The sequence below is a fragment of the Lithobates pipiens genome, unplaced genomic scaffold (genome assembly GCF_037356315.1).
Source record: "Lithobates pipiens isolate NorthernLeopardFrog02 unplaced genomic scaffold, aLitPip1_a1.2 Scaffold_8, whole genome shotgun sequence".
NCBI lineage: Eukaryota > Metazoa > Chordata > Amphibia > Anura > Ranidae > Lithobates > Lithobates pipiens.
In genome coordinates, this window is record NW_027507903.1 from 280578193 (window position 1) to 280650281 (window position 72089).

At 43.4% G+C, this 72089-nt stretch overlaps 2 protein-coding genes across 3 annotated transcripts; one reads left to right on the plus strand and one right to left on the minus strand.

Annotated features, from left to right (window-relative positions):
• Positions 1 to 11224: 11224 nt before the first annotated feature.
• On the minus strand, positions 11225 to 43859 carry TDG (thymine DNA glycosylase). Of its 2 annotated transcripts, none has more exons than XM_077472127.1 (10): positions 43767 to 43859; positions 35706 to 35965; positions 33760 to 33986; positions 33590 to 33659; positions 26078 to 26213; positions 21358 to 21440; positions 21179 to 21273; positions 16748 to 16919; positions 16128 to 16256; positions 11225 to 13565 (listed from the first exon to the last, which is right to left on the minus strand). In XM_077472127.1, exons 1-10 carry the CDS (start codon positions 43853 to 43855, stop codon positions 13450 to 13452), a joined length of 1377 nt encoding a protein of 458 aa, XP_077328253.1. In that variant the 5' UTR covers positions 43856 to 43859; the 3' UTR covers positions 11225 to 13449. The 2 variants fall into 2 exon arrangements, with proteins under 2 accessions (XP_077328253.1, XP_077328254.1); XM_077472128.1 differs by lacking the exon at positions 43767 to 43859 and adding an exon at positions 43205 to 43373.
• A 7410-nt stretch (positions 43860 to 51269) lies between these two features.
• On the plus strand, positions 51270 to 65124 carry UQCC6 (ubiquinol-cytochrome c reductase complex assembly factor 6). Its single transcript, XM_077472129.1, has 3 exons — positions 51270 to 51418; positions 59706 to 59829; positions 64821 to 65124. The coding sequence occupies exons 1-3, from the start codon at positions 51339 to 51341 to the stop codon at positions 64911 to 64913; spliced, it is 297 nt and encodes a 98-aa protein (XP_077328255.1). The 5' UTR covers positions 51270 to 51338; the 3' UTR covers positions 64914 to 65124.
• Positions 65125 to 72089: the final 6965 nt, after the last annotated feature.

Sequence of the window (72089 nt, forward strand, 5' to 3'; positions counted from 1 at the left end):
TTGACATGATGGCAAGCACCGAATTCGTTTTCTTCACTTGGGCTTTAACAGTATCTGTCAGATGGGCGCGCATGGAGTCACAGATCAATAGGGATGGAGATTCGTGGAAAAAGCCACCCGGTCTCTTACCGTAAACTGACGTACCGTAAACCTCTCAGGTTGTTCTACTGCGTGACTGATAGCGATGAGTTTGAAATCCGCTTCGTAAGCATGTCTCTTAACAGGAGCCATTTTTGGGGCAGCGGGTATACCGTAGAAAATGAACGAATGAATGCGCACACCTCCTGACTAAGATGGCCGTAATGCTCACGAAGCTGCACTGCTTGGATTGGGCATTACGGCCATCTTAGTCAGGAGGTGTGCGCATTCATTCGTTCATTTTCTACGGTATACCCGCTGCCCCAAAAATGGCTCCTGTTAAGAGACATGCTTACGAAGCGGATTTCAAACTGAAGGCTATCAGTCATGCAGTAGAGCATGGAAATAGAGTAGCTGCGAGAGAATTCAACATTAATGAATCAATGGTACGAAAGTGGAGGAAGCAAGAAGATGCCCTGCGCCAGGTAAAGAAGACCAAACTGAGTTTCCGAGGAAACAAAGCAAGATGGCCACGGTTGGAGGACAAAATTGAACAGTGGGTTATTGAACAGAGAACCGCAGGTAGAAGCGTCTCTACTGTCTCTATTCGACTCAAAGCAACAGCGATCGCACGCGACATGGAGATCAACGACTTTCGAGGAGGTCCCTCTTGGTGCTTCCGTTTCATGAAAAGGCGGAATCTCTCTATCCGCACAAGAACCACTATGTCACAGCAACTGCCAAAGGATTACGAAGAAAAGCTGGCCATTTTCCATACCTACTGCAAGAACAAGATCAATGAACAGAAAATCCGACCAGAGCACATCACCAACATGGACGAGGTCCCCCTTACCTTTGATATCCCTGTAAACCGTACTGTCGAGAGAACAGGGACCAGTACGGTATCTATACGCACTACAGGAAACGAAAAGTCATCCTTCACTGTAGTTCTCGGTTGCCAGGCTAATGGCCAGAAACTACCACCCATGGTAATTTTCAAGAGGAAGACTCTGCCAAAAGAAAAGTTTCCGGTTGGCATCATCATCAAGGCTAACCCGAAGGGCTGGATGGACGAGGAGAAGATGAGTGAGTGGCTGAGAGAGGTTTACGTCAAGAGACCGGGTGGCTTTTTCCACGAATCTCCATCCCTATTGGTCTGTGACTCCATGCGCGCCCATCTGACAGATACTGTCAAAGCCCAAGTGAAGAAAACTAATTCGGTGCTTGCCATCATTCCGGGTGGATTAACCAAAGAACTGCAGCCACTAGATATAGGTGTCAACAGGTCGTTTAAAGTTAAACTGCGAGCTGCGTGGGAGCATTGGATGACAGAAGGCGAACACACATTCACCAACACAGGGAGGCAACGCCGGGCGAGTTACGCCACTATCTGCCAGTGGATCGTGGATGCCTGGGCGAAGGTATCAGTCACCAGTGTAATCCGAGCTTTCAAGAAGTCCGGAATTATCACTGAACAGCTAAGTACCGGTACCGATGACAGCAACGAGCCTGACTCGGATACTGATGAGAATGATGAGAGGGATACGGGCGTGCTTAATGCCGAAATCGCCCAATTGTTAAACTCAGACACTGAAGATGAAGAATTTGATGGATTTGCGGGAGAAGAATAAAGTGAAAAAGTGAGTGTCTGGTTTTGTATTTAATTGAACAGTGTTAAGAGTTATTGTTATAGACCATTTTATGGTTATTGCTAAAGAGTTGAATAAAATTTGACTTACAGTACCGCATCCGAGTTGTGTTTCATTAAATGCGCCTTGTAATCCAGTGCGCCTTATAGTCCGATGCGCCTTATATATGGAAATATCCATTATATTAGCCGGTCGTTGCTAGTGCGCCTTATAATCCGGTGCGCCTTATCGTCCGAAAAATACGGTATCTTGACCCTTTTTTAAATATTAGTGCTACATTGGCTTTTCTGCAATCAGCTGGTACCATTCCAGTCAGTAGACTGTTCTTAAAAATTAGGAACAATGGTCTGGCAATTACTTAAATGAGTTCCTTAGGGACCCTCGGGTGCAAGCCATCTGGTCCCGATAACTTATTAATGTTACGTTCTTCAAGTCTATTTCTAATTCTCTCCTCTGTTAGCCATGAGGGTGCTTCCTGTGACATGTCATAAGGATAATCATTGCAATTTTGGTTACTGAAGCCCCCAGATTCTCTTGTGAAGACTGAGGAGAAGAATAAATTCAATACCTTCGCAATCTCTCCATCCTTAGTAACCAGATTCCCTTCATCATTCTTTATGGTACCAATATGATCTGACCTCTTTTTCTTACTATTTATGTACTCAAAGAATTTCTTGGGATTTTTTTTACTCTCCGCTGTTATATGCCTTTTGTGTTCTATCTTTGCCGCCCTGATTTCACCCTAACATTTCTTGTTGTATTCTTTGTAAAGTTGAAATGCTGATGGTGATCCCTCAGCCTCGTATTTTTTTGAAGGCCTTCTCCTTTGCTTGTATATGTATTTTTATGTTTGAGTTAAGCCACCCAGGACTTTTATTAGCTCTTTTAAATGTATTTTCCATTCAGATGTACTGGCTTATGACCTTATTTAATATGCTATTAAAGCATACCCATTTTTCCTCCGTGTTCTTTGTTCCTAAGATTTTATCCCAATTATTATCTTTTAGCAAGGATCGTAGTTTAGGGAAGTTGGCTCTTTGAAATTCAGTGTCTTTGTATTCCCCTTATGTTTCCTATTTGCGTGATTTATACTATAACCAATTGCCCCGCATTTACACATACGTGATCAGGTCTGTATTGTTGTTAATCAGTAGGTCTAGTAACGCTTTGTTTCTAGTTGGTGCATTTACCATCTGACCCATGAAATGGTCCTGCAAGACATTTAGCACTTGGGGAGCCTTAGATGAATTCAGGGGTTCCTTACACCCACCCAGTCTGTCTGGATAATTAAAATCCCCCATTATAATGACACTTTGCCGCTAATCTAAATTGTGATAGCAGGTCTGCCTCCTCCCTCTGGTTAGGGGGTCTACAGCATACTCCCAGTATTACTTTCCCCTTAGTTTCCTCCCTTTGTAGCTTTACCCATAAGGATTCCACCTCCTCCCTTGCTCCCTTAGTGAGGTCATCTCTCGCATTCACTTGTACCTCATTTTTGATATACGGGCATACCCCTCCCCCTTTTTTACCCTCTCTATCCCTGCGATATAGGGAATACCCTTGAATGGTTGCCAGCCAATCATGAGAGCTGTCAAACTAAGTCTTTGTAATTCATACAAAACGTAAATCCTCCTCGTACAACAGTGGCTCTAGTTCTCCCATCTTGTCCGCCAGACTCCTGGCATTGGTGAACATGCCACGTAGTTTAAACTGGTCGCATACTATCTCCTTATCGGGTGCACTGGGGTTGCAAATAACACTTGTTACTATACTTACCTTGGGTTTATGTGCTTTAGTCAACCTACCACTAATGCCCCAATACTACCCTCTGGAATATGTTCCACGCTGACTATCTCTACCTCTGAACCCTCCCCCATGTTGCCTAGTTTAAAAGCCCCTCTAACTTTTCAGCCATCTTCACTCCCAGCAGATCTGCACCTTCCCATTTAGGTGCAGTCCATCCCTTCTATAGAACTGGTAACCAACTGAGAAGTCACCCCAGTTCTCCAGGAACCCAAACCCCTTTCTAAACCAGCTCCTCAGACACTTGTGTATAGTAGATAGTGCATCTCTAGCTGCAACTCTATACTCTTGCTAATAGTTTACCAGGTTTAGTGGAAAACACACGTTTAGTTCAGTTGGCAAAAAAAAAAAAAATACAGTGAGTTAATAACACTTAGTGCAATTTATGTTACCAAAAATATGTAAAAGAATACATAAATCGGCATAAACTGAGGAAGACTTTTTTTTTGGTGGATATTTATTGTTTTTTTTCGCAGAAGTGATCAAATACCACCAAAAGAAAGCTCTATTTGAGGAGAGAAAAAAAAAAAAAAAAAGAAGAAGGACATCAATTTTGTTTGAGTACAACTTCACACGACCTTGCAATTGTCAGTTAAAGCGACGCAGTGTCGTATCGCTAAAAATGGTCTGGTCAGTAAGGGGGAAATCCTTCCGGGGCTTAAGTGGTTAAGCATATTCATAATTTAAAACGGACACATCAATTTGTTTAAAAAAAAAAACAAAAAAAAACACCACAAAGCACTTTTCACCAATAGTGTTTTTTTATTCTTTAATAAGAAATATTTATACCACATCAACATATTCTAAAAAACAGCCATAACAATACCACGGCAACATTGTTATATAGCTTATTAAATACATGAAAGTAACCATAAACCTGAAATTAATGGAAAAATGACTAAGACTGAGTGTAAGAGGTAAATACATAAACGGCTTTTTTTTTTTTAACTAGTCTAGTCTTTATAATTCTTATTGCTTTTTTTGTTTTCTATTTTCAGATAAAAAAAAGTCAGATACATACATGCACAGAAATACTTGCAAAAGATGGACATTTTTCTTAACGTTTTTCAGGGAGCACATTTAAAAGTCATTGGGTTAAGATAGGAGTGGAAAAGACAGATGGCTTCCAGCACAACAGTGAGCTTTATATACAGTGAGTTATATGAAAAAAACTAACAAACTTTATAATAGAATATTAGATATACTTTCAAGCTTCTGTTGGCCATACTTTATAGAACTGGCCCCCTGCTTGAGGGTACTGTGGCTCATATTTTGGCTACACGCTAGATAGATTTTTAAACAAAAATTGGTATGAAAATTCTCAGTACATCCTCAGTGGCTTGATGAATGCTCGTTTAAAAGTAGTTCAAAAATGTTGTGTGTTTTTAACACTAACAAATGGACTTGACTGAACAAAAGCTACATCAACTGTAAGAAATTTGTTCAAGAAAAGTTTTCCATCCTGCCCCTTAGAATTTTGTCATCACTGTGGTCCAAAAACAAATGTCACATTCTTAGAGTGAAAAAAATTTCAAACAAAATTTTACTATAGTATAGCCTGCTTTAGGGACCCGCTGACCCAAAATACATGCATATCAGTTACTCTGACACATCAATGGTTGCTTGCTTTTTCCAGGGCAGTTCACAAATCAGGGAAGCAAAGATACCAACCCTGGTGTTAGCAATGGCAGCTTTTATATTTCTACACCGACTTGTTCTCTTTAGTCCACAGTCTGGATGCAAAAAGTCAAAATTATAAAAACTAAAAAAGGAAAAGTTAACACATAGCAAAAACCAAGCAGTTGCTTCCTTTTCTAGCCTGCACATGACCAAAGACAAATGCAATCTGATGGATTGCTTTATATATGTAAACCTTAATGTTCCGTTTGCAGCTTCACATTGAAGTAACTTACGGAACAAATTATGTTTAAAGTGTTTGTTACCCCAACACTTGATATTCCTGATATGTGCCTGCTTTACCATGTCCTTGTATGATAAAGTGTCCGGTTCTCTTTGTATTGCTTAATTTGTGTGAAATCCCTGGTGTTCCTGCCAATCCCTCTGCTTTCATATTAAAAACTGACCACACTAAGCAGGAGAACACATTGTGGTCAGTTCTCTAGCTATGCTGGGAACTCAGTGTAGTCTCCTTCAATTAATAAAATTGTCCTGACATGCCCCTGCTGCACAGCCATTCACCAGAAAAGCTCAGTATCCTGTTGCTTCTCCTCCCTCCAGCGCTTACGCTGAGAACAGAGGGAATGTGAGAAATAAAAATAAATTGTAACTTTTTTTTTTTAATCTATACAAAAATGTTTTGCCTTTTATTTCTATTTTAAACTGAATGGGTTGTATTACAAAGTGATCGTTAACAAATCAGTTTAATCGTGTTATTGCCACAGTTAAAACTGTTGAGTGTTGTGCTGCCATTAATCTGGAATGGAAACACTACATTGCTATTACAGTGGGGAGACACAGGCAACAGTGTCAAATGCTAAGACTTGTGGAGGCTACAGCAAAGACTTCAAGAAGGTAGGTAGGAAGGAGAAATGGGCTGCCAAAGTCACAAGTATACCAATGCCCCCAGGAAAGCAGGGGAGTGACAATTTTACATTTTTAGAGACCTTACAAAGCCTTTTCAAAGAGCTTTGTGGGCTTAAGGGACATTTGGCACCTCCATAAAATAACACGGAGGTGTCCTGCTCTCTTGCACTTCCCAGACAGGCACTAGTAAATGGAAAATTGTATCAAATACTGTAATTTTCCTTACCTGGTGCCAATCCACGGCAGCATTCTACGAGATGGACACTTTCATGTTGGTGCCAGGAAAAAGTATTATCCCTTTTTTTTTTCTTCACATCTTGTGAAGCTAAAATCCGACAAAGAATTATGAAGATCACAGTGCACTGACCAATTCCCTGAAATATATATTTTTTTACTGCTTTCTAAGAAGTAAAATGCTTATTCCTCTGGTGATTTTTCAGATAAACATATCAGAAAACACATTTTAAATCAGGGTCTGGGTGCCGTCACCCTCTGGGATATAAACATCCACAGGGACCGCTCTGGAAAAGTACCACCGCTATTGCACACTGATGCTCAGCAGAGTAATGCAGTTCAAGTAGAAAGATCAGCTACAGACACTACTAAAAAAACGGAGGTAATGCTGGAAGTGGTTTGTGCAGCGTCAAGCTTTGCTATTGGCCAGCGTGTGGATGTAGGAATCCCATCATCCCGCAGGGACGTTGTATTCTGATAGCAGGACTCGCCATTTTCAGAATACACCAGCATGTCTCTTCAACAGAAATCAAAAAGTCAAATGATCAACTTTCCATGGTGCAGGGAGGGCCACATGCTGACCAAAATGTAGCCAATCCCTGCATAACCAGACAAATTTTGATCAGTCTATAGCCAGCTTTAGAATAAACTCTTCTGTGTCCTGTGATGATATGCTTAAAAAATAATTTTCTTAAGGCATCTTCCAGTACAGCCCATGAGACCTAGGGCTCCTCCTACCAGAACAGGAAACACATTAACCCCCACCGCATAAAAAGGGCAATCCTTCACAGCTAAGCTTGGAATACGTGTACCCCCTTGCAAATCCTGAGGGTCTTCTCCCCTTGTACCTTGTGGGACTTTGTGAAGGGGGCACATTTTTCCCCTCTCTCCTGCACGGGGGTGTTATGGAGTGGCTTAAGTTGTATCATATGTTTTCTGTTTCAGGACAAGGCCCAAGTGCAGCCACCTAAGAGGAAGTGTGCAGTTTGCAGAAACAAAGAGAGCTCCTCATGGAATAAAGCAGTCTGCCGCACTTGTATAAACAGCCTAGTTAAAAGATGACCAAGTAGTATCTTGTCAGAAAAAGCTGACTTCAGTTAGGGATGAGCGAACGTCAACTTTTAGCTTTTAAATCCCTTATTGCCAAGATACAGGTTCCTTCAGAGGGTCTATCCCAAGATAGGACCTCAACCAGTTCTGGCGCTCTGCCACAGAACATGGAAAGTGAAACTAGATCTCCCCATTCTTCTCAGGAAGAATCAGGATCAGATGGAGGGCCTAAACGGATAGAGAATCCGTAAGGGGCTCGAGGAACAAGCTGTCACTAGAGGATGTTGATGACTTGTTGAATGCTATGTATGTGACTCTTGAGGAGAAGGTACAAATGTCTAAACATGACCGTATGTATAAAGAAATAAATGAGAAAAAGGCTAGACTTTTCCCCGTGCATAGTTCCCTTCTTGATACGATTAACCTAAAAAGAAGGTTTCCGTTTGAGAAGGACACAGCACAGCCTTGGAACAAAAAACCCCCAAGTTAGACGCACCTCTATCAAAAATTTGTAAAAATACGGACCTAGCCTTTGGGCACACTTCGGGATCCGATGGATAAAAGGAGATATCTATTTTAAGTCTTAAACCAGCCTTACCGTCTACTTGTGTAGTCAGAAACCTGGAGGTATGGTCAACACAAAAAGAAAAACGCATCTTTTGGCAGGAACTTCAAGAGAACAAAAATTCTTAAATCCTTCCCACTCCTCTTTCGGGCATTTGGTTTTCTGGCAGATTCTTCCGCGGAGTTGGTTAGAATAACAGCTAGGAACTCGGCCTTGGTGAATTCGGGTAGTTGTCGTCTCTGGCTTAAAGCCTGGTCAGGTGACTAAGTTGCACCTATGTGGTCTGCCCTTAACAGGCGACCATCTTTTTGGCCCTGGTCTGCAAGACGCACTAGAGCGCACGGCTGACAGGAAAAAGGCCTTTCCTGAAAACAAGATAAAGCGAACAGCCAGAAAAAAAAAATAAGTTGTGTGGCCAGAGCAGGCAGCAGGGTCCAAGGGAAAAGGACAAGAGGCCCAAAAAGCATTGGACAGGGCAGAAGGGGGGGGGGGGGGTCTTGATTAACTCTCCTCAACAACCCGCCAAGGCACAGACTCTCGTCTCCTGGTGGGAGGAAGATTGAAGGCATGAAAGTCCTTTCATCCTGGAACTAGTGACCAATGGGCACAGGCTGGAATTCTCTTCCCAGACAGATTGCTGGTCACCGAGAGTAAAAGCGACAGCTCTGGGCCTCCAGATTGGAGACTTATTAGATCAGAAGGTCCTGATCCCGGTCCCTCTGTCAGCACAGGGCAAAGGGTTTTATTACAATATCTTTGTCATAAGGAAGCCACGATCAGGTACAGACATTTTCGCATGGAAATAGTGTTTGCAATCAGAAATCTGCTTTACCCGAACTGCTTTATGGCTACACATTTGCAAATCCCTTTACATCAAGCTTGCCAAAAAATTGAGGCTAGCCATCAAGATGGGATCATAGATCTGTCACTTTCACTTCCAGGTCCCACCCTTCAGGTTGTCATCAGCTCTACGCATCTTTGCAAAAGGTCTTGGGAGAAGCACTGGCTCCATTGAGGTTAGAAGTGGCTGCAATCATCCCTTATCTGGATGGCCTCCTAGTGGTGGTAGGGTCATACCAGAACCTAGAGGCAGATCTCCAGACCGTATAGAACTTGCTACAGTCGCTGGGCTGGTTGGTCAACAGAGAGAAGTCTTCCCTGATTCTGGCCCAGAGGGAAGGTTTGGAAGAAATGTAACACAACATTCCATCAATTTTGGAATTTTTTCAGGAGGCTGTCGACAAGGGTCTTTCCGTTAGCACGTTAAAAAGGTACACAGGTATTAGTGTTCCAGTATTCTCTCTTGGAAAATACCACTATAGCTAGATTCTTTAAATCAATACCTAGAGCCAAGCAGGTAGTTGTTAGAACATGTCCTATCTGGGACCTGTCTCTAGTCCGTCAGGCTCTGGTAGAATTCCCATGAAAGAGAATTCAGTTAAAATTACTTATTCTAAAGACAAATTTTCCTTGTGGCAATTATGTCAGCTCATATGGCAAGGGAGTTGCAGGCCCTTCCAGTCAGGGAGCCTTTCCTCACAATCTTTGAGGATCGGGTTGTGTTAAAAACAAATCCAGGTTTTTTGCCTAAAGATAGCCTGTTCCTTCCACAGATCTCAGGATATTGTGCTACCAAATTTTTGCAGTACACGAAGGGCGAGAAAGAAAATAAATTTTGTTTCTTAGACATCAGGGGAGTTCTTCTTGTCTATTTAGAAAACATTAAAACCTTTAGGAATACAGATGCCTTTGTTCTCTTTTCAGGAACACACAAAAAGGAAAGTGTGCATTAAAGCCACCTTAGCCAGAGAGATAAAAGAAGGCTATTGCTGAATTCTACAGGGTTATGAAGGTTTCTTCACCTTTTGTTAATGCACATTCAACAAGAGCTTTGTTTGCGTCTTGGGCTGAAAGGGCTGGAGCCTCACTGGAACAAATATGCAAAGCTGCCACCTGGTCGTTTTTCAACCTTTGTTAAACATTATCGCCCATCTTCTCAGGAGCAAGCCTTTGGTCACAAGGTCCTTCAAAGCAGTGGTCCCTCCATAGACTGGTAAGTTCTGGCTCATCGTCTAATGGGCTCTCCTGGAAGACGCCTTGAGAAAAGCTGAATTAGACTTACCGATAACTCATTTTCTGAGAGCCTTCCAGGACAGCCAGATTCCCACCCAGTTATGTCTTGAGTTATGTGTATTATGCACATGTTTTGCAGGATGTCCTACAGTTCTTGAGAAATATTGACACGGGGCCTGAAGGACTGCCCTTTTAGGGCGTTAACGCGTTTCCTGTCCTGGTAGGAGCAGCCCTAGGTCTCATGGGCGGTCCTGGAAGACTCTCAGAAAAGGAGTTACCGGTTAAGTCTAACTTTGTTTTTTTCATATTTACTGTTGATACTACTCTATTAGGCCAGGTTCACATATGTGCGGCCGTGGGTTCGTGCCTGGGGTCTGGTTCAGGTGTGATTCAGGTCAGAATTTTTGCCTTATTCACGCCTGAACCGGACCCAAACACACACAGGACCCTTTTGCAATTCACTCCGTGGCTCCCCGGACCTGTGTGAATCGGCTCCATTGAGACGCATCCAATTCACATATATGTGAACCCAGCCTTACACAGAGACCCCAAAATGAATTACACAGAAGCTCAACATTTCTGAAGCTTTTTATTTTGTGGACAAATAAAAAAAAAAAAACGAAAGAAAGAAAGAAAGAAAAAAAAAAAAAAAGAATGATAACTTTAAAATATGTTGGCTTACAATGTTGTAAAAGATTATATCATATTGTCAATATATCAGAAACAACTTTTAATTAGACCAACAGCAGTATGAAAACCCTAATCAAAAAAAAAAAAAGGGAAAATATTGATGTGACAACCAGAGAAAACAAAATACGGTAAAGGCATCATCCAGATGATTGGAAGGCAATTCATGAACGTGACATGACCATTCTACATATAGCACCATAAAGTGGTCCCATATTTGATATTTCCAACCTGATTTTTATATAGTGTCATTAGAGGTTTACTACAAAAAACTGTAATAATAATACAGAGCTACAGAATGCATGATGCCCATGGTGTGAATTATGTACTTTGTGTAAACACTAGCACAGCTGCGCGAGATAAAAAGGAAAGGTCTTCACCTTCCTTGCCATGGTTTGTAAGCAATTTCCAGCAGCCCTTAGAAACCAGTTGCTTATCTTTCCCAATGGAGGTCTTTTATACAACTGCCTGCACAGCCTTCAAGCAGTTATAAACATCCTAAATGGCTGCAAGTTACAGTTTTGTCAACAATCCAGGCACGAAAGGGAATATACACTTTATTCTTTTTCACAGGCTGTAAAGCAAGGGCACACATTTTACACCGTAAATTCAATTTGTCTTTAATACCTAACAAACCATATATAAATCCGTTACACAGATAAGAATTTGAAAAACATGATTTGAATTGCCCTGCAGCAGCAAATCACAAATTCCATCTTTTTTTGCACTACAAAAGTGTCCAAGTCCAAAGATCCATACACAGTCAAGGATTTTAGGACTTGCATAAATTGTTTTGCTTAAAGCAGCATTAAACCCATAGGCAAATATCATATTGCAGTTTACCAATTCTTAGATGCAATTGATGCATTTTTTTTTTTAAGTTGCTTTTCTTAATTGTCACCTAGTTATCTAGCTAGCAAGTCTGTTTCAACAGAACAAGCCGACCTCCAAATGTAGCAGTCAGAGGGTTGAGACAAACAATTTAAAGTTGTTGTAAAGGCTACAGGTTTTTTACTTTCATGCATTCTATGCATGAAGGGAAAAAAAATAAAAAAACCTTCCGTGAGTAGCATTCCCCCAGCCCCTCTTACCCCTAATAATCACCCAAGCCCCATCTCGATCCAGCAATGTGCACAAGAGCAGCGGCTATCCTGGGTCTCTCTATCCTCATTGGCTGAGACACGGCAGTGGGAGCCATTGGCTCTTACTGCTGTCAATCACAAACAGTAAGGAGGGAGCAGGGCCATGCTGTGTGTCTTACATACACCCCCCCCCCCCCCTCCCCAAGAGAGGCCAATGCTGCTGTCCAAAAGGTCTCTGTTGCTCATTCATTCAGAGAGTGTAGGCACTCTGATACAGGAGGTGTGTTACTAGCTGGCAGAGATGGGCTCGGATGTGTTTGGGATCCTAGTCCCAACTTACCTGCCTGATCCTGCCAGGAAGCCGACACTGCACACAGCTAATCACAGGCAGTGAGGCATTTTCCGATTGCTGCAGCTGCAGATCAGGACAGGTCACACTGTCTGTGATTAGCGGTGTGCAGTGTCAGCTTCCTGGTGGGATCAGGCAGGTGGGATCCCGAACACGACTGAGCCCATTCCTATTAACCGGATCACCAAGTGAAAACAGAGGGAAAATGCCACCGCATTTAAGGATTGGTAAGCAGCAATATATTACATTTTTGGTTTTGGGTTTAATACCGCTTTAATGCCAAGGCATTTCTAAGGGTCAGGGCATGTGAGGACTAAACTGGAAATCACTTTATGATTAAAATTAGCCATGCAATAGGGAACAACTGAAGTAAAAGCACATACAACGTGTACTTTACATAGCAACTTTCAGCAATGAACTAGCCAATTTCTAATTGGCTTTTATAAGCCTCTGCACACTGATGTCCATGGTGCAAGTTTTGACCTTACCTTGCTACAAAAGTACTTTGCTATACAATGGCTAAGGTGGTAAAAATATGAGCTCCTGTTTGTTGCATCCTTTTCGATGCACAATGATATCACTTACACTGCATTCAACCACATACAATAAAAAAATAAATAACAGCCTTGACATGGGATTAAAAATGAGAGCGTTCTTAAATTATGCAATTCAAGTACAAAAACACTTTGTAAGACATTAAATAAAGAACATAATATTTACTCATCTTTAACTGCTGCCATTGGGTTAAGTTCACTAATTTATTGCAAGGAACTAAATTGGCCTGTAGCCAGTCAGAATGGACTAAAGTATTATATACCATAAAAACCTTCCCTGCAGAGAACTTCGCCTGACAGATATACTGTATACATAAATACAGTATGCATAAACATGGTAAAAGAATGCTCAAGCACAATCCAGCTTGAGAAGAAATCACATATTTTGCTACTTTATTAAAAAGTAAACAAAATGTTTGATGTCCAAAAGTTACAGCACCACTGTTATATCCATATAAAAAAAATGGAACAATTGATAATTTCCTAAAATAAGTGTAGAGCATGCAGTTCATGAACAACTGCATCACACAGCCAACATTAAATACAAAGCGCAACTGTGACTACTCTAGTTAATATGCTTTTTCCCAAAAAGTTAAATTTTTTTTTAAATTCCTACCTTAAAATAATTGTTACTACTACAGCTTACATTTTAATAAAAATAAGGGAGGTAACATTTTAAACAAAAAAGGCTTCAGTTAGTCAACTGCAACTGAGGTTCAGTTCTTTGTGACTGCAATAAAACTGCAGCGACACTTGCATAGCTTGGAACACGCAGCAAATCTTAAGCACTGCTGCTTTCTTGTGGTTGGTCTTCACAGTGGTTAAGCGCTGGCACGTGCTCAGTATGGGGCTGAGACTGCGGCTGCCCATTCTGAACAGACTCCGAGTTACAGGGTGCTGGAAAATAACAAAATCAAAACAGTTAAATCAATTCTATCAAATATAAAAAAACTTCTTACAATTTTTACTGCACAAAAAGCCTTGCAAACTTTATGGTTATGTTCGTCTTTGCTTCTAGGAGGTATCTTTAATGGTTTTTATTTACTACTCTTCACGCAGCCCTCCCTTCAGGGTAGCACAGCACTGAAATCAAAATAGGATTGCAGCAAGACAATTCGCCATACAAGCATAATACCTGGAACTGTTTTCTGCATCTGAACCAGACACACACAGGGGGTAATTTATCAAAACTGCATTGTGCAAAATCGGAGGCAGCTCTGCATAGGAACCAATCAGCGTCCAGGTTTTATTGTAAGCTTAATTGAACAAGCTGAAATTAGAAGCCGATTGGCTACCATGCACAGCTACAACAGATTGAGTGCTCCAGTTTTAGTAAATCTCCCCCTTAACATAGTGTGGGTATTTAGAGGTAACGGACGTAAAACCAGGCTTAGTTTTCTAGTAGTATTTAAAGATGCCAGCCTTACCTTCATCCTGTAGCTCTAGACCAGGGGTCTCCAAACCCTGACCCTCTTGTATGTTCTATCCAGCCCATAGCTCATTCAGACACTGCAGGGACAGAACTGCTGGTCTGCTTGCTTCAACCTTGCCCACATGCGCTTTAGGCAGGCTACTGTCAGCTGGACAGAGCAGAAGGCAGGTGGGGTGATGTGTGTATACTGCTATCAGACCTGATCCAATGAGGCAGAGCGGTGGGCAGATTCCCATGTGTGCAGGGAGGAGGCGGGGCCCCACTGTCAGGCAGCACAGATGTGTGAGCTGGCTACTCATGCTGGAGTCTGGCTGGGGGGTACCATCAGAGGAGGTGGTCAGGGTGGAGGAGGCTCCCTACTCTGTAGAGCTGCCACCACCACCACCACCAGAGATTTGTATGGAAGTCTTGTCTGCCCCATTGACAGCTAACCCACCCTGGTGTGCTGCAGATTCCTCCACTGACATCTGGAGGAGCTGCTGGACTGGGAGGAAGTGTCTGCAGGACTTGAGAACCCAAAAAGGTGGAGGGGTGTGTTCGGGCAGAGGAATGAGGGGAGGGGTGTGGTGTGACAGATTGGGGGGTGGCGGTATCTGGGGGACACACGCACGGGAAAGGCTATGATGAGATTCACATTTTTTTAACTTGTGAAATAACAGAAAAAAAAAAAAATTGTCTCGCAAATATCTGTAAAATTTTCAATGTGGCCGTCTGGCTAAAAAAAAAAAAAAAAAAAAAAGTTTGGAGACCCCTGCTCTAGACCGATGACTTGCCAATAACGCATCTTCTCTATGGCAGAGATAAAAACGTAGGTAGGAATGGATAGTAAATTTTGTCTGAATTCACTCAATAAAAGACAAATACAAATCAGACCCAAATAACCCAGAATGGTGGAGAGCCAGAAGCAGACATGCACTGTTTTGAGTGAAGAAAAATATAGAGATTTTGTTTTCCCCTACAAACTAAAGCTATATTTAAAATATTCATTTTTGAACTCTGGGAAAGGATGCTAAGCATTAGTGCACAAGTGTTGTTCAAATCAGTGTGAAAGTAAGTGTATGGCAGGTAAAAAAAAAAAAAAAAAAAAAAGAAGTACGTCTATGCAATACATGCATATTTCCTTTGTCTTATCCCATTAAAGACCCTGCAAGTGCAGAAAAACAGCTGTTAATTGGCCAGAAAAGTATTTGGGTCATGTTGTGGACTGATAACACACAGTCCTTTGGACAGCTTGGTGTCAGCCCTGCCCAGTTGTCTTTTGCTAAACAACTCACCCGCTCCTATCCTATTCCCTACAACACAGACAGTGTTATCTAGTACAAGATAAAAAACAGAAGGCCTTAAGGACCGTAGACACGGGCTGCATTGCCCGGTTCAATAGAAACTGTCCGACATGTGGCCCGTGTGTACGGAAGCCGGTCCGACAGAAGCCGGCTTCTGTCAGACCATTCCGTTCAGCCAGCCATTCAGCTGCCTTCTGTCGAAGCAGAGGCACGACCGAAAAAAAAGTCTGCCGATCAGCCCCCGATCACCGTGTTCTGGCGGGGGGCCGCCTTCCATCAGCACACAATAGCGCAGTAGGGGAGATACTAACATCACATAGTTAGTACAGCAGCTTTTCCTTTGTGCTTTTGTTTTCTTCCCTTTCGTTCAGCCTGTTGTGTTGAACATAAAAAATAAAATAAAAAAATATATATAACAAACATACACGAACAGCGTGTACTAGACTTAGACTTCTTGAGAGAATACTGAAAGTGTTCAGAAGACGCAGAATAGCTCAGAATTTGACATGACTGACAGGTATTTTTTTGCACACATTTTGTTAAAATTTCTTTCAATTTTACAGACCAATAGGTAGCAAATAAGACATTCTTTGATAGGGTTTACTTTAAGCTTAATGCGATTTTGTGATGTGCTTTGCTTTTATTCCTTCATTCAAGACAATGTAAGTGCATTGGAAATGCAAGAAACATCTGCCAAACACATGCACTAGCCTTGAAGGAAAGCAAAAACATCAGAGCACTTACCTTCCAAGTTAGGCAAGTTGCATGATCCACTGTCTCCATTAGGCATCTGCTCATTGGAATTCCCACCAGCAGCTTCATCATAGCCAGGATCATATTTTTCTTGCTTTACAGCCTGCTTCTTTGCATCCTCTGTACAGGAGAAAAAAAAAAAAAAAAAAGTACATACGTTTAAAAACTACAAGAAATATTTAACAATGGTTAGAACATATATTACAACCTATAAAAACTTAGATAAGTAATTTAGTCTACAGTTCAATGGGAGGAAACATACAGAAGACACTAGCCTGAGATATATATATATATATATATATATATATATATATATATATATATATATATATATATATATATATATATATATATATATATATATATATATATATATATATATATATATATATATATATATATATATATATCTCTAATGTGCACAATAAAAAAATATATTTTTTAAATATAAAACAAAAAACTGTGGCATCTTTAAGGATATACTTTAAAGCATAAAAATAAGGATGGTGCATAGTCCAGGTAGAAAGATTAGGCAGCTTACAAACTTCTAAAAGTAGCAGATGAATGAGAGAAAAAAAATAAAGAAGAAGGGGTAAGAAGCAGCAACCTACCCTGAGCCAACTGCAAGTCAAATGAATACTGCACTTCTTGAACCTCTCTGGTCCCCTCTATGCCCTTTAGATGGTCTCTTAAATCCTTTAATTTGATGTAGTGATGTACCTTGTCCTGAGCACGGGGAAACTGTGCACACCTGGCACTTGAAGAAGGCATAACATAGCAAATCTGTAAAAAAAATAAAAAAGAGAAATAGAAATTTGAAATCCCCTTTCCTATGGAGTCCTACAAATGCATTCTTTATTTTCAAGGATGACAAAAGGTCAGTTAAGCCCTTCAGTCATAAATACCGTATATACTCGAGTATAAGCCGAGATTTTCAGCCTCTTTTTTGAGGCTGAAAGTGCCCCCCTCGGCTTATACTCGAGTCATCGCTGTCTGCCCGCTCGATCAGCGTGTCGAGCAGACAGACAGCGGCCATTCTGATTCAAAAGCCGCGCCTCCGGCTCCCCCTTCGCCTGTGATAGGCGGAACACTGAATTTCCCAGCAGCCTGTGTTCCGCCTATCACGGACTTCGTATCATCCTCGTACTACGGACGAGGATGATACGACGTCTGTGATAGGCGGAACACAGGCTGCTGGGAAATTCAGTGTTCCGCCTATCACAGGCGAAGGCGGCGGCGCAGCTTTTGAATTTTACAATGGCCGCCGACGAACGAAGAGGGCACGGGACGGAGGCAAGGCACAGGACGGCACGGCACGGGACGGGACGGGACGGGACCGGAGGCAAGGCATGGCGGCGAGGCACGGCGGCGAGGCACGGAGGCAAGGAGGCTCGGCACGGGACGGAGGCTCGGGACAAAGGCTCAGGACACAGGTAGGCTGGACACACACACACACACACACACACACACACACACACACACACACACACACACAGGGATGGATGGATGGATGGAGACACACACACACAGGGATGGATGGACGGACACACAGGGATGGACGGACACACAGGGATGGACGGACACACAGGGATGGACGGACACACACACAGGGATGGACAGGCATGTCTTACCCTCGGCTTATACACGAGTCAATAAGTTTGCCAGTTTTTTTGGGGGTAAATTGGGGGCCTCGGCTTATATTCGGGTCGGCCTATACTCGAGTATATACGGTAGTTCTCCCCATCTAGGAGTGAACACATGAAACCAACCAGGGGTGGACTAATGGTTCTGACACTCTGGCATCCTGCAGAACCGGGCTGGATTCTCCTCCAATTCCCCTCCCAGGGGCTTGCTACTCTGACCCTTCACTGCATGGCATTTAAATCCCCCGGAGAAGCAGGCTCCAGCGATGTCCCGATCACACAGCGTCTGGATTTGGAAGGGGGGGGGGACCCCCTAGCCCCTGCCCTTTACATAGATGACACATTGGATTGCCAGAGGGAAGGATCAGAGAACAAAGTGCACTGTGTCTTTAGAGCTGTCTGATGGATGAATGAGTCTATGAACCCAGAATTGTGTATACAGCGTGCTTCCTTCCTTCTCATTCCCTTTCTTCACCTCCCCCCTCCTAAACCTGCCCGCTTGGTACGCTCCGTGGCCGTGCTGGAAGAATCATAATCAACTGTGAGGGGACCATCCATGAACGAGTCCACAGGGTGGCCGGGTTTTTTTTTTTACCTGTCAGTGGGTGTTTGTACAGGTCTACTGCCAGTCTGTGCGCGCTACACCGGGACAACACAGGCTGCATGCAAAGGGACCGCTCACCCACTGTATACACATTATGTAACAGTACACAGGATCCCTGAGACAGTCCCATGACCTGGAGAGCAGTCCCTCTCCTTCACCCATTACTGTGTATGGCATCATCCAGGTCCCTGATTAATAGGGTCAGTCCCCGTTTTAAAAACAAACCCCTCTACCCTTCTTTTATTGGCTTCTACCCCCCTACTAGTGCATACATCACATTTCTAATCCCAGATTGGTAAGGACAGTCCCTGATATATAGAGCCAGTCCATGTTATAGATCAGTGATGGTGAACCTTGGCACCCCAGATGTTTTGGAACTACATTTCCCATTATGCTCAAGTACACTGAAGAGTGGATGAGCATCATGGGAAATGTAGCTCCAAAAAAATCTGGGGTTCGCCATCAGTTATAGACAGACCATTTTAAAGACAGTCCTTGTTCTGTAGAGATGGTCCCCGTTATATATAAAGACAGTATCGTTCTGTGAAGACAGTCCTCGTTATATAGAGACGGTTCTTGTTGTATAGAGACAGCCCTTATTCCGCAGACTGTTCTTGTTGTATAAAGACAGTCCTTGCTATATAGAGACAGTCCCGTAATACTGTATATTATATATATATATATATATATATATATATATATATATATAGAACCATTTCTAAAGAACAAGGATTGTCTCTGTATGTATTTCGGGAACTATTTCTAAATAACGAGGATTGTCTGTCATTATATATATATATATATATATATATATATATATATATATATATATATATATATATATATATACACATACATACATACAATCCTCGTTATTTAGAAATAGTTCCCGAAATACATACAGAGACAATCCTTGTTCTTTAGAAATGGTTCTTTCTATAGGAAAGGCATTCGTTCTAGAGATTGTCCTGTAAATACAGTAATTTTTTTTCCCCTGAATGTTCTGAGGATTGTGTGTGTCTGTGGGACTCTTGCTTGTGACACAGCAATCAAAGCACATTATACAGGTAAGCCTGAATTTTGTTTAAGTATGCCCCATAGACCCCTCCTATCTCTTAAAGCAACTTTGCCTCACCCACTGTTCACCATGGTGGGCTAAATGCGCCGCAATACTTCCCTTTCTTTTCACAGGGGCCTTAGGTGTAGTACCCAAACAGGGGGGATCGTTTGAGCATTAACAGGTGATCATTGAGTGCAGCAGGTGTGTTAAATAACCAAAAAGAGGAGTTTCAGTGTATTCCCTTTGTGTGGGTGTGGCTCGAGTGTGGGCAGGAACACAGGAGGCCCCATGATTTCTTATTCTCCCGGGGTCCCATGAGTTGTCAGCCTGCCCTTGAACCCAACACGCTTTTACAGTAGTGGAAAGAGCACCTGCACAGCAACACAAATGCCCCATATTGTGAAGTACAGTTCTTTCAGTGCCCAAAAAAATGTATGGGTGGCCGTAAGGCACATTAACATGTTGCGTTAACACTGTGCATAACCATTAGATATAGCTCTTGTGAAGATTATAAGAAGATCCTTTTGAGCCTGACTTCACACTAGCGCGATCTCAGAGATCACCTGCGAGTCGCACCCGCACTGCAGGTGCCGATCACATTCGATATCTGAGCAATGCGAGTTCAGCCATACAGTTGTATGGCTGAACTCGCACACAAAAAAAAAAAAAAAAAAAAAAAAAAGTGCAGGGACTTATTTTTCCCCACACTACAACTGGAATGCATGGGTGTTCTCACATATGAGATCCGATTCCTGTGTGAGTTCACAGTTCGCACTGTAATCTGTGAACTAAAATGGGGGTGTCACCACAGCGGTTTGCACAAGGCAGTGCGGGAGAGGAGCGATGCGGGAACCGGCGTTGGAATCTCGCTGGTTCCCGCATTGCACTGGTGTGGACCCAGGGTAAGGCTTCTCAAGATATAAAACAATGTCCATGTGAGGACTTTTTTGGGCATAACTGTTCAAACATGCACTGGACCACGTTTTCAAAATGTAACTGCAGCCAAGTGTACCTGGGAGAATCCAACCCAAGGGTTAAGTGCTTTATTTTTATTTTAAATAACAAACAAACCCTTACAAACATATACTAACCTCCACTGCGCAGCTCGTTTTGGCTCCAATCCTCATCTTCTGGGGTCCCCCCGGCTGCTCTCGCAGCCATTCCCCACATCAGATAACCCCCTAGGAGAAGCGTTCTCCCGAGGGGGTTTCCTTGCGGGTGCACTCCCGAGTCCAGCAGTCAGCATCCATAGACGCCGAATGTACGACTCAGCCTTGCCCGCGTCATTGGATTTGACTGACAGCAGCGGGAGCCAAATGGTTGCGCTGCTATCAATCGATCCCATCAAGAGCTGAGAACGCCAAGCAGAGACAGTGCATCCCCACCGGGTCAAGTTCCAGGGCTCAGGTAAGTAAAACGGGGGGGGGGGGGGGGGGGGTGTTGGGATGGGGCCCTGTCAGGTGTTTTTTCACCTTAATACATAGGATGCATTAAAAGGTGAAAAAAAAAAAAACACGAAGGTTTACAACCCAAATATAGGATCTTATTTCTTTTTCTGTTTATGCACTTTGTAATTCTTAAATTGAAAACTAAAAACTATTCATAGAATTATTTTTAGAAAGCATCCTCGCATTTTCGCGAGTTCTGGAACATTCACATTTTAGGATACAACAGGTGCATTAAAAACATTTTGTTGGTAAAACTTGTCATTGGATTTTCAAGGCAAAATACTGACTGTATCTGTATCAGGAACTCTGTGTGGCTGGACTCCAAAATCAAACTTTTTAATCTTGACACCAAATACTTCTTTACTGAAAATTTCATATATACCTGCAAGGAAAAGACAACAATGCTTCAGGCGTGCTACGATAACAATAGTGCATCATATATTAAAAGAAACAGGTTAAGTCTCACATTTTCCGTTGAAGGCAGCTATACGTGGTTTATATTTCTGAAGCTTCTGTAAAAGGATTCTTCCACCTTCCCGAAATTCTTTGCTGGAAAGGAGAGAAAGAAGCGATATTAGGATATAGCAAAAACTGATGTAATGAAAATTCTGTTCTACTTCTAAATCTAGCTATACGTTACCATCCAACATAGTCTTTTAGATCTACTAGCAACTATGCCGTGTGAAAGAATCATTAAGGTGTTACTAAAGGTTAATTTCCATTTTTTTCTTTAACCAGATGCCGACCAGGCCATAGTAGAATAATGGCTACAGCACGGTCGGATAACTCTGGGAGGCCGTCATATGAACCTGTGTGCACACCCAGGAATATCCATGATACACGGGTTCTCAAGACCCAGCGCATCATAGATCGGGGTAAAGGACCAATGACAGAGACCCTTTACCACGTGAACAGTGTGATCACTTGTAAACAAACCGAAGCATCTCTGGTCCAGCTCCTCCTTCTCATCGGTACAGCATGTGTGGGGGGGGGGGGGGGGGGGGAAGCCAGGTGCAGCAGCTCCGTGTGCTGGGCCTGAAGAGCCCCCCCCCCCCCCCCCCCCCCCCAAAATGCTTCATCCATGGCTCACCCATGCCACATTGGAATATAAGTTTATGTCCCTAGAACACATGACAGCGCTCCCTGCATGTTGGGCCTCTATGTGGCCAGGCTGTGTAAAAGTCTCACACATGTGTTATCGCCATACTCAGGAGTAGCAGCCCAAATAATTTTCTATGTACATGCTAGGTGTTAGAAATATCTTATAAAATTTACAACTTTGTGTAAAAAATAAATAAAAGATTTTACATTTTCTTTTCACATTTTACAAAAACTGGTGGAAAAAACAAAACAAAAAAAAAAGTTCAAAAAGGCTCCATTATGTCTCATAGAATATAGGTCGGTGTTCACTTTCCAAAATGGGGTAATTTTTTGGGGCTTTTCTATTGTCCTGGTGCTCCAGGACCTTCAAAAGTAAGAGGTATTCTAGAAATGATGTGCAATTTATGCTCCTAGAACGCCTGACAGCGCTCCCTGCATGTTGGACCTCTCTATGTGGCCAGGCTGTGTAAAAGTCTCACACGTGTGGTATACCCAGGAGGAGTAGCAGAATGTATTTTGGGTTTCAATTTGTTGTATGTATATGCTGTGAGAGAGAAAACCTGATAATATGACAATTTTGTGAAAAAATAAAAAAATTTAAATAAATCTTCATTTTGCAAAAAATTATGGGAAAAAAATTACAACTACAAAAAAAAAAAACTCACCAAATACATTGGAATGTAGAATTTATAAAAAAGGTGCCAATTGGGGGTTATTTTTATTTTCCTGGCTTGTTAGGTTGGATTCACACCTATGCAGTTTTAGTGCTTTTCGCATTTTGCAGATGTGCACTACAGAACATGTTCCATAGGGAAACCGTGTTAAATGGACAGTAGTTGTAAATCTGCAAAATGCACTAAAACTGCATAGGTGTGAATCCAGCCTTATGGTCTGTACACACGATCTGTTAAATTGGACGCCAGAGCATCCAACTTATAAAGTGAAGGTAGTGCTGCGCTATGAACTTAAATACTGTGCGTAATAAAGTGCAAAGGTGCTCAATTGCACAGAGGGATGCATGATAGTGTAGCATTTCCAAATGTTTATTGACAAAACAATAAATAATAATAACAAAACAAGCTGCAAGCTCGCCCACGTTCCCTGATGAAGTCATGTGACAGTGACGAACATGTGCGGGAACACGAGGCACTGGAAGTGACGTGGGCGAACTTGCAGCTCGTTTGTTATATGCCCATTTGATACTTCTCATTGGGAGTACCTTGATTTTACTTTTACCGTTTTGTCAATAAACATTTGGAAATACTACACCATCGTGCATCCCTCTTTACATCCCCCCCATGCCCCACTGTGAGGTTCATTGGATGCGGACACACCAGGGACAATAGGGGGACTCCGATTCCAGACTAGAGACACACACCAGTGGAGCCAGATGTGCCATACTGGAAGGCTGCCAAGAAACACATTGAGATATACCCACATGCTGTTAACTTACAGCGTTAAGGTAAGGGTACATCTATACATTACTCTGCACAGGAACCAGGAAGTCACCTATCATCAGTACTTTATGCCAGAGGATTGTCACCAGCACTCATTTTATGCTGACCCTGCAAATATACAGCCACTTACCTACCTTTCACTTTATATGGACACTACTTATCTTTTTTGCTTTCAACTATACAAGAACATTTGCAGCATATACCTATATGGAGGAAACTTTTTTTGTATGCTTTTATATGCCGTTTAGGATTTGACCTATTCCTTCAGGATTTATTGCTATAGTAGCGCACATTCTTTTTGAGCACCGTTTTTTCACTTCATGTGCACAGCATATGGATATATTTCCTATCACTGTTCTACGAAGAATCATTTGAGTGTTTGATATAGTTTTATCCGAAGAAATCGCAACACGTTTTTATACTGCCTAGGACTGGATATATATTGACCTTTGAACATTGCCTCTTTCAACCACATCCGAGTAATTGTCATTCAAAATGCGAGCGCACTGAAAGCTGAAAATTGGTCTGGTTAGGAAGGGAGTATAAGTGCTCAGTGGGCAAGTGGTTAAAATGAGAAACATGTTATACGTATCTGCACTGTGCAATGGTATTGATATTGTTGATTAAGTTCAGTTGATTTGGCTCTTCTTCTTCGTGTGTCCCCATAGCAAATGTCTTGCTATGGGAGCACATGGTGCCTGTTCACTTCAAAGCTGTCTACAGAGGCGCACTTCATAGACAATCACAGCTGGGCTCAGCCTTGCCCCGCACTTCCTCCTCACTGATTTTGACTGACAGCAGCCTATGGCTCCTGCTGCTGTCTGAGTCCTTGTGTGAAATGCAAGAGAGGGAGGGGAAAAAAAAAAAAAAAAAGATACAGCCGAGCACAGTGCTGGATCTCTTCTCCCCTCTCTTCCCCTTCACATGGGGAGAGGACAAGCAAAATGATGCATTAGGGAATGGGTCCTCAATCCAATGCCCCCCAGCTGTTGCGGAACTACACGTCTCATGAGGCATTGCAAGGCTGACAGTTAAAAGCACGACTCTCAAAGAGAGGCACGATGAGACTTGTAGTTTGGAAACAGTTGGTGGGCCACAGGTTGAGCACCAGTGCATAGGGTATAAATAGTTTTTAGCTTTAGTATCACTTTAAGTAAATATAAACTGAACTGGTTGTTTATTTAGGTCCTACCATTACATAATCAGACTGTAACGTGTGTGGTCAGAATAAGTCCCAAAGCATTTTTATTTTACAAACAGCTCAAAGCAAGCCTTCATACCAAACTCACTCCAACCCTTAAAGTGGAAGTAAACTCCCCTATCATTTTCAGCCAAGGAAGCTGCCATTTTTGCCTCTGTTTAATCTTCAACTGCTATGGTGCTGCACATGTGATTCGTTATGACACCAGCCATTGGATGGATTGATAGTTTGGCTGAGAGCACAGCCAATGTGCAGTTAGCATTCCCGGCATGCCTTTTTTTTAAACTGTTTAAATCCATGGGTTTACTTCCACTTTAAGCCTAGTACACATGGGCCGAACATCAGGCGGCATTGGTTCAATAGAAACTGACCGACATTCAGCCCATGTGTACTACAGCCGGGCTGGTTCATGCCGAAGGGACATGACTGGAAAAGGTATGCTGACCAGCTTCTGCTCAGCACTCTCAGTGGCAGAGCGTGCAGATCGGAGCATTCTGTTTCCCACTCTCTGAACACAATAGCACAGCAGGGGACAATGCCGTACTAACGTGGATTGTTAGTATAGTGGCGCTGACCTGAGCGGTCAGTTTTTTTACGTTCAGCCTGCTGGGTTGAACGAAAAAAGAAACTATTAGTGTGTACTAGGCTTTAACCTGACTTCTAAAGTACAGCTAGCCCAAATCTGTTGGATGTTCACCCCATCTAGCAATAAAAGCTTCTGCTCCAGTAACAAACAGATTAATGCTGAAACCTTGCAGCATTGAAAGCCAGAAGAAACTGGTCTGAGAAAAAACTAAAACCGGTGCACCAGAATCTGGTGCAGCTGTGCATAGAAACCAGCTTTTGTCAAAGCGTAAAAGATAAGTTCACCTTTCTGAAGATGTTACACCCATATTATTTGTGCAACATGTTCAGCATCAGACCACTAAATGACCGCTGTTTAAAGTGGTGCAGCAGCTCTAAAAAGTGTCGTCACTATCCTTAAGCTGGCAATACAGAGAGCTAAATGGGCCAAGCCATGGGTGGTCCTGTCGGCACCCCCCAAACATCCTTCGATATGACAGGTGAAGGAACTGGGCAGAATATTCTCAACCTATAGAGGGTCAATCAGATGCAGGCGTCGTTTGAGTATCGGATGAAAAAAAATACAATTAAGTGGCAGGGAATATTCCCTCATTCATAATGTTTAGTATAGATGGCTGAACAATAGCTGGCAAGGGAGAATCCCTTATCATAACAGTTTAGCCTGAAAGGGTGAATATTGTATGGCCTGCATTATACTAAGCAAATATGCGCACAATTATGATAGGTAGGTTACAACACTATGAGCATTTCTATACAATACATATGCTTAACAATCCCTGCATGTGTGTAATGTTAAGACAGGAGGTTCCCTTAAACCACCCATCTATATTCTGACTCTTTACCTAGAGAGGTCCTTGCTCCCTGGAGTTGTTCTCTCCACCATGTTAGTGAATCCAATGCCATATTCCTCTGGAAGCCCATGGTCATCAAGGTGGTTCAACTGCTTGTCGCTGAGCCCTGACAGGAACAGACATTTCCCTAGGAAGAACACTTAGGTATTACTAGGATTTCAAGAAATGGTGACTTACTTGTCCATGACTATTCACATAAACCAATACATCTTATAAATTCACACAGGTGGGTTAGGGGTAAAAAGACATTTATGGAAATTGTTAGTTGCCTGGCCATTTCCGCCCTCAATACTTCTGATCAACTATTTCAGAACAAGCAAGTGAAGTCAAAACTGCATATTTATTTCGGTTAGTGAGCCAATGTATTGCAGTGAGAGTATAAGCATGATAGACAGCTACCTAGCATTTTCCAAAAAGGGGTCAGCAAGGACCAAGTACATTTATTTCAACACAGGTTCCCTTTAAAGAACATGTATACCCAAAATGTCATATTCTTGGTATGTGGCTGCTGTACCATACAATTGTATGAGGGAATCTTCTGTTATCTTTGTATTGCTTCCTGTGTGTGAAATCCCTGATGTTACTACCATGCCCTCTGCTCTTTCCTTTTAAAAACTGAACACACTAAGCAGGAAAACGCACCATGGTCAGTTCTCTGGCTGTGCGCTGGGAACTCCTCCAATGATCAGACTTGTCCTGAGACATACACCACAACCCCCCCCCCCCCCCCCCCATTCACTAAGAAGTTCAGGTTGCTGCAGTTTATTCTCGTCCAGCTAACAGAGGGAATGTGACAGTTTATTTAAAAAAAAAAAGTTATTTATATCTATACCAAATGTTTTGTCTTTCATTTCTATTTTAAACTGAATGGTCTGTTGTACAAGGTGAAGGTTTACAATCACTTTCAATTCTATACCCTCTACTAACATTACTACAAAAAAAAGTCCCAGGCTAATAATGCAGGGCTTGACAAATTTGCTTGGAATCTAGGAGCCAGCTAAAAAAGTTAGGAGCCAGGTCGGTAACGGCGATCCGGACCTGTCCCTGGCCTGACATGGAGAAGAGTGAGGGGAAGATAGCGCAGCCCCCCCCCCCCCCAACCTGTCTCCAAGTCATTGCCCATAGCTCTTAGAGGGACATTTTATTTTTTCAAATGACATTTTTTTTTTTACATTGCATTTTAGTGTAAATATTTAAGATGCTTTTTTCTATCACAAGGGATTTTTACATTCCTTGTAATAGGAATAAAAGTGACATTTTTTTTTTAAAAGAACAGTGAAAAAAATAAAAGTTAAAGTAAGAAAATAAAAATAATTTTAAAACGCGCCCTGTCCCATCCGCATATGAAAGCGATGTTCAAACCACACATGTGAGGTATCGCCGTGATCGGTAGAGGGAGAGCAATAATAATTCTAGCCCTAGACCTCCTCTAACTCAAAACGTGCAACCTGTAGAATTTTTTGCCTATGCCTATGGAGATTTTAAAGGGTAAATTTTTGTCGCCATTCCATGAGCGGGCGCAATTTTGAAGCGTGACATGTTGGGTATCAATTTACTCGGCGTAACATTATCTTTCACAATATAAAAAAAATTTGGCTAACTTTACTGTTGTCTTATTGTTTTAAATAAATTATTTTTCCCCAAAAAAGTGCACTTGTAAGTCCGCTGCGCAAATACGGTGTGACAGACAGTATTGCAACAACCACCATTTTATTCTCTAGGGTGTTAGAATAAAAAATACATATAATGTTTAGGGGTTCTAAATAAAGGGAAGGAGATAGGCAGGGGAAGCTCCATTATCATTGCTGGTTGTCATACCAACGGCCACCACAAGATGGCGCCACATTCCAGAAGGATTCATAGGACCGCAGAAGGCCTCAAAGCCGCGGCCTCAATTACCGGCCGCTGGCAGAACGGCCCGACGCGATCACGCGGGGGTCCACGGTGACAGGATACCCCCAGGCGCCAGGTCGCCAATTCTAGTCGCAAATGCGTCCTGGCGCCCGGGTTTTGTCGAGCCCTGTAATAATGTGTTTTACACAATTAACTGGAATACCAATTACTGAATTGTCCAGATTTTATTTAAATTGGTATGTCCCAGCATTGCAAAGGGATTTATAGCAATTAAAATCTGCCACCTACACTCTGGTAAAATATTTTTTCCTATCAAATTTGTACACCAGGGAAAACTACGATGGTGATTTAAAGCTAGCAAACAGTATCTCGCAGAGAGGCACAATACCCAACAACCAATTTAAACATTAAGTAACATTGTAATATTATTTAATGTAATAAAAGGATAATGTAAGAGAAAACATATTACTTTACATACTACTAGTGCAAGCTTCGACATGATATACTCATACCACTGTATTTGTTCAAGTGATTGTGAAGGAAGAAGGTTTTTTATCTTAATGCATTCTATGTGCAACAGCCCCCTAATATTTACATGAGCCCCATCTAGATCCAGCGATGTTGTAGGAATCTCTCGGCTGCCTGGGACTTCCCCTCATTGGCCGAGACAGCAGCGCAAGCACGACACCATTGGCTCCCACTGCTGTCAAAGTCAGCCAACGAGAATAGAAAATGGGGCAGGGCCACGGCTCCGTCTCTGAATGGATACAGGGAGCTGTGGCTTGGATGCTCCCATAGCCAGCTGCTTGCTGTGGGGGCACTCAACAGGCGGGAGGGGCCAGGAGCACCAAAGAGGGACCTGAGAAGAGGAGCATCTGGGCTGCTTTGTGCAAATCTTCTGCACAGAGGAGGCAAGTATGTTTTTTTGTTTTGATTTTTTATTAAAAATTCCAAATGGAGACTTTACAATCACTTTCAGCTGGGGACTGGTTCCTGTCAAGGTTGATGAAAAATAGGATTTCTATAACAGCTTACCTCTAAAATCCTTTTATTTAATCGTACATCATGGGACACAGGGCACCATAGTAATCACTATGTGGGATGTCCCATAGCAATGCTATTTGAGGGGAGGGAGACAACCTGTAGGGCACCCCCAGACTTGAGGACTTATACTGGTACCTGCAACCAAAACTGCACCCAAAAAGGCGATATCCTCATACCTCCTTACATCCACCCACATCCATAAAAAACTTGGTGAATGCATGTACTGAAGACCAAGGTGTCTCCTTACAGATTTGAGTCATGGAGGCCTTGTGACGCACTGCCCAAGAAGCACTAATCACCCTGGTAGAGTGCGCTTTGACTTGTAAAGGTGGAATCTTACCCATAAAATCATAAGCCTGAATTATAAAACTTGCCAAATCCACTTAACGACAGTGGATTTCGACACTGCCTGTCTTTTTTTTTATTTTATTTTTTTAGGACCTTCTGGCAGCATAAATAAGGCAGTCTTCCGGATCTGAGCAGTCGTCTTTAAATAGACTTTGTCTCGATGTGGTGAGAGCAGTCAATGTAGTGATTTCTCTTTCCCTGTAACATGGTTTTGGAAGAAACAATGGCAGGATAATGTCTTGGTACAGGTGGAAGCCTGAGACCACTTTTGGAAAAAAATAAATAAAACAGGACGAGGGTGCAACACCACTCTGTCCTCATGAATAATCAAGTATGGCTCTTCAAAAGAAAGAGCAGCTAATTCTGAAACACTCCTTGCTGAGGATATAGCAACCAAGAACACTAACTTCCTTGTCAGAAGGACTAAGGGAATATGTTGTATTGGTTCGAATGGCTGTTTCTGTAACACGGACAAAACTAAGTCCAAGTCCCAAAGGTTCAAAAGAGGTCTGACTGGTGGATTAAGCCGCATCACCCCTTGCATAAAATCCCAGACTAAAGAATGTGTAGCAAGCGGTCAATGAAATAAGGGCCAAGTCTCAGCTTTATCTGTCTTAATAGTACTCAAGGCCAACTTCATCTCTACACCTAATTGTAGAAAGGCAGGAATTCTGCCTATGATATATCTCCAAGGGTGCCAACCCTTGGATCCACACCAGGAAACATAAGCCTTCCAGACTCTATAATATATAGTTCTGGAAGGCGGCTTAGTTGCATTAATCAAGGTAGAGATAACTAACCCGGAAAGCCCATGTTTCTTCAGAATGTAGGTTTCAATAGCCAACCCGTTAAATTTAGCGTTCATAAAAGGTAGGATGGAATATCGGCCCCTGTGAGTAGATCTGGCCATATTGGAAGGGACCATGGATCCTCCACCGCCATCTTTACAATTTTTGCATACCAGGACCTTCTGGGCCATGCTGGTGTTACCAGAATTACCAGCTTTCTTTCCAGCTTGATCCTGCAAAGAAGTCGAGGCAGCAACTGAATAGGGGGGAAAATGCACAAATCAGTGAGAACTGATCCAACGAGGGTCACCAAAGCATCTGCTCCGCATGCGAGTGGATCCCTTGTTCTGGACACAAAGTTGACTAACTTAATGTTGAACCTGGACGCCAGAAGATCTATGTCTGGAGTCCTCCATCTTTGGCAAACAGCCCAAAAAATGTTGGGGTGAAGAGACCATTTCCCTGGGAATAACTACTGGTGACTCAGGTAGTCCGCCTGCCAATTCTCTACCCCTGGAATGAAGACTGCCGATAGGCAAGGAACATTCCTTTCTGCCCAAGTTACAATATGGTTCACCTCTGTCTGCGCTGCGAGACTCTTGGTGCCCCCTTGGTGATGGATATAGGCCACAGCTGTGGCATTGTCAGATTGGATCCTGACAGGACAAACCTGTAACCTGCAAGTCCAGGCCTTCAGAGCCAGATGCACTGCTCGAATCTCTAGGATATTGATGGGCAAGGCTCTCTCTGTTCTAGACCGCTGTCCTTGGACAGTTGTCCTCTCTAGTACTGCTCCCCAGCCGCAAATGCTGGCGTCTGTCGTTATCACTTTCCAGATAATTGGTCTGAAGGATTTTCCTTTCAGCAGATTCTGGGTTAGTAACTACCAACTGAGGCTTTGGGACACCCTTGGGGACAGCCGCATTGGCAAGTCTAAAGCTTGAATCGTTTTGTTCCAAGCAGACAGGATACTGTTTTGCAACAGTCTCGAATGGAACTGGGCATAGGGAACCGCTTTGAATGAAGCCACCTTCATTCCTAACAACCTCATGCAAACGCGAATGGAGGGATCTCCTTTTGACATGACCATCGCACTAGCTCTCTTATGAAGTTGATCTTTGCCCGAGGCAAGAACACCCTTTTCTGAGCTGTATCTATGATTAGACCCAAGTACTGTAGCCTTTTTAGCAGTTTTAAGGAAGACTTCTTTAGGTTGAAAATACAGCCTAGACTTTCCAGTTAACTGTTTGTAATGTGTACACTTTGCTCCAAACGAGCCACTAACTGGTCTATTAGCAATAGATCGTCTAGGTACGCCAAGACTGTTATGCCCTGTGCCCTTAACCTGGCTAGACGTGGGGCCGGCACTTTTGTGAACACCCGGGGTGCTGTAGCTAGCATGAAGGGGAAGGATACAAACTGAAAATGCTGTTCTACTTTGAACCGCAGAAGCCTTTGGTGAGCAGGAAATATAGGGACATGCAGGTATGCATCCCTGATGTCGACAGATGCCAGAAGTTCTCCTCCTTGTAGTATAGAAACCACTGACCTGACTGACTCCATGCAAAAGGAGTGGATCTTCATGAACTGATTTCGATTTTCTAGATCTAGAATGGGTCTGACATCTCCATTTCGGTTTTGGTACCCTAAAGAGGTTTGAATAAAATCTCAAATCATGCTTTTCTGTGGGGATTTGTATGATCACCCCCTGAGCCATTAATCGTTCTAGTGCCCGAAACGGAGACTGTCTTTTCCCTGGATCGTTGGGAACGTTTGACCTCAGGAAACGAGACAATGGAAAGTACCGAAATTCCATTTTGTACCCCAGAGTTAAAAGGGGGGGGGGGGGGAGACCCATCTGTCCTGAATTTCCTCTTGCCAGACTTCTAAAAACTGCAGAAGTCTTCCCCCCCACCGTAGCGAGGGGTAGCACCTCTTCATAATGAGACTTTAGAATTCTGTTTTGCAGGTTTCCAGCCCCAAGACTTCTTTGGAGCCTAGGCCTGAGGTTTTCCGCTAGAGTCTGATGGAGTGGCGTTGCCACTACCTAGAGACGGAAGTCCCTGGAGAAAGAGTCTGCTTAAATGAAGGCTGTTTATACTTTCTTTTGACTGGCAAGAGTACTTTTCCCACTGGAAATCGTTTGGATGTATTTGTCCAAATCACCCCCCAAATAAACGATCCCCATGAAAAGGAAAACCAGTCAGGAACTTTTTGCATGGTGCTTCGGCTGACCAATTTTTTGGGATTCTACGCATGTGTAGTAGCACAAGCGCAAGGCAGGACGCCTGATGAATAGAATTTTAATGGTGTCTATGGCAAAACATAATGCTTTTGGTAGTTCTGCAAAATCCGGGGGGGGGGGTTGGGACTTTAAACAGGAATTCCAACCTTTTATCTGTTGGATACTGGACAAGTTAAGACTTTTATTCACACTGGAAATCGCAGCCTCAACTGCTGGTACATTCCATTTTTTGGTGAATTCGTCCTCCATGGGATAGAAACCGGAGAAGCTCTCTGGAGGAAATGCTCATCTGGGTGATCCCATTCAGCATAAATAAGCTGGTTCTAGTAATGCATGGACAGAAAACGCATGCAAAAGGCTCTGAAGGTTTTAAAGGAACCCAAGGAATAAACCAAACTTTCAGCAGACTCCAATAAGGGTAGCATGAAAGTAGAGTGAACCATCTCCGTAAGAGATTGCATCAGCAACTTCTCAGATTGCGAGGCTGAAAGGGGTTCACCTAGGTCCTGTCCCCTCCTTTTCGTTTGAAAAGAAGTTCCCACGTAGCTTCCGGATCCACAGACTCAACATTAGGGGGGAGGCAGAGCCCAATTATCCAAGCAGGCAGAGGAAAAAACATAGATCAAAACTCGACCTCCACTCCCCCCCTGTGGGGGGGGGAGGGGCGGGTACAACAACTGCCGATAATGTAGCATGACCAAAGCTCTGGGTCCCGGGGTTCAGCCCTGCAAAGAGGCATTACAGGCAAAACCTTGTGCTTTGGATACAAGGCCCGGGTACCATACACTTTGGCCTCAGTGACACTTTGGATGGATCCGGTCTATGGAGGCTATTTAGCAAGGATCCCTCCTGGAGCTCCTCAGAGCACATCTTCACTTGTGACCAATACCTTAGACACTGGCGAAAAAAAACTGAGGTACTCCTGGTAGGAGGAGGAGTTATATAGGGAGTGAACTTCCTGTATTGGGTATACCAGTGTACATCACCTGAAGGTGCCTATATACCCACATAGTGATTACTATAGTGCTCTGTGTCCCATGTACTGATCATTATACAATTATTATTTATATAGATAACAGAAGCTGCTGCAGTGAATATCCCAAACTGGGCTATGGTATCACATGGATCCTGATAATGACTATCCAGAGCTGGGTGATTGGTAGAACACAGTAATTTGCTGCCACAACACAGATCAAAGAAGGCAAACTAGCGCAGATGACTTACAAAAATGGTTTCCAGGACCTGGGTAATGATGGCCCTTGTAAGCTGCCATGAGACCTGGGTTTATTCCAATCTGAAGAGAATTGAAAAAAAAAAAAAAAGTACAAAATTTAAACTTGGCAGTACTGTAAACAACCCACAAAAAGCTGTAAAACTTCAGACTATTTACTTACAATAACTATGTCCAAGTTAAATGTAAGAATATCTGGCAGTGTCTTTGCCAAAATTTCAGCTTCAGGTACCCCATTGAATCGGTCCACTTTCCTCTTCACTTTGAAAGTGTCCGTGATTTTCTCTTGTTTTCCTGATTTTGGTGTCTTGGCACTCTTCGCAGGTTGCTTCTTTGGTTTAGGTTCAGCTGGAGCTTTACCCCTTTTCCTCTTACCCTTTGTTGCACCTTCTGAACAAGACACAGAAACACATTATATATACATACACACATATACATATATACACACATATATATATATATATATACACATACACACACACACACACACACACACACACACACACACACACACACAGCTAAACGAGATCAGCAGGCCTTTCGTACAAAACTTCCTGGTCGAACTTTATGGTTGTAAAACTCCCCTTGACTCCTGTTCCTGAGACAACTTTACATTTTTAGTTCTACCTTTTAATACTGGTGACAAGGATTAGCAGGACAGAAAGTGAGAGAGCATCTAGAAAGTTTTGACTAGATGCACACTTTAATGTATTTGGTATATTGCCCAACATATGTACATAATACTAAGCAAACCACTTTTTTTTTGTCTTAGCTAAACAAAAAGGATACTACTTCATTCAGTACTGACTACAGAGGAAACTCACAGAAAACATATATTTAAAGGGCCCATTCACACCACATGCAGTGCTTTTTTTTTTCCTGCTTTAAAAACACATGGATTCCAATGGCATAGTTCACACCAGTGCAGTCAGTTTCGGTGGGGTGGGGTGGAGTGGGTACAACATGCTGATTTTTTCCTGCACAGAACTATACCATTATGCGTTACAAAAATTCACCGGACCCCAGTACACTGACAAGAAAAAAGGAAGAAAAGAAGGTTTACTCCTCCCATGATCCTCTTCTGGTCACATGTACGTCTAGACAGGATGGAGCACAGAAGGCTGTATCTGGATACTGATAGGCTCCATCAAAAGTGGGTTACCCAATAACGCCTTGCAGGCATGCAGTCTCAGTGCAATGGCCATAATCACGAATAAATAAGGAAAAAAAGAAAAAAAACTGGAATGCATCCAAAAATGTCCCAGTGTCCCAATCAACAGTGATTGTTTCTAATCCTCATGCTGTTAGCATTATTAAATAGATAAAGTTTATCATATTTACTTTTCTTCAGTTACATCTTGGTTTCTTGCCTAGGCAAAGTAAATGTCATCACAAATCCCAGCAGGCTTCAGGAGCAGAGGAGGGGTTTTCTCAGCTAAGCACACTCTTCTGCATGTATGCTTGAGCTAAGGGCAGATGGATTCCAGAGTAAATGCTACATGAGTCATTTGCCCTTACTCAAGATGGCCATGGCCAGAAATACTAAGGAATGTTTTTCAAAGCAACAAACTAATGAATGGATGGATGGGGGAAGTTTTCTTTAAATATTAACAATTAATTAAACAGTGTTTTTGGTTTGTGGTGCTCAGATACAGTGAAGAAGATCTGCTTTAACAATGCTTTGCAGAGTACGTTTTCACATCATAATAATGCATGCTGTGAATGAGCACTTACTGTTTGCTTGCACTGTGTAAAGTTAAAAGGAGACCATACAGAGCAACATGCATCCGTGTTTGATGCATCAGCGTCCACACACCTATGTAAATGCTACAGATTGTTTCTATTGTTGCAGTACGTATGGCTAACCTTGGTGTTCTCCTCAATTCCTTTTTTTAAGGTCAACTATCCATTACGGGCCAGATCACGTCACTTAATGCTTCTCATGCAGCAAAAAAATAAAAGAAAAAAAAAACCCCCCATTGAGACTTGTATAAGGCCCATGGCTTTAAGTCCTCCCATTATTTTCCTGAAAATGTTCAGCCATAGTTTAAAATAATTACCCTAATTGAACTAACACATGCTTTAAGTGTACCAGATAAGCAGCTTTACCTTGTGTTTCCTGTGGAGGCTCTGGGGCTTCTGTTGCTTGCATTTTCATGGGCTCAGAGCCGTATACACCATTCATACTATGAAACATTTGATTCTCGTTACCAAGCATGCCAGAAAATGCTTGCAGCTCGTGGGGTGGGACGTCTGTGAGGGTGTGCAGAGTCCTTTGCTCGTTACCCAGTTCCATATTTGGTGAAGCATTCATCATTTGATGGTATGGGTAACCATAAAAAGCCTGACCTTGCTGGAAGGCGTAATAGCTGAAAAGAAAAAAACAAGTGTTAAAAAAAAACAAAAAGAATAAATAAATTTACACAAAAGTGTTGGTAATGTGACAGCTGTACGCTATATTTGGACTATTGAGACGCAAGAGTGATTTCCTTGCACAATTTCTAATCTCAGTAGAGGTTTTTAAACCCACAGGATAACCTCACAAAACCATCTGGCAACACAGCAGGAAAATAAAATTAATAGAAATATTTTTACAAGGGCCTTGTTCACATGAGCTTCAGCTTGTATAAAGGAGTAGTGTGTAAAGCTTTCAGCAAGCTTTTTAATTTATCTCTGGCTTGAGGATGTTAACTACAGATTTTAGGGCTCATACACACGAGTGCACTGTTACATGTGTTCGAGTGCACTGTGGTGCCATTCATCGTCAATGCCACCCCAATACACCCTCCTGATGCACGTTTGTTGCAACATATCGCAAGATGCAGCAACTCACTATGCAATACAAAAAAAGATTTTTTTTTTTAATTAAAAAATAAAACAGTTAGCCCATTTTTTTTTTTATATTGGGAAAGATAATGTTATACCAAGTAAATTGATACCGAACATGTCATGCCTCAAAATTGCACCCGCTTGTGAAATGGCGAAAAACTTTTACCCTTAAAAATCTCCATAGGCGACGTTTAAAAAAAATAAAAAAAAACAATAATTCTACAAGATGGATGTTTTGAGTTACAGAGGATGTCTAGGGTTAGAATTATTGTTCTCGCTCTATCGATCGCGGACGATAGCTCACGTGTGGTTTGAACACCAGCTTCATACGCGGGCGCTAGTCACATATGCGTAACCTTCTGCACATGAGCTCGTCAGGACATGCCGCGTTTTGCGTTTTTATTTTACCTTTTATTTTTACACAGTTAAAAAAAAAAAAAAAAAAAATTGTGTCCCTTTTATTCCTATTACAAGGAATGTAAACATCCCTTGTAATAAAAAAAGCACGACAGGACCTCTTACATATGAGACCTGGAGTCCAAAAGATCTCAGATCTCATATTTACACTAAAATGCAATAAAAAAAAATAATAATAATAATTTTGTCATAAAAAAGGTCCTTTAAGAGCTATGGGCGGAAGTGACATTTTGGCGTCGCTTCCGCCCTGCAATGATATGGAGATGGGTGGGGGCCATCTTTCGCCCCACGCGTCTCCATATCCAGCAAGGGTGAAGATCGGATCGCCTCCACCGCTGCCAACAGCTCCGGTAAGAAGTGGCGGGCACCGGAGCGTGGCGGGAGGGGCCCCCTCCTGCCTCCGATAAAAGTGATCTCTTGGCGAATCTGTGGCAGAGACCACTTTTATCTGAAACCGGACCGCTTACTGAAGAAGAGGATACCTGGGTTAGGGCAGCTAGCTGCTGCCATAACGATATTCAAACAGCCGACGTAAAACGACGGTGGGCGGTCCGGAAGCGGTTAATACAACACACATTATACCAGTGTGGTGTGAATGACCATTAAAAATACTTTCAGTCCAACCACTTTAAGCCTAAAATTAACATCTGATGCAATTTCACAGTGCGATTTCTGTTGTGACCGGTGCGAAAAAATTCAATTTTTGAGGGGAGTGGGCATAGCTGAAGATTAACCGCTTCCATACCTACCAGGCCTATTCTGGCACTCCTCTCCTATATGTAAAAATCATTTTTTTGCTAGAAAATTACTCAGACCCCCAAATATTATATTTATTTTTTTTAGCCGACACCCTAGGGAATAAAATATCGGTTTATGTTGCATGGTATTTGTGCAACAATTTTTCAAATGCGCTTTAAAAAAACAAAATCATGAATTAAATAAAAACCCCAAAACATTTAGCCCAATTTTTTTGATGTCACGCTTTAAAATTGCGCTCACTGGTGGAATGGTGCAAAACTTTGATACTTAAAAATCTCCACAGGCGACGCTTAAAATTTTTCTTTTTACAGGTTACCAGTTTAGAGATACAGAGGAGGTCCTGGGCTAGAATTGTTGCTCTCGATCTAAAGCACTTGATATACCTCATGTGCGATTTGAACAGCGTTTACATATGCGGATGCCACTTGCATGTGTGTTCACTTCTATGCTTGAGTGCATGGGGGCACTTTAAATTTTTTTTTTTTTTACTTTCATGCTTTTATTTTTACACTTTATGTAAAGATTATGATAGAAAAGAAAAAAAAATAGACCGATCGACTTTGTTTACTTTCCATCACTTTACATCATAACGTCGCGCCCGGGCTTCCGACAGTCATATTGATGACTGGGGACCATCTAGTCACTGGAAATCTCTATAAATCCGAGAAGCCTGTAAGAATGATCAAGTGGCTGAACTGCCGCTATGATTGTTCTTACGGTGCACAGAATCGCTGGTTTTAAAAGATGATATCCGAATGATGCCTGTAGCTGCAGGAATCACGAGTGGCATGGGAAGTGTAGTTCCAAAACATCCGGGGTGCCAAGGTTCACCATCACTGTCCTAGGCCATTCTATGTGGCCCTTGCACCTCCTCTCCTGCAACTGCTGCCCTTCACTTGTCACCATACTGTCACAAAAGTTGGCAGCAGAGAAGATAGAAATCCTCTGTCAGATTCTGCACTTCTCCATGTAGTCACAGAGATGCTCATCTCTGCCCGTCTCAGGAATCCGCAACAGAGAGGACAGAACTCCTCCTGCAGATCCTGTGCCTCTCTGTGCAGCCATAGCACCCCCTCATCTCTGCCTTCCCTGAGCTGACTCCAGACATCCTTCAAGACCCTGCAGTCTCTGCTTTCTAGCTCTGCCCCCAGCAGCACGAGGTAAAAGGTGGGTGCTCTGTGATGCAAGGCAGGGAGGGGGGACACTAAACTTCTGATGATGATGATGGTGGTGGGGGGGGGGGGGGGTTTGCTCTGGTCATCTAGTCCTACAGATACAACCGGCCCTTTGAGAGCAAACATAATGCAGCTGCGGCCCGTAATGTAATGGAGTTTGACATCCCTGCTCTAGACTAAATCAATGACAGGCTGACATTGTCTGCATGTAATTGCACATGCGGTGAATTACCTGTGGTTAAACCGAAGGCATCTATTATATTATTATACACGATGTATATAGCGCCAACAGTTTGAACAGCACTTTACAGTGTATAGGGGGGGGCAACACAAAAAGATACAGGAGGGCCCTGCCCGTAGAGCTTACATTCTAAAAGGGAGGGACTACTAAAAAGCTGCAAGCAGGCAAGCTATCACAGACAAGACATGCACCGTCTCTTCTGCAATAAAATCTACCTTCCTGCCTAAACATTGTCTTCCAAGACATGCAAACTGTGCAACTCGGCTTACATTGCTGGCACAGTGCCTGTGTGCTGGGCTGAATGATTCCTTCACATGCACAGGAGTTACATTGTCCTGCGCTAGCCAATGGAGATGCCCAAAGACTGGCACCCAGGGAGAAAATGCCGGTGCCAGTGAGGGACCTGGATCACTAGAGGGGAGAAAAGTTTTGTGTCACTTTAAAGTGGAACTTTAGTCAGAGATTTAAGTCCTGCTAGATCACTTTCAGACTGGCCCCTTTTGCAGGTGTAGCTATGTAAAACATTACAAAATAAGTACCTGTACTGTTTAAAATCCAGTAATACACTGACTTCCCCTACTCTGCACATGCTCAATTGCTCTCCATTTTTAGGCACTGCCAAGTCTGTAGAGGCCAATCTACTGACTGCCTTAAACTCGTTTATCATTAAGACCCCTTTCACACTGGAGGCGTTTTAGCGCTAAAAATAGCACTGCTTTACCGCCGACGCCCGGTCGCTTTCCGCGTGAAAGGGCTCTTACAGCTAAGAAAGCTGCTTCTGCTTAATCTGCAACTGCAATGGTGCTGCACATATGACCAGTTATGACAGTTTGGTTGAGGACACAGGCAAATATTACAGTTAGCAATTCCAGGAATGTAACCATTTTTTTAAAGCGACAGGTTTTGTTCCGCTTTATGATCTACTGCTGTTCAGGGGCTCTGGGCTTCTGCAAAATGGCAGTCTCCAGCAAGAAGAAACAGGAGCAATGCTGGAAGCAATTTACAGCTCACACTTATTTTGGTAGCATAATTATTAATGTGGAATGTAGTTGTTACAGGAAAAGTTCCGCTTTAAGGATGGACATTCGCCCCATGCAGGGGGACAGTTCACACACATACACAGCCAGGAGTGCACATCTGTCCCTTTCACACTGGCTTTCTGATCAGGTTCGCCTGTCTGGTTTTCAGGCAGACCTGAATGGACACTCCAGTCACCTCTATGGAGCAGTGACCTGTCGGTGAAATCCAGAGAGATGGGGGACCCTTTTTTCTATCCTTCTGGAGATTGGATGAAAATGGACAGGCGAGCGGGGCACTGACAGCTCACTGTGCTGAGGTGGACCTCCCGTGTGAAAGAGCCCTAACTGCAGATAATGTTCCAAAATGTGATCAGCTACAGCTGATGGAAAATGCCTGGCCATAGCCACCACAATACACTGATCTGGGTGACGTACAGACCTAATTAGTCCTGGGGTCAATTTGCTAAAACTGGAAAATGTAAACTCTGGTGCAGCTTTGCATAGAAACCAATCAGCTTTCAGCAATTTTTTTGTCAAAGCTTAAATGAACAAGCTGAAGTTAGAATCTGATTGGCTACCGTGCACAACTGCATCAGATTTTGCACTCTCCAGTTTTAGTAAATCAACACCCATGTGTTTGAGCCGTTAGTGGGAGCCCCGATTTCTAAAGGGGGTAATTATTATTATTCACGATTTATATAGCGCCAACAGTTTACGCAGCGCTTTACAATGTATAGGGGGGACAGCACAATTACAGTACAATACAAAAGGTACAGGAGGGCCCTGCTTGTAAAGCTTACATTCTAAAGGGAGGGAGTGGTGGTACAAAAGGTAATGGCAGGGATCTTCCCTGGACTCGCGTAACATGTCCCCAGTCTCCATTATTTTCTCTTGGATGTCTGCAGTCTGACAGTCCTCTCATATGTGCATTACACATAGCAAACATTATGTGTGGGGCCCTTGGGGGAGCGATGTCAGGGGACCCCACCATACCGTGCGCGGGGGGCCATGTCAGGGACCCCCCATACCGTGAGTGGGGCCATATCAGGGCCCCCCATACCTTGCGCGGGGCCATGTCAGGGCCCCACCCCCCCATACCTTGCGCGGGGCCATGTCAGGGCCCCACCCCCCCCATACCTTGCGCGGGGCCATGTCAGGGCCCCACCCCCCCCCATACCTTGCGCGGGGCCATGTCAGGGCCCCCCCCCCCATACCTTGCGCGGGGCCATGTCAGGGCCCCACCCCCATACCTTGCGCGGGGCCATGTCAGGGCCCCACCCCCCCCCATACCTTGCGCAGGGGGCCATGTCAGGGCCCCACCCCCCCCCATACCTTGCGCAGGGGGCCATGTCAGGGCCCCACCCCCCCATACCTTGCGCAGGGGGCCATGTCAGGGCCCCACCCCCCCCATACCTTGCGCAGGGGGCCATGTCAGGGCCCCACCCCCCCCATACCTTGCGCAGGGGGCCATGTCAGGGCCCCACCCCCCCCATACCTTGCGCAGGGGGCCATGTCAGGGCCCCACCCCCCCCATACCTTGCGCAGGGGGCCATGTCAGGGCCCCACCCCCCCCATACCTTGCGCAGGGGGCCATGTCAGGGCCCCACCCCCCCCATACCTTGCGCAGGGGGCCATGTCAGGGCCCCACCCCCCCCATACCTTGCGCAGGGGGCCATGTCAGGGCCCCACCCCCCCCATACCTTGCGCAGGGGGCCATGTCAGGGCCCCACCCCCCCCATACCTTGCGCAGGGGGCCATGTCAGGGCCCCACCCCCCCCATACCTTGCGCGGGGCCATGTCAGGGCCCCACCCCCCCCATACCTTGCGCGGGGCCATGTCAGGGCCCCACCCCCCCCATACCTTGCGCGGGGCCATGTCAGGGCCCCACCCCCCCCATACCTTGCGCGGGGCCATGTCAGGGCCCCACCCCCCCATACCTTGCGCGGGGGCCATGTCAGGGCCCCACCCCCCCATACCTTGCGCGGGGGCCATGTCAGGGCCCCCCCCCCATACCTTGCGCGGGGCCATCTCAGGGCCCCCCCCCCCATACCTTGCGCGGGGCCATCTCAGGGCCCCCCCCCCCCCATACCTTGCGCGGGGCCATCTCAGGGCCCCCCCCATACCTTGCGCGGGGCCATGTCAGGGCCCCCCCCATACCTTGCGCGGGGCCATGTCAGGGGCCCCCCCATACCCTGCGCGGGGCCATGTCAGGGCCCCCCCCCCATACCCTGCGCGGGGCCATGTCAGGGCCCCCCCCCCCATACCCTGCGCGGGGCCATGTCAGGGGCCCCCCCCCATACCTTGCGCGGGGCCATGTCAGGGCCCCCCCCATACCCTGCGCGGGGCCATGTCAGGGGCCCCCCCCCATACCCTGCGCGGGGCCATGTCAGGGGCCCCCCCCATACCTTGCGCGGGGCCATGTCAGGGCCCCCCCCCCATACCTTGCGCGGGGCCATGTCAGGGCCCCCCCCCCCCATACCTTGCGCGGGGCCATGTCAGGGCCCCCGCCCCCCATACCTTGCGCGGGGCCATGTCAGGGCCCCCCCCCCCCATACCTTGCGCGGGGCCATGTCAGGGCCCCCCCCCCCATACCTTGCGCGGGGCCCTCGGGGCCATGTCAGGGCCCCCATACCTTAATAAGACCTGATCAGGACTTGGTGACAGTAAATATGTCTTTGGAAGGTGGCAGATGGGTAGCAGTCCTGTATGTGGAGCCTGCATTGCTCAGTACATAGAAAGTGATCAGGGAATACAGGACAACAGCTGTTTACACTAAACAAACAGGGGTCCCTGCTGCTGACCCCTACACTGTCCTGCCATCAGCTAACGCCACTACCTGCCTGACATAACAATGCAGGGAGATCTAGCTGGACTCAGCTACAGCATGGGATATTCAAGTCAGAGCCAACTGCATAGTAAATGACAATCCCACCCCCTACACACTGTCCTCACATATACGATCCTATAATAGCTGTACACTGCCCTCGATCAGAACAACTATAAAGGAATGAATGGAACTGTTGCCTTCCATCCTTCCACTTCTTCCCTCCATAACACACAATGGCCGGGGCTCTGCGCCTGCGCACTGCTCCCTCCCTGTAGGCCGCTGTTAAATACCCCCAAGAAGACGCCGCACAGCGCCTCCCCCGCTCCAATGTGCGGCCATACCTGCCGGGGTCCTGAGCCTCCATGGTCTTTGTGTATACAGCGAGGAGTCTGAGACCCCTGAGTTCTCTCACCGAGGATTCCGTACACACTATGGAAGCACAGGGGTCTCTTCAGCCGTACAAAACACAGATCACACGTCACCGCACCGCCGGCCAACCAGAGCAAGACTACGTGGCACGTGATGACATCCAAGGGGGAAGGGGGATTAACTCTCTGCCTACTGGGGTCCAGGTTACTAAGGAGGGTGGGGGGTCATTGCTGCACCCTGGGCGGCTTGTATTGTTGTACCCCTGTGATTGTGGATTCAGCCACTCACAGCAAACATTCCATATGGGACGTGCACTGAAGGGGAGATAAATACACATCGTGTGATCACAACCGATTCCTAGTATTGATTATTGATCGAAGCATCCCTATAGATCTCTATAGACGACAATGCAGAGCTTGGAGCCCCAGAGCACATAGCCGTGTTTGCTCCTCTAATGGAAGGTTACATGGTAGTAATAGAGACTATTTGTTGTCCCAGCAAGTAATCAGAACTATTTGCTAGACCCAGACTTACTTCCACTCAGGAGACCTATATGGATCTGCTGCAGGACGTGAGAGGCCAGGTAGAGGAAGGTGTAGTGCGCATGTCTGTACACCTGTCATCACACCTTCCACTCCCAGGTTGTCACTGTACTGCCTGATTATCTAGCAATCAAATATGTGCAGCTTCTTTCTTAAAAAGGAAAAAAAAAAAAGTGCAGCTTCATTCTGAGACATTGCACACGGGTGTTTGCTTCTCAAAATAATGCATTTGAAATTTAAATCATTCTACTGAGACTTGGGGATGTTTAAAATAACTGACACTGCAGTGGGATAACTGACATTTTAGGAGAACTGCTTCCTCTGTGATCTGCTCCACCTGGCTAAACAGTACATGGATTGGATTCAGAATGAACAGTTTTCTTTTACTTACAGAGATCATTCAGTACTCGTCCTCTAATTGTAGCCCCATAAGCTTTCCCATTGGTCTGCTACACCTATAGACAGGGCTGAAGCGAGGATTTTTGATACCCTAGGGCAGTGATGGCGAACCTTACCACCCCAGATGTTTTGGAACTACATTTACCATGATGCTCATGCACTCTGCAGTGTAGTTGAGCATCGTGGGAAATGTAGTTCCAAAACATCTTGGGTGCCAAGGTTCGCCATCACTGCCCTAGGTAAAACCTAATTTTGCCACCCCTTGGCTACCAGTGCCCATCAATGAATGTTTGCTTGCTTCCATTCATTTGGGAGTCAGGATAAGGATACAGTCCTCTGCCGCCGTTGTGCCTCTGACACTATGTGCGAACGGAGCAGTGGCTACCTGCTGATGCTGAGACTTAGTTGTTTGCTGCAGAGAAAGGGGAGTAGGAACACCAGTGGCCAGGTGCCCTAGGCAGCAGTGCGCTCTAGTTTGCCTAGAGGTAGCACTGGCCCTGCCTATAGATACACTGCTGGTTATAGTAATTGGAGACAAGATGGTAAATTTTAAAGCAGAACTTTACCCATAACAGTTTAATAAAAAATAATGTTCTTTAGCACGGAACATACATTTTACACTAACAATTATGCTACCAACATTAGTGTGTGCTGTAAATTGTCTCCAGCATTACTTCTGTTTCTTCTTGTCAGTGGCTGCCATTTTGCTGAAGAGCAATAAATCAAAAAGCAGAACTAAAGCCATTGATTTAACAGTTTCAGAAAACAGTTACATTCCTAGAATGCCAGAATTGCTAACTGTCACATTTGCTTGTGTCCTCAACCAAACTGTCAAACCATCAAATGGCTAGTGTCATAACTGATCACATGTGCAGCACCATGGCAGTTGCAGATCAAATAGAAACAGCTTCTTTGGCTATAAGCAGGGGTTAACACTATAGCGAACACAGACATCGCATGTGATTCGCACCCGCACTGCTGTGCCCATCACATGCGATGTCCGTGCAATGCGAGTTCAGCCATACAGTTGTATGACTGAACTTGCATTAGATTCGCATAATAAAGGTGCAGGGACTTTTTTCCCCTCTCTGGAATCGGATAGGATGGGTGTTCACACCTATGTGATCTGATTCCTGTGCGAGTTCACAGTTCGCACTGCCATCTGTGAACCAGTCTGGGGGTGTTATTAACATTGTATTGACACACACAGCGGTTGTATTGATCACTTGCATCGATCAACAACATTTGGTCATGCATTTGGTTGTATTTTGATGGAACAGATTATGAGATGGTTGAAACTAAGAGGTGATTGCTAAGTTATGATTGTTACTTCCAATTATCAATCAAAATTCACTTCTCTGTCTGTAGCATATTGATTGAATAGGTTGATGAGATTAATCAGAAAATAAATTATTCATTAAGGCTGGGTTCACGCTGAAATCGCATGCGGCTGACAGCAGGGGTGCAGTTAGGGTTGCCACCTTTCCTTAAAGTCAAACCCAAACACTTTAGCGGCGCACAGATGTTTTTTTTATAGTATAGTAGATATATTTTGCAATTAACATTTCGAATCATATAAGCCCTTTAAATCTGAATCCACAAAGTTCTCCTTTTACATCTGAATCCACAAAGTTCGCCTTTTACATCTGAAGTCGCAGAGTTCCCTTACACTGTAAAGGGCGGACTCTGCAGACTCTGATGACTCTGGGGACTCTAACATAAGGGATACTCTGGGAGCCCTGATTTAAGGAGGAGCACTGAGAACTCCGATGTACGAAGTGGACTTTGATGTAAGGGGGAACACTGTGGCCTCTGCTTTAAAGGGGAACTCTGATGTAAGGGTTGCTCTGAGAACCCTTATTTACCTTAGTATACTCACAGGGATGGATGGTGAGCTTACTAACCCCTTGGCAGTCAGCACCTCTCATTCAGAGGTATGAGGCTGCTGGACTTCAAATTTCCAGCCCTCACTTTTTTCTGAGGAGTGTGGGCAGACACAGAGTGGTAGGGGCGGGAGGAAAAGGAGCAGATCGAGCCCCCTCTCCTCTCCTGTCTGTGTGTGGAGGGGAATTGTTAGTGCTAGCTTTGGGCAGTGTGAAAGAGTAACAGACAATTTCTGTTTAGACACCTGCAGCCAGCAATCCTACTGAGAAGCCATAGTCTGGTCTGAATAATGTGTCCAGGTTTCAGACAGTCTGAAACCTGGATGCGTGATTCCAAACCCGAACTGTCTGGGTGAATCCCGGACAGGTGGCAACCCTAGGTGCGGTGCGTTCCTGTTCTCCATTTCGGGGACGGATCAGGCCCGAATTTCTGTCTGAAACTGAGCCAAAGACACTTGTGCAATGCGTCCACGGCCACCCTGGAGATGTGTGAACTGGCTCCATTGATAGCCTGGCATACTCTCCTGTCATGCGAATTGGATGAAACCCGCATCCAATTTGCATAAGTGTGAACCCAGCCTTATTGATGCAGGGTTGGCTACCAATATGGCTTGTTCACACTGTTTGTGCTTAGCTGCCTTAATCTGCATAGATCATTGCAGGGCTAACACAAGGTCACATAAAAACATTTGTTTTCAATGTGCCCTTTTCACACCACAATGCTGTACTGAGGTGGGTTGTGGTACATTGCATAAAATACAACTGACATGATATGCTGTGATGCATTGACTTAAACAAAATGTCTTTTTGTGGCACTTCAATAAAGTTTAAAAAATAGTCCCTCCCTTCATGCCCTGCACTGCAAGGGTATTTTTATTTTGTTGTGCTTGGAGTTGGACTTTAGGCTGAGTTCACACTATTGCAAATTGGATGCGAGATCCCTGCATCCAATTCACATGACAAGAGACTGTGACCTCTATGGAGCCCGATTCACACATCTCCGGAGTGGCTCTGGTGTGAATTACACAGGAGTCCTGTGTGTCTTCTAGTTCATTTCAGGTCCAAATCCAGCCAAAAATTCAGACTGAAATTGGACCTGAAACAGTGAACGGGGACGCGCCGGACCCCTGCTATGAGTCGCTCCGTTCTGCAGTGTGAACCCAGTCGTAAAGTGGTTGTAACCCTTTAAATATACCCAGTGAAGTGACTGGCCTCAGGTGAGACAGAGATGAAACAATTCCTCCCACATAAGCTGCACCTGGTTATCTGCAGTCCTCTCTTCTCTACATTAAAAGTGCAGAATTTATAAAGCTTGTCTGAGGATTCAGAAAAAAAGGGGCAGAGGGCTGAAATCACACACTGCATAGCTCAGCTCTGAGAGCTCTGAGAGCTGATTGGAGGGAAAGACACACCTTCCTCCACACAGCTCACAGGGACAGAGATAAGGATGTCACTCTGCTGGAAGTCCCTCCCCTGTCACTATTTTTCTCTTGGTGTCAGGAAAACTTGTCAGCTGTGGGTCATGCTGATAGCAGAAAAATTAAGCAGCAGACAGAAATGACATTTAGTGTGCTCTTAGGACAATTACACACTATAGAAGGATATGCTTTGTTCATATTTTATGTCTGAAGTGTACAACCATGTTGAAGTAAAATTGGCCTAACTGGTTTCAAAAATGCTCTATCCCTTCTTGGCCTAACTGGTTTCAAAAATGCTCTATCCCTTCTCCCTATTTTGACTTACCTCTGTAAAGCCTCAAAAACACGATCAGGTTTTTGGACGACTGTTCGTCCGTTTTTTGTTGCATGCTAGTCTCATGTCGAAAGTGAAGAGGTTACTCACCATACGAAAATTCTCGTACGACAGTATACAACGTCAGAAGTAACGTCATATGTTGAATAGTTTTGTATGTATTCTTTTGTTTCTGATCATGTATAGTCTTGTTCTTACGATTTTTCACAGACTTTGAGTTCCCATATGACAAAAATGTATAGTCTGCACATCTAGCTTTTGTCAGCCAGCGGTGACTGCAGGGGAGAGGAGGGAACACAGCCAGCAACTGCCCCATGGGAGCCTATGAGTGATGTAATCGCTCCCAGCTTCCACAGCCCTTGTTGGGTGCGCTCTCCGTTCCCTTGCAGCCTCCATTGGCTAACACAAGAGATCATGTGACTTAACTGGAGTGGGCTAAAATAAAAAAAAAATTCTATCATACATAACGTAATTTTCAGTTTCCTGGTGCCTTATCCATGGCAGCATACTACCACATGTGTGCTGCCTTGGAGGCACCAGGAAAGGTAAGTACACACATCTTTCTTACAGGTTAGTTAGTATAGGTGATAGAATGGGGGGGGGGGGGGGGGGTTTAAGACTATTTAGGCTTTAGCTGGAATTCTACTTTAACAGCTAAGGCCCCTTTCACATGGGCGCTCCGATCAGGTCCACCAGTTTTTCAGGCGGACCTGATCGGACAATCCATTCAACCCAAGGAGCGGTGGGTGAAGGCAGTGACATGTTGGCTGACACCCGTTGCTATCCGATCTTGTCTGCCAAATCCAGACAGATGGTGGTCCTACTTTCCACCCGTCTGGCGGACAGGATTGGATGAAAACGGACAGTTGGTCCATTTTCATCTGATCTCCCCATAGAGGAGAGCAGGGCTTTGACAGGTACGTCCCTGCACAGTGATCTGAGACAGGCCTGTCATCTGCCGGCTCAGCAGGTCCCCGCTGAGCAAGCGGAGATCATCAAATGTATACGCCACGTGTGAAGGGGGCCCTAGGGCTAGTTTACACCTGCTTCAAAACATGGCTTCGAACACGCTTTGTTAAAGCTCTCTGAACGCCAGACAAAGCCCCTGTCACTAAATAAAATGGTTAGCTTACAGTCCTGTTTACATCTTGCTTTTGATTGGTGCTTTGGTGGGCTTCAGTGGGGCTTCAATGAGGCTTTGGTGGAGCTTTCATGGGGCTTTGGTGGAGCTTAGGTGGGATTTCGATGAGGTTTCGATGGGTCTTCGATGAGGCTTCAGTGGGGCTTCGATAAGGCTTCAGTGGGGTTTCAAGCGATCTTTGCCATTGACTTCTGTGGAGGCTTTGAAGACGCTTTGAAGCACAACTAAAGCGACATGGGGTATAATTTTATTTTTTCTTGTCAAATTTGTTTATTGAACTTTAACAATTAGTATACATAAGTACATACTGTGGCAGTAAAAGAAAAGATCACATATATGGTAATAATATTGAGTTGTAGTTCCAAGATAAACTAAAAGTAGTTTATCTAAAACATTTTTATTTATTTTTTTAACCAAAGGAACTAAAACAATTTTAGCATGGATATAAGAGGGGATAAAACCAACTTAGACCAGGTTAATATAAGATGAACTCAGATAAAAAAAAAGGTCTTAATTATTATCAAGAGTATAGTTTTTAAATAAAAATAAAAATAAAGAAATAATTTATTATAGAATCTAAAATCTTATACTACATATTGGAACAATACATTTTGAAGTGAAGCCGAAGCAAAGCAAAAGCAAGGTGTAAACAGGACTGTAGGATAACCATTTTATTTAGTGACAGGGGCTTTGACTAGCATTCAGAGAGCTTTAACAAAGTGTGTCTGAAGTCTTATTTTGAAGCAAGTGTAAACTAGCCCTCATGTGTGTTGAAGCCAAAGCAAGTGTAAATGAGCCCTAAATAAAATGGTTAGCTTACAGTTCTGTTTACACCTTGCTTTTGCTTGGTGCTTCAGTGGGGCTTCACTGAGGCTTTGGTGGGGCTTCAATGGGGCTGCAATGAGGTTTTGGTGGAGCTGCGATAGGCCTTTGGTGGGGCTTCATGGGGCCTTGATGAGACTTCGGTGGGACTTCAAGTGAGCTTTGCCATAGACTTCTATGGAGGCTTTGAAGATGCTTTGAAGCACAACTAAAGTGACATGGGGTATAATTTTTGAAGCAAAACCAAAGAAAAGCAAAAACAAGATGCAAACAGGACTGTAAGCTAACCATTTTATTTAGTGACAGGAGCTTTGACTGGCGTTCAGAGAGCTTTAACAAAGAGTGTCCAAAGCCTTGTTTTGAAGAAAGCGTAAACTAGCCCTTAGTGTGTGTTGAAGCCGAAGCAAGTGTAAATGTGCCCTTAGTCTATATTTTGCTGTTGTCTGCGTTGGCTGCCAAAGCACCAGGACCGATAAAAAAAAAATGACATGCAGCTTTATTTATAAAACAGCACACCAGTGTTGCACTACTACGTGTTGTGGTGTACTGCAATACTTGTGAGTCTGAGCTGTGTTAACATTTAAAATGGATGGGACCTTAACACGCCAGTACATGTAACATACATTACTGTAACACATTACAGCAAGGCACCTTAACACAAAAGTATGGTTTGTCTCTTCTTAATCTCATCCCTTAATCTTTTATTGGTAAGTCTAAACTAGACGGAATATCCAGCGACTTGTATAAGACAAATTGTGACGAGCCGGTGACCCAACAAAGGTCTGTGTGAACTGACTTAACGTGTGCGGCCAGAAGATTTCACACAGCAGGCCGCAGCTGTGGGAGGAAGGTAAGGTAAGTATACATCTGTGTGCTGGGAAGGTAGGTGATCTTAGATGTGGGGTACTAGGCAGTGAAAGCGACTCTCAGGGTTCTGTTTATATGACTAAATGCTACGCCATATGAGGTAGAAAATACCAAATAAATATTGAATGATGTAGGCATTGCATCATTTATTAGATACTTATAAATAATGTTTAGAAGATACAGCCTTTAACATTACATTTTTTTGTTGCCTCCTCAGGTAAAGTCCTCCTGGGGACAGTACACTTGCATAGTATTTTATTCCATGTAGTTTTTGGACAATCAGAAAAAAAAGAAGAAAGTATTGTTAGTCGATAAAATGATGCACTAGGTTTATAAATGTATTATAAATCTTTTAATGACTTTATTGTTTTTACACGTGACTGACAATGGACAGGTCAGCTCAGGACAAGCAGCTGCCCGTCCACAACAGGAAAGTAGTCGGTCGGAAGTACATTAATAATGTCTGCGCCTCCACAGAAAACTCAGCGGCAGGTTTCTACGGTTTCACATTCTATATGAATGCTTTTCTATAGTACGAATCTTCTGGTTAGATTTCTCGGGTACCGTCATTTTTATTTTATTTTTTTACACAACAAAGGTTGAAAGGCTGCTGTTCTAGCCTCTCTGCTATCGCCGCCCACATGGTCTTCGGAGTAATGGCTGCCATAGTAGAATAGGAAACGCGATTGGAGACATAACTATGAACGGGTTTGTCCTCTTGCAGCAGAAGACTTCTGATGTCATCCCGTTGTACGTGCAGGACTCTGAAATAGTGGCAAGGTGAGCTTACGGAAGAATGTCAGTGGCGTGTATGCATAGAAGACATTAAAGTGGAAGCTTATTTTTATTATTATTAGTATTTGTCTTCATGTAAATATGTACTGTGCATATTCAGGAGAAATATATATTCATTTTCTGAACTTGCGAGAGTAATTGGTAAACCATGTCTTGTTACAGAACTAGACTACCTTCTTTAGTTCTTGTGCCTAGTCCCACCCTGATGGCTTCCCCTTACGCTTGTTACTTCCACCTCCACGTGCCCAGGAGACAGATACATAGCGTCTTACTGCCTGCGCACGTTCAGTAGTATGCCATTGGCTTCTATGGACCTGGGAGACTGGTCTTTTTTTTTTTGCGCATGCCTATTAAAGCCTATACCCGTCTATGGGCCCAAGACACAGATTATCTTCTTCCCACTGCCTGCGCATGCTCAGTGAAGCACCATAGGCTTCTATGGGCCCAAGAGAGATCTTCTTCCTGCAGATGCTCAGTGGAGCACCATAGGCTCAATGGGAATGGGAGACTGATCCTTTTCCCTGCTGCCTGCACATGTCCATTAAACCCCAAAGACTTCTCTGGGTCTAGATCGATCCTCTTCTTCCTGCTGCCTGCGCATGCTCAGTGGAACACCATAGGCTTCTGTGGCACTGGAGACTGATCCCTTTCCCTGCTTCCTGTGCATACCCATTAAAACGTATAGACTTCTATGGGCCCAGAAAATAGATCCTCTACTTCCCACCGCCTTCACATGCTCAGTGGAGCACCATAGGCTTCTGTGGGAACAGGAGACTGACCCTTTTTTCCCTGATGCCTGCGCATGCCCATTAAAACCTGTAGACTTCTATGGGTCCAGAAAATAGATCCTCTTCATCCCACTGCCTGCACATGCTCAGTGGAGCACCATAGGCTTCTGTGGGAATGGGAGACTGACCCCTTTTCGCTGGTGCCTATGCATGCCCGTTAAAACCTATAGACTTCTATGGGCCCAGGAGACAAATCATTTTCTTTCTACTGCTTGCACAAGCTCATTAAAACTTATAGGCTTCTATGGGCCCAGGAGACAGATCCTCTTCTTTCCACTGCCTGCACATGCTCAATAGTACGCTGTGGGCCTAAGAGATGACTCCTATTCCAGCTACTGCCTGTGTGTGCCTATTAGAACCCCAATTGGACTGGCCATGCCCAGTAAACTTAGAGGATTCTATGGGCCCAGGTAATGGACCCTCTTCTCGTTACTTATGCATGTCCAGTAAAACTCATAGGCTTCCATGAGCTCAGGAGACTGATTCTTTTTTTTTTTTTTACTACTGCCTGCCCATGCCCAGTAAAACCTATAAGTTTTCATGGGCACGGGAGACAAATTCCCTATTCCCTGCTGCCTGCACATGCCCATTAATCCCAAATACTTCTCTAGGCCTAGAAGACTGATCCTCTTCTTCCTGCTGCCCGTGCATGCTCGGTGGAGCACCATAGGCTTCTATGGGCCGAGAAGACAGATCCTCTTCTTCCTGCTGCCTGCGCATGCTCAGTGGAACACCATAGGCTTCTGTGCACTGGAGACTGATCCCTTTCCCTGCTTCCTGCGCATACCCATTAAAACATATAGCCGTCTACGGGCCCAGAAAATAGATTCTCTACTTCCCAGCGCCTGCACATGCTCAGTGGAGCACCATAGGCTTCTGTGGGAACAGGAGACTGACCCTTTTTTCCCTGATGCCTGCGCATGCCCATTAAAACCTGTAGACTTCTATGGGTCCAGAAAATAGATCCTCTTCATCCCACTGCCTGCACATGCTCAGTGAAGAACCATAGGCTTCTGTGGGAATGGGAGACACCCTTTTACGCTGGTGCCTATGCATGCTCATTAAAACCTATAGACTTCTTTGGGCCCAAGAGACAAATCCTCTTCTTTCTACTGCTTGCACATGCTCATTAAAACATATAGGCTTCTATGGGCCCAGGAGACAGATCCTCTTCTTTCCACTGCCTGCACATGCTCAATAGTACGCTGTGGGCCTAAGAGATGACTCCTAGTACAGCTGTTGCCTGTGTGCCCCCAGTAGAACCCCAATTGGTCTGGCCATGCCCAGTAAACCTATAGGCTTCTATGGGCCCAGATGATGGACCCTCTTCTTCCCGTCACTTGTGCATACTCAGTAAAACCCATAGGCTTCCATGAGCTCAGGAGACTGATTCTTTTTTCCTGCTGCCTGCCCATGCCTAGTAAAACCTATAAGCTTCTATGGGCCCGGGAGACAAATTCCCTATTCCCTGCTGCCCGGGCATGCCCAGTAGATCCCTTTTGGCTACTATGACCTCCAGAGGCCGATCTTTTCCTGCTGCCTGCATTTGGCTAGTAAAACCCATGGTTTCTACGGCCCTGCAGATGAACTACATAGACTTCTATGGACATGTTAGACAGAGCTACTTTCTGTAGTGCATGCTCATTAGAAACCAATAGACTGCTATAGACCTGGGAGACTAATCTGTCTCCCAGTACCATAAAGTATTGTAAATTTCTAGCGGAACTTTTAGTCAGAAAATTAATTCCTGTTAGATCAATTCAGACTGACCCTTTTACAGGTATAGCTATGTAAAAAAATAAGTGCATGTACTGTTTAATATCCAGTAATACACTCTCTCACCCTGCTTTGCACATGATCAGTTGCTCTTACTTTTTAGGCACTGACTAATTTGTAGAGGCTGATCTGCTGACAGCCTTCAAGAGGAATTAAACCCTCCTATCCTTTTCAGCCAAAGAAGCTGCTTCTGTTTGATCTGCAACTGCCATGGTGCTGCACATGTGATCAGTTATGGCACCAGTCATTTGATGGTTTGACAGTTTGGTTGAGGACACAAGCAAATGTGACAGTTTGCAACCCCAGAATTCCAGGAATGTAACTGTTTTTTGAAACCATTGCATCGATGGGTTTAGTTCCGCTTTATGAGTTCCTGCTGTTCAGGGGTTCTGGGCTTCACGCAAATGGCAGCTTCTGGCAAAAAAAAACAGGGACGATGCTGGAGGCAATTTACAGCACACATTAACTTTGGTAGCATAATTATTTATGTGGAATGTATGTTCCTTGCTAAAAAAAAACATTAGAAGTTGTTATGGGTAAAGTTTCACTTTAAGTTTTTTTTCCTTCTAGGCAAATGAGAATTGTTTGCAAATGGGGGCACTATTTAGGGGAAGTTCATAACTTCTGATTTTGTGGAGTTCATTTTAAATATTGATAGCTGACCATATCAGTGGAATTCTTGCACCAGTATAGGGAAGGATGTTTGGAATCACTTACGGTATATACAAAGTGGACAGTTTATGATCAGTACTCATTAGGCCAGTAGTTTGAAGTAGTGTGACTCCAAACGCTAACAAAAAAAATTGGGGACAACATTGCCTGATGCCTCTATTAAGATCTTTAACCACTACAATACAGGGCACTTTCACCCCCTTCCTTCCCAGCCCAATTTTCAGCTTTCATCGCTCTCGCACTTTCAATGACAATTGTGCGGTCATGCTACACTGTACCCAAATAAATTTTTTTATCATTTTGTTCGCACAAATAGAGCGTTATTTTGGTGGTATTTATTCACGACTCCGTTTTTTATTTTTTGCGATATAAGCGCAAAAAAGCGGAAATTTGGAAAAAAAACCCAATATTTTCTTTTTTTCTATTTTAAAAGAAATCGAATAAAATCTAATTTTGTCATAAATTTAAGCCAAAATGTATTCTGCTACATGTTTTTGGTAAAATAATATTCCGTTAAGTGTATAATAATTGGTTTGTGTGATCACGGACATATGTACGCAAATGATCATGTACATATGTGTGCAGATAATCATTGGAACATGTGATTTTAGTGGGACATATGTGGGGGGACATGTGTTTTTTTATTTGGGGACATGTCTTTTTATTATTTGGTGACATGTGTATTGTGGTGACATGTGTATTGTGGTGACATGTGTTTTTACACTGTAGGTTTACACTAGACTGGTGATCAGTTAGTAAAAAGCTGTAAAAACAGCTCATACTCACTGATCACCAGCCTGCTTCAGTGATCTGCTCTCCTCTCCTCAGCGACAACTTCCGTGTGAGGAGAGGAGAGCTGATTGCCTAGCAACCGGCTGTTTGTTTACATCACATGACGGCCGTGATTGGACACGGCTGTCATGTGATCAGGAGGGCCAATCACAGAGCCCTCCTGCCGATCCGAGATGCGCCGTGTCCGGGTGACCCGAGCACATCGGGATCGCGCCGCTGCGCAGGCACACGCGCGCGATCCCCCTCCTTCTGAAGGACGTTCCTGAACGTCCTCTCAGAAGTAGAGAGCTCCCACCCGGCTGTATATGTACATTGGCCGGGTGGGAAGTGGTTAAGAAGTAAAGTGGTACTATTATCACTTAATTTAGCTGTTGGTTGTTCATATAAGGCCATGATCTTGAACCACATATTGGGGCCCAAGCCCATATGTTGCAAGGTCATGAGCATAAAGGAAAAGTTTGCACAATTGAATGCGTTTTGACATCAGTAGATAGGTGCACAGGTGCTTTCTCTTGGTGGGCATAGTGTATAATTAAATTTGATAGTATAATATTGTCTCTGGCTTCTCTCCTCTGGACAAAACCCACCTGGTAAGGATGGATGCAGAAGCAGTTTGAGACCTAAACAAGTTGTAAAGTCAGATGGTTCAATCAAAGTCAGGCATCCAATCAGGAGATAGAGGGAGGGGGCTCCATGTCTGAATGGACACAGGGAGCTGGGACTTGGCTCGGGGGCCCACATAGCAAGCTGCTTGCTGTGGGGGCACTCGACAGGAGGGAGGGGCCAGGGGTACAAAGAACAGGATCAACCAGCTTTTTTGCAGAATACAGAAAACAAATCTCATAGTGACGGAGCCAGTGTGAGTATGAACAGCATGTATTACAACATATAATTACTGACTTTTTTATTGATGTGGGTTTAATGACACTTTAAATCCTCTAATGTGCGATTTTACTAGGTGCGTGTGCGTGTGCGTGTGCGTGTGCGTGTGTGTGTGTGTGTAATGAAATCTAGATGTACAATTTCATTAGCAGTGTGATGGGTTTGATATGCTGTGTTAAATAAAAGAAAATGTAAATTTTTCTTTGTACTTTAATTCTGCTTGAATGTTTGTAACTCTCCTAACCTGAAATAAAAGGGTTAACATGAATGCATTAATTGTATTGCAAACGCATGATGCAACAGAACTGCCGGCTGTGGCTCAGGGAATTAGTGGTAGATGCTGGAGAAGAAAGGCAATATTTGCTCAATAATTTTGCAAACTGTTTGCAATAGAATTCCCTATAATCCAATATCTTTTATATTTTCTATGCTTTTATTTGCTATGCCACACTGAAAATGTTTGCTCTAAGAGAATGCTGTCTTAATTTGTTTGAACAATGACTAGATTTTTGGACATGCTGACTAGTAAGTTGTGTGGTGTGTTTCTGTGATATAGGGCTAATGTACATGGAGTTCCTGTGCTTGCTGTGTAGCAGTAGTAGCGGTATTAAAGCAAATAACTAAAATTAATAAGTTATAGCTTACCAATTCTAGTTGTGGTGGCTCCATTTGTTTTCTTTTTAGTCTTTTTACTTGATTATTCAGCCAATAAGGCCCCTTTCACGCAGAGCGGAAGCTGGCAGTGGATTTACCTGCTCAACAGGGGATCTCTCCGCTGATCCCCGCTGAGAAGGTGGATGACAGGTCTGTGTCCGCTCTGCATCAGCGGACACAGCCCACTGTTCTTTATAGGGCGGTCAAATAGAAACAGACTGGCTGTCCATTTCCTTCCAATCCGCTGGACGGATGGGGAACGATCCCTATCCATAAGTTTTTAGCGGATTGAATGCCGGCAAGTGTCGGCAGACACATGTCTACTGACATTCGCTGCTTTATAAAGAAGAATGGAGGCTCCGATCGGGTCCGCATGAGAAACTGACAGGTGGACCTGACTGGAACATACGTTTGAAAGGGGCCTCAGTCTGTTCTTTGTCAGCTGAGTTAAACGGACCAAACTGTCCTGATGATGTAGTAGTTAGTCTTGAAAGAAACTATTAAATACTGACAGGGGTGCTTACAATGGTCAGCTTTTATTCATTTATGTAAAACCCTTATTACAAAAGGGGAAAAACAAAACTGGTTGCTGTAACCGCTCAAAAGTGTTAGCTGAAGTTCATCTTCAATTTGCTAGTCAAGTCAATCTAAATCTGCTAGTTTAACACTTTTTTTTTTTTTTTTTCTACAAGGGTGCCTTGGCAAAATGCCTAAAAATTGCCCAAAAATTGTATACAAGCTAGCGGGTGGATGAAGCCTACACAAAGTCACAGTTTTTCATCATGGACCATTTCAGCCCTCTGGCTGCTGGGATCCTAAAAACCAGTAACGTAATTTGTTGATCGGGCACCTGCAGAGCATCCTTGTTTGCCCCTCTCCATCAGCATTGGGGGTCACATTAGCTAAGCAAGGGAGAGAAACATTTGCAATACTACTCAGTACCAGTGTGCAAAGGTGTGTTTGCTTTGAAAGAATAAATCGCCTCTAATGATCTAATGTTGTTGTGATATGTAAAACTATGTTTATTTTTTTTATTTTTTTTCTATTTTTTTTATTTTTTTACATTTAGGGCCCCTTTCACACTGGTATGGTGTGTTTCAGAAAGTGCACCAAAACTGCCAGACGTAATAGAACTCTATGGGAAAGGTCAGCTAACCGCACCAAACCCATAGGTATATTACACTACACCCGTGGTGCATTCAAACTGCACCACATCAGTGTGAAAGAGGGCTTGGAATTGGGATGCTTGGGGATTTGTGCAGAATTTTATCTCGGAAAAGGGGAAGCTCCCAAAGGCAAATGCACTCATTGGTCTCATACGCATACATAAACTGCTATCGCATTATACATGTGAAGTCATTTTTTTTTCACAATCAAATATAGTGGACTATTATTTATTTTATTGGTTTACTTATGTTTGTCATGTTCTAGAGATTTTCAGTATCATCAGTTATTTTCACATTGGTTGCATTTATTTGCATCTAGGTTTATATTTATTTTTATCCACAATTGTTATATCCATTTTGGGGGACTGCTAAGTGCTGTTTGCGCAATAGATTCCATGTGTGGCTTTAATTCACTTTTTATTTTGAACAGCAGCTGCCACTTTATTAAGTATGTAATATACCATATATTACATTCTTTGGCGTGGGTGGATTGATTTACACAAATATCTGCGTGACATGAAAAATTGCAAAACTTACCATTTTGTTCTCTAGGCTAGGGACTCTAATAAATATATATATATATGTTTGGGGGTTCGAAGTATTTTTTTAGCAAAAATAACATTTGTGAAAAAACAGCACATTTTATATACTTTATTAATTTTCCAAAGAACTGTGGGGAAAAAATTACAACTTCAAAAAACTCACAATGCCTCTTACTAAATACCTTGGAATGTCTATTTTTTTTTTTTTTTTTTTTTAAAAAGGGGTAATTTTGGTGATATTTGTAGTGTTAATTTTGGCATTGAACTTTGATTTAGTTTTTGTAATATAGTCTTTTAACTAAAATGCCATTTTAGTTTTTGTCCCGTATTTAGTCATCTGCACAGATAGGGAATGAATCCCCATCCGTTTGTTTTTAGCGGTCAGGATTGGATTTCAGTGTTTCTGTTGACATCCGCTAGTGAGTCCATAGAGGGCAATGGATGGTCTGATTTGGTCCGCCTGTCAGTTTTTTAGGTAGACCCAATCAATCTGCCTGTGTGAAAGGGTCCTTAAGCCGTGTGCATAGTCCCAAGCTCAGGTTTCCCATTGATAAGTAACCTTTATGTTTTTAGACTGGAGTGCCTCAAGTTGTGCAGACTTTTAAAAGGTGCTGTGACCGAAAAGGTTAAGAAATGTAACACAGCCATTCTCAGACAGGGTTCGTTCAATGGAACCCTATGGCTCCTTCAGCTGATAGGCATTCCTTGAACAATGAGCAATTTCTATGTCCCAGATGACTATTCACTGACACCCATGATCTTTTTAGCTGTTTATAAGAAGAGGATTCTTCCCACTGACCATTACAATAATGTGATCTGTAGATGTTGTAATTATAAGCAGGGGTTGCTTGAGGCTGGAAAGCTATTATAGGGTTCCTCCATAAAAAAAAAAAAAAAAAAGTTTAGAAAGGCTGGTATAGGCATACCAGTGGGATCAGAGAAGAAACGCTGTCATGTATAATAAATAATAAAACATTTTTTCATTCTTGTCTGTTTCTAGGGAGCTCTTCACCACAATGCCTGCAGGAGTCTCTTGGCCTCAATACTTGAAGATGCTCAGTGCCAGCCTTCTTTCCATGTTAGCAGGTGCAGAGCTCGTACACAGATACTACAGACCTGATCTTGTATGTATGTCTAAAGCCTCTCAATACTTAAAATAATTCAGTTCGTTGTAAAGGATTTCAAGGGAATTGCATCATTCTTGCAAGTGCATGTTATAAGTGCATATTATGCAATAGCGGTGTATGACTTAACATAAGTGTTTCTGTGGCATGGTTCCTGCAAAAACAGTCTTTTAATATCTACACCTGCAGGGTGTTGTGTTTTTTTTTTTTTTTTTTTTAGAGACTGCTTTGCATGAACAACTGCAGCACATTTTCACATTCTTTAGAAACACCGGTGTCCGCTGTGTGTTTGTTTTTTTTTTTTTTTGTTTTTTTTAGACTAGGGATAAACCTCCCAAGTCAAACGAACCAGCTTCATATCTCCCTGATATATTATATATTATATATATATATATATATATATATATATATATTATAATATAATATAATTTTGGGGGTCCTCTGGACAGTATGAACGATTAAGAAGAATTCAGTTTTACAGAAATAACACCTTTTTATCTGAGCTACAGCAAATCTTTTCTTTCCTTTGCCATTGTAAAGGAACTTTCAGCAATCTAGGAGATTTAGTCAAATAAACCTGTTGGCCTTTTTAAACTTTTAAGAATAACTCTTTCCTTTTTCTCAAGATACATTATAAGCCAATAAAATCTTCTCTGTTGTCTCTCTGATACTAATTTGAATTTGTTACTAAGGCCCCAAATTCACTATCTAGAGCAGGGCTAGCCAACCCCCGGCACTGGTGCCACAAGCCGCACACAAAGCCTCTTTTGCCTGCACTTGACTCCCTCCCAATCAGCAGAGCAGCGCAAGAAAGTGTCAGTGAGACAATAATGCATTCCAATTTCAAAATTCCCCACGCCACACCTGCACTGAGGGGGAGGCACTGTGCCCCCACACATTGTAAAAGATGGGAAACATCATTTGGTTCTCTAACTTTGCTGTAGCTGCGATCGACAGCTTTTGAGATGGGGAAGAGATTGGGTACAGTTTTGCTGGGGGGGGGGGTGTCCCTGTTTCCAGGAGGAGGAGGACTGTCATTGGCCACTGCTAAAGCCAATCACAGTCCTGCTAGTCCCGCCCACCATCTGGAGGAAGATGACACTCTTGGTTGCCACTACCGATCTCAGAAAGAAGGGATTTCACTGTGATTGAGAAAACCACAATCAGGTGACAGCTTGTGGAATTACTGTTGAGCTTCTCGGAACTTTGTTGAAATTATTCCTGAACCTTTGCATCACTTAATACTGAACCCCTGCACACTGTGTCCCTTTAAGCCACAGCCAGTATTCAGTGCAATGAAAATCACACCCAACCACTTTTTCTCAGCTCTGGGGGCCCAAATTGTGATCCTGCACGCAGGCCCAATGATTTCAGAAAATGCCCCTGACCTGAGCTCATCATTGCACATCCATTCCTTATGCTTGTATGTGACATCACATACAAGCACATAGACTGGATGTCAGAGATGGATCAGCAGGATTAGTGTGCCAGGACAGGTAGATGTCTCATCTCTGCATATCATAGATGAGAAGAGGGTACAGCGGTGGAGCAGGTGAGCAGGAGGGTACATTGGTGGGGAAAATGAGCAGTAGGGGTTCAAAGGTGGAACAAAAGAGCAGGAGGGTACAGTGTTGGGGCAAATGTGCAGGGAGGTACAGTGGTGGAAGAGATGAGAAGGGGGTTCAGCAGTGGGACAGAAGAGCAGGGGGTTACAGTGGTGGGACAGATGAGAAGGGGGTTCAGTGTCGGGGCAGATAAGCAGGGGGTAGAGCAGTGGGGCAGATGTGAAAGGAGGTGTATTGGTAGGGCAGATGAGCATGTAGTTACAGTGGTGGGGCAGAAGAGCAGGGGGGTACAGAGGTGAGACAGATGTACAGGAGGTATGTTGGTGGGGCAGATGAGAAAGCAGGTTACAGTGGTGGGACAGATGAGCAGATGGGTTCAATGTTAGGACAGATGAGAAGGTGATTCAGTAGTGAGATAGAAGACCTTGAGAATATGGCGGTGGAGCAGATATGCTGGGAGGTACAGTGGTGGGGCAGATGAGAAAAGGGGTACATTTATGGGGCAGAGGAACAGGGGGGTTACAGTGGTGGGACAGAAGAGCACAAGGGTGGTGGGGCAGATGTGCAGGAGGTACAGTGGTGGGAGGGATGAGAAGGGGGTTCAGCGGTGGTACAGAAAAGCATGGCGGTACAGTGATGGGGCAGATGAGTGGGGGGGGGGGGGTTCAGTGATGAGATTGGGGTTTAGAGTGATGGGAAAGATGAGCAGGGGGTGTTCAGTGTTGGGGCAGAGAAGAAAGGAGGTACATTGGTGGGACAGATGAGCAGGGGGTTACAGCAGTGGGGCAGATGGTCAGAGGAGAAAGGAGGTAGATCGGTGGAGCACATGAGCAGGGGATTACAGTGATGGGGCAGAAGAGCAGGGGGAACAGAGGTGGGCCAGATTTACAGGAGGTACAGTCATGGGGCAGATGAGAGAGGGTTACAGTGGTGGGGCAGATGAGCAGATAAGTTCAGTGTTAGGACAAATAAGAAGATGGTTCAGTGGTTGAGCAGATGTCCATGGAAGCACAGTGGTGGGGCAGATGAGAAAGGCCAGATGAGCAGAGTGGTACAGTGGTGGGGCAGATGTGCAGTGGGTTACAGTGGTGGGGCAGATGTGCAGTGGGTTACAGTGAGAGTGCAGAATGTTAATTTCTCACTACTAAAGTAGTTTATAGCATTTACTTAAAATCCTTTTCGTGATTGAGAGTGTGAAGTTGACATTTTTTTGTTATAAAATCGGCACGCTCAATTTCTTTGAAAACATTTTTCGACACACTGTGCTCAAAAGGTTGCCTACCCCTGTTGTCCATCTGTCCAGTGAGAACATTATTATAATTTTTTTTTTTTTTTTTTGTGGTTCTTGATCTGAGACAGGACTTTAAAGTTTAGAAATGATGGCATAGCTGGTCTTCCTCTGAAAATGTTAGCTGTCTGGCTAAAAAAAAAAATGACAACACACATAAAGCAATATTTGCAGAAACGTCAGATGTAATGTAATGTAATAAGAAAAGAAAATTTACGGAGAGAAAAGAAGATTCTTTTCTGTAGCAACATGAGGTGAAATTGAAGACTTGGTCGACCAAATTTCAAAAATCAATGGTGGCATCATCGGATCACAAAAAAACAAATTTTCTGATTTTGAAAAGAAAATTTGTTTGAAATTCGACCATGTATGACCGGCATAAGTCATAGTATACTCAGGGCTCAGATTGTGGAATACAACTGAAATTATGGCAAAAATTCTGCAAAGGCCCCCTTTTCCCTCTGCATTCTTTATTGCAATTAAAAATGCAGCCCTCTAATGTTGTGGGGATATTGTGCATTATTAAACAGGTTTACTACATGTGTTTTTGGTTATTTTATCTTGCACCTACATATATTTTAAGCCAGCCACAGACTGTTCCAATCTCAGCCGGTTCAGCAGGAACCAGTCGAGATTCAAGCCATGTATTGGCAGGTTGATTGTACCCAAGTCTATCCATCGACTGCAGAAGTTTATATCCAGTGGCAATAGCTGCTGGCAATAATGATTGTGTTCTCCCGCCAGGGAATGGCTCCCCAAATCCTCTCACTAAGAGAACACAATAGCTCCACACAGGGGCGTAACTTTAGGGGGTGCAGCAGTCGCGACCGCAACTGGGCCCTGTGCTGCAGGGGGCCCATGCAGCCCCCTCTACATATGGCTGGCAGCAGCATAGGCAGCTAGGGATACCAGTGCACCATGCACACGGGTGGCTGGAGGTGGAGGGTGACTAGCAGAGCTCCATGCTCGACTATCGCACTGGCTGCTCTTTAGTTGTGCATTCCCGCATGATCTGTGTCCTCGGCTTGCTCCTCAGAGTACCCCTCTCCTGCTCCATGCATTGCCGCTCAGTCCGATGTCTGTTCTCCCCAGCCAGAGTCCCGCCCCCCCGAGTCCGGCCCACACTGCACTGCATACTTCTCCCAGATAAAAAAACTTTAGGCACTCAGATGCAGTACAGCCCTAGGAGAGCCGGCTCCCGGAGGACAATGCAGGCTTGTCTGCCAGCCCCCCTCCTCCCCCGTCATACACAGATGATGAAAGGTCTTTCTGAGAGATATGCTGATCACCCGTCCAGCACACTGGATGGAGCCCAGGCCAACATGGATGAGTGCGCGGCCTGCAGCTTGGTCATGGTGAGTGAGAGGACCCCATCCCCCACACACCATTACTTACCCCCTCCATCTCCCCCTGGGGACAGGGGCCCCTTCTCACGTGGGGACAGGGACCCCCATTTCCCCTGGGGACAGGGACCCTTTCTCACCTGGGGGCAGTGACTTCATCTGCCCTGGAGAAAAGGACCTCATCTCTTCTGGGGACGGGGACCCCATCCTGCCTAGGGACAGTCCCCCAATGGGGCACTTAAAAATAAAAAAAAATAATAAAAAAAACTACTGATGCCAGTGGTGGAACTACAGGGCTCACAAAGGTCATACCTGTGACCACGCCCTGGAGTTCCACGCCAGACTCGGAGGCAAGGGTCCTGGCTGGGGTTCAGGGGGGCCCTTCATGGTTTCTTGCATCGGGGCCCTGAAGGTTCTAGTTACGCCACTGGCTCCACAGGAGATGTTGATGGGGGATTGAGCAATTTTCTTTCCTGCAACCCATGGTGGAAAGATAGAAAATCGCTCCATCAATGGCCTGCCTTAGCTTGGCAAATGAGGAAAAGCTGTGTTCGCTTAAATCATCCAATCATATGTACGCAAAAATCCTGGTGTGTGTGTTTTTTTTTTTTTGTCCTTCACACATGACTAAATATTTAAAGTGAACTTATTATTAATAACTTATTAATATTTAAAGTGCCTTATTCCCCACTGGAATTTGGTCACCTAGCTAGCAAACATTTTAGTTTCAGATTCTCAGAATAAATGCTGGTTCTTTTCTAGTGACAGTAACCAAACATTAAATTGGTATTTCAGAGTGTGCCTGAAATTCCACCCAAACCAGGAGAACTGAAGACACAACTTCTTGGAATAACACAAAGCAAAGAAACCAAACAGGAATCAAGCTGAATGTTATTTAAATGTTTTTTATAAAAGAAAACTTGCTTTATGTTTATATACATTGTTTACTTTAAGTGAACGTGATACTCAATTGTTTGTCTATTTTTCCCAAACAGAATGATTAGAATTTACAATCTACATGCAAAACTGACCATAAGCTTTGTATTTTCTTTTCTGAATGGGGAAGCCATAAATAAAACCATGTGAATGATGCATTCTATTTCTATACATATATATTAATCTTTATTTTAGATAACCTGAGTTGAGTTCATAACACATTTGGGTGTAAAGGGGGTTACTCCACTTTTGTGAAATAAAATATATAAAAAAAAAATACAAGCACAGTTGCTACACGAGCCACATTATAATTTAATGTTATTTAAAATTACCTTTCCTTTTCCATCTGTAACCACTTTATAACGTTCTGTAAAATTCAATACAGTATGGCAACCTGGTGGCATTCTGTATACAGTTGGTGTACAGAATCTCCCCAAAAATGTCCTTTCCTGGTTGTGTGATTGGCTCATTGATTTTCCCAGAAGTCTGCATTAAGATACAAGTCAAATTTAGGCATTCTCTGCAATAGAATTTTTTTTTTTTTTGGTGAGATACTTTGTAAGGGTTAATTATTTTCGAAGGGATGCAAGCACTGCAACTTTCCTCAGAACACTGCATTGTATCAGCTGATTAGAACAAAGCCATTCCCATTTAGGAATTAGTAATCCAAGGACATAGTTGAACTATACAGCTTTCCTTAGAACAGAAACAGGGCAGGACTTGTATTTTTTTTTCTCAACAAAAGTGGAGTTACTCTTTAAGTTCTATCTTTTAGGGGTAAATATGCAAACAAGACCAATTATGGTTGTTTAGTTTAAAAAAGGGAAAATCTTTTGTGGAATTATAGCAGCACATCTAGTAATTACCAAAACTCTTGATTTCATTATATGTTGATAAGTTGAGGTTATTGTGTATAAATTGAATCCTCCTTTACAGAATAAATAAGAGAAACATAATTTAAGTATTGCTGTAGGCAAATAAATTGCCTTTTATTGCAGTAATATAATATAAATGTATCCCAAGCATGAACATCCCCCACCCAAAAAATAAAATAAAATCCTACTGTAAATGTGTTAAAGGCAAATGACAAGATTGTCAGCCAACCAGACGCTATACACTCCAGCACGCTTACTGTGCAATATCACATGCACAGTTTTACTATGGAAATGGAAAATTGTTCTTATAAAATGTATACATTACTTTAACTGCCAGCCAGTTTACCTTTTATTTAGGTGCCTGTGAGTAGTTGGTACCATCGGAGCTTTCCCTACCATCAGCGCCTCATTAGGTACACACATTTTGGGTTGGTGCTGTTTAGTACATAACCCCTTTACAAATAAATCACTTTTACTTCTAATAGCATGAGTTAACCTGTTGGTAATCATAGTTGGAAAATTGTACCATGGGAACCTCCTGAAATGCCAATGACCACTTACTACACCAACCCTCTCTTAGAATCAATCTGTGTGCAGTTAAATGCTCCATAGTGCCCATTTTAGGGAGGATTCAACTCTTGGTGAAGGTTTTGCTACAAGAGGATGCTAGATGGAGGGTGGATGAAGACTTGGAGATATTAGTGGATTACCTATCCAAATGTGCATGATTTGAAAGGTGATTAAAAATAGTTCAAATTATCCCTTAATATCTCCTATAATGTATGCACTGAAATATAATATTCCTATGTAAGGGCATTCCAGAGAAAAAAAAAACACTGGATGCACCCTTCATGTGAAATATATATTTAAGATAGTAAAAAAAAAAAAAAGGCATTTTATTAGAAATATTGATTAAAATCGTAATAGAGGCAAACAGAACTATTGCTCACTTTTTTTTTTTTTTTTTACCTCCCCTACCCTGTATAAAAAAAAAAAAAATGAGTCTGATCTCACAGCCCTCCCGCTCAGCTCAGAGCTTAGTAAGGAGGAGGGTGCTCTTGCTGCATAATCAATGCACAGGCAGAGAAAGGAATATGACACATTCCTTACTCCTTCTATATTATCTCTGTTATTCAGGTTCAGACCTTGCGCCGTTTGCCTTTTCACTCTGAAAAAAATTGGTGCAGTTGGCGCACATAGAACTCAAACAGGTTTATCTGCTCTGTTAACGTGGGGCAAGTTGCTGCTTACAGTTTTCCATAATATAATTGCGTAAGAAGCTAAGTTAATTCCCTGGCTTGTGTGGAATAGTGACTGGATCAGTTGACATGAAGTTAGTAACTTTTTGCCTTTTCGGCATAACTTCCGCAAATTCATTCAAAGATGTCATAGTCCAGCCACTGGACTATCTTGACACTTTCTATGCTTAATTGCTTTGCCGACCCAGCCACTGTGAGTGGCAGTCAGTTATCACATGATTGGGAAATTGTACCACTAGCTCCCAGTTACTGCTAAGTGACCAAGAACTGTTGGTAACAGTGCAGTGGGGCACGCAATGGAGTATGCTTAATGGATCAAGAGGTATGCATCCACCTCAGTGCTACCCCGTAGATGCATACAGCCACCGGGAAGGGGTTAAGGATTTAAAATATAGTAGATGTAAACCCAATCTGGTGATTCTGCTATGAAGGTCTTGTTCAGGTGCTTCTTGTTATGGGCAACACTTTGTCCCTACCTTGATATTGCTCCCCTGCCTTATTACCCTGTCACATCTGCCTTTCTGGACACTATAAACAGCCATTTTGGCACTTGTGCTTGCTTTTTTCCCCTGTTGTCACCACCAGGTGAGCCATCCTAAACTGTGACGTGCAGCACTTCATGCACTTGCTGCTGGAGCAAGTGCATAAAGACCAAAGGTAGTTGAATGAAACTGGAGAAGATCTCCAGCACTGAGATTCAAGAAAGGATGGGGAAAAAAAGTGAAAGGGTATCTTTGCATTGATGTTATTTGTTTAGTTAATGAAAAGTAATACTTTTATATCAGCCTCAATTTTTGAACATTCAGACCTCCGATGAGCCACAGTTTCTGGACATCAGATCAGCCCCAATTCCTGCACCTTCACATCTCAGACCAGCCCCAAATCCTGCACCTTCACCCCTCAAATCATCCCCAAATCTTACACCTCTAGACCTCAAATCAGGTCCAAATCCTGTACCTCCAGACCTCAAATCAGCCCCAAATGGTGCACCTTTAGATCTCATATCATCCTCAAATCTTGCTCCTTCAGACCTCAGCCCAGCCCCAAATCTGGCATCTTCACACCTCAGCCCAAATCTTGCACCTCCAGACCTCAAATCAGCTTCAATTCCTGCACCTTCAGGCCTCAGACCAGTCCTAATTCATGCTCCTTCAGTCCAGCTCCAATTTCTGTTCCTTAAAACCTCAGGTCATGCCTAATTTCATGCACCTACCAACCTATGATCAGCCCTTATTGCAGACACTTCAGACCTATGATAAGCCCCTATTCACACATTTCTGACCTCCGAACATAGATGTACATTTTTTTCATACTTTGCATAAGTGGCACCTGTATCTGCAGGTGTGCTTGTGGGTTTCCTTAGCACAATGCATAGGTGGATTTCAGACATCAATATGCTAGCTAGGGAGCAAGCCATCGTGTTGTTGCAGAAGGCATGCGCTGCTGACCCCTGTATTTAAGAAAAGCAATATACAAGGTCTTAATGGGAACCAGGAGTCTTGCTTGACTTTTTCTGTCATCGTGGCTTGTGTTGTATATCAGTGTTACAGGCAGAAGGTGAGACAGAAACAGCAGTGGGGGCTACAGTCTATGCATCTGGCCGCATAAACTGGCAGACACACCCAGTGATGGTATTCTCTAAAATTGGAAAAATGGCAATTGTTTATATTTAGATAAATTGAAATTCGGCAGCTCAGCAAGGACTGGCCGAATTTTGATCTATTGCCATTCTTGCTGGAGTGAAGTGCATTTTAGTATAAGCTTCTCTCAAATGGGAATGTTGAAATTGTTTTCCTTTTATTAGCACTGCTTGATCAGTGTATCCTGACAACAGAGGCGTTCTCGCTGTCAGAATAGCACTGCAGGGAGGATTTCATTCATTCACCTCAAATTTGTGGATGGGGAAATTTGTTCGGATTTTTCTTTCTTTCTTTTTTTTTGATCAGCCATATGGCCGACTAAAAATGATCCATCCTACCCAATTTTAGTTCAGCTTTTCACAAAAAAAAAGGAAGATGTGTTAACATGCTGTGGGTGATAAGATGTCACTCCTAGGGCAGAGCAGAGGCATTCTGCTGGCACATGACCACTTTGACCAAACAGAATAACTCTGATCCATCCCGGAAGCCCTAAGCAAAGAAGGCGAAGAACAGGGTGTTCAAATCCACGGACCATTGCATGGGCAGTGACCGCTAATCACCCACAAAGGTAAATGCAGCATGGACCCAGGGGTTGTTTTGGGGTGTAGGGTGTTAGTTCATCTTTTTTGTGATAAGGTGAACTTACACTTTAAGCAAATTTAAAGTGATGGTAAAGGCTTCATTTTAAACTTTTTTTTTTTTTTTTTTTTATAAATAACAAACACATACTTACTTGCTCTGTGCAGTGGTGTTGTATGTAGCCGCCCTCTGTTCCTCCATAGCAAGCTGCTTGCTATGGGGGCACTTACAGAGCAGGGCTCAGGGCCAGTTATGGGGCAGAGAGCCAGGACAGTAGCAGCTCTCGTGCACATTGCTGGCTCGAGATCAGACTTGGATAAGAATTAGGGGGGAGCTGCATGAAGATCTACAAAAAGTATATAAATAAATAAAAAAAACCTTTAGCCTTTACAACCTCCTCAAATTTGATGTAAACCATAACTGGATGACTTTTAATAAATATGTATACAGTCACAGTTCATCAGATCTGCAAAGAGCTGTACAGTCTAGTAAGGTTGGTGAGAATGATGCAATTAGAACATAGAGGACCATTAGCAGGGAAATACTGGATTCCTTAATTAGACGTCCTTGTTCCCTTAGGAAATTTGAACACCTGAGTCTCTGATTTAGTACTTTCTGGTTTAGATTGATATGTATGAAAATGAAGATCAATATTTTATGATAAAAGAGCAAAGAAAAGAAAAAAATACACTTTCTCTCCTGAAACTACATATTGCATATGCAAAGCCAAATAAAATAACTCTCCAGATTTTATTTTTACATTATTATTATTATTGTTAATACATCAATAGGATTAGTCCGTTGTCTGCTCAGGGAATGCTCGTTGTGATGCACACATTCCAGAGAACTCTATAGGGAATACACCTGTCTGTATCCATAAGGTCTGTTCAACTCCCCCAAGCCCTACCTAAACTTAGCAGCATAACAGTGTAATTTAGAAAAAAATAAAAATAAATGGCTAGTAAAAAATTAAATTGGTGGCTTTAGAAATGCTGCCAGATGATAAATATATCCATTGTCTTAAAGTGTTTTTTAACCCAAAACAAGCATGTATTTTATTGCAGCTTGCCAAACATTAGATGTGATACCTGTACCAGTTTTCTTTTCTTTGGCTTTTTTCCCTAGTGATCTGGCCAGTAACACTCCTGTATTAGAGTACCCCCACTCTGGAGAAATGATCATGGGGGCACAGTAGCATTGTCAGTCTGGGGAGAAGGTAGTGTTAAATGTATTAACAGCTTCAGATACACTAACAAACCGAAGCCAAACTCCATCTCACACTAAGCAGTTAGGCTACGTTCACACTGGGTCATTGAGGGCGCCGACGGTAAAGCACTGCTATTTTTAGCGGCGCTTTACCATCGTTTTTGCAAAGGTTTTCAGACTTTAGCGGGGCCCCTTTCTTTCTTGCTGGATGGATCACCAAATTAAAACAGAAGAAAAAAAGGCCTAAAAAAGGAAACTAATACAGCCATCACATCTAAGAAATGGTAAATTGCAATAAAATGAATGTTTGCTTTTGGGTTTAGTATTTCTTTAAGAAAAAAATCTTATGTCTGTCCAGGGGTGTTTAATATGCAAAATATGAGCTCTTAAAATGGTATTTAACCCAAAACCAAAAATGTAATATATTGGAATTTACCAATCCTTAGATGTGGTGGCTGCATAAATTTTTTTTTTTTTTTTTTAGGCTTTTGTCCCTCTTTTCACCTGGTGAGCTGGCCAGTAACTCCTGTATTAAACTGCCTCCTCGCTGGAGTGCAGTGGTGCCTTTGGACAGCAGCATTGTTAATCTGGTGGGAGTATAGTGTTAAGGCCCGTATACACGATCAGACTTTTTGACAACAAACATGCAAATTAGCTGTTTTGGAGCAACATCCGACCGTGTGTACGCTCCAACGGAAAAACTTTTTCGGTTTTCATCAGACTTTTGTTGGCTGTGCGAACAGACAAACTTTTTGACAACATAAATCCGATGGAGCAAAGTCTGATCGTGTGTACACAAAACCATCGGACTTTTGTAGAAGGTACAAACACTCATGCTCAGAACCAATGCAAAAGATCAGACAACAATACAGAAGTTGACCAAAGGTGGCGCTGGAGTAATAGAACGTCCTCTTTTGAAGTGTTGTCAGTACGTTGAAACGTCGTTCGTGATTGTTGCCTAAAAGGTCCGATCATGTGTATGCAATACAAACTTACGGCCAACGCCCTTTGTACAAACTTTCCCATGGACTTTTGTACAAAGTCCGATCGTGTGTATGAGGCTTTAGATGTACTAGCAGATTTAGAAATCGAAGCTGAACTTTAGCTCACTTTATAAGCAGTTACGGCAAACAGGTTTTTTTCCTTCTGATTTAAAGGTTTTACAAAAATAAAAAAGCTGATCAACCCCAGGCAGAAAGACAGTGCTTCCCCGCCAGGTCAAGTTTGAGGGTTCAGGTAAGTAAAATGGGGGGGCTGGGGGGGAGGTCACTGACAGGTGTTTACATCCTATGCATTAAGGTGAAAAAACATGAAGGTTTACAACCCCTTTAAGGTAAATTTAAAAAAACCTTGTGGCTTTAGAACCACTTTAATTTTATCATAATGTGCCTGCATAAATTATGCAAGATAAATGCCCTTTCAAAAGCCATTGGCATTTACAGGAGTATGGCTACCTACTCCCATTCACTTGCATTGGCCACTGTAGGTGGCACCTTCATCTCCCTGAGTTTAGGAAAGCACCAGTTATTTTACACTTAGCCCCCGTTTACAATGACTGCGGCTTTGAAA

Coding starts and splice junctions, on each gene's coding strand:
- TDG (XM_077472127.1), bottom strand. CDS start 43,855: ATGACAGGTGTACAGACATGCGCACTACACCTTCCTCTACCTGGCCTC. Junction 26,214..33,589: donor AGGTCCTGGAAACCATTTTT/GTAAGTCATCTG, acceptor TGTTCTTCCTAG/GGAAATGTCTGTTCCTGTCA. Junction 16,257..16,747: donor TGACTTGCAGTTGGCTCAGG/GTAGGTTGCTGC, acceptor TCTCCTGTACAG/AGGATGCAAAGAAGCAGGCT.
- UQCC6 (XM_077472129.1), top strand. CDS start 51,339: ATGAACGGGTTTGTCCTCTTGCAGCAGAAGACTTCTGATGTCATCCCG. Junction 51,419..59,705: donor GACTCTGAAATAGTGGCAAG/GTGAGCTTACGG, acceptor GTCTGTTTCTAG/GGAGCTCTTCACCACAATGC. Junction 59,830..64,820: donor GATACTACAGACCTGATCTT/GTATGTATGTCT, acceptor TTGGTATTTCAG/AGTGTGCCTGAAATTCCACC.